Source organism: Miscanthus floridulus, chromosome 1, assembly GCF_019320115.1.
Source record: "Miscanthus floridulus cultivar M001 chromosome 1, ASM1932011v1, whole genome shotgun sequence".
In the NCBI taxonomy this organism is placed as follows: Eukaryota; Viridiplantae; Streptophyta; class Magnoliopsida; order Poales; family Poaceae; genus Miscanthus; species Miscanthus floridulus.
Genome location: NC_089580.1, coordinates 47,569,029 through 47,641,117, shown reverse-complemented (window position 1 = coordinate 47,641,117; position 72,089 = coordinate 47,569,029). Strand labels below are relative to the sequence as shown.

The following is a 72,089-nucleotide window of genomic DNA, read 5'->3' as shown; positions in this document are numbered from 1 at the left end:
AAGAGCTTGTCCGATTTTGTAATATCAAAGTCATAGCTCTCCTCGACTCCTCTTCCCCAAGGATTTGGCACCATTACTGTCTTCTTGTCTCAATTCCATTTAGCTGCAGCAACCTCCTCTTCTTCATCTTCATAGCCATCATCTACTGAGTATGGATTGTAAGCTTTGGCTATAGTGGTACTCTTCTAGAATTGGGTATCTCTGCGCATACTCTAGAGTTGGCTATTGAGCGCTGCTACTCGTTGAGCCAATTGACCTAAGTTGTCAAATTCTTGTTCTAGCAGCTTTTCTTTCCACATTGCAACATTCCTTGGACAGCTAAAGCAGCTAGCTGATCATCGGCCAAGTTTAATGAGAAGCACAAGTTCCTAGTCTCCTGAAATCTCTGAAGAAACCCAATGCCCGATTCATCAGTCCTCTGTCTCATGGTTGTCAAATCGGTTATCTTCTTTTCTCTAGTTCCAGTGTAAAAATATGTATGAAACTTTTTTTCTAGGTTAGCCCAATTGGCAATGGAGTTGACTAGTAGTGACAAAAACCAAGTGAAGGCTGGCCCTAACAGGGATAAGGAGAAGAAACGAACTCAATGGACATCCTCAACTGACGCTTCGCCCAATTATGTAAGATACCGATTGACATATTCTATTGAGCTTGTACTGTCTTGACCGATGAACTTGGAGAACTCTGGGAGCCTGTAATTTGTAGGAAGAGCGACCAAATCATACCATTCTAGATATGGGCGTTTGTACGAAAAGGTTATCCCCTTTGGCTTTAGACCGAACTAATTCTTCATCATCTCGGTCACCTTCAGCAGCAACGCATTAGCTTGCGGATTTGGGTTTCTCGGTACTTGCTGACCCATCTGTGGATTGAAATCCCGCATGCCTTGATATCCTAGATTTGGCATCATGTGGAGGGTGTTATAATCCGTGCCATAGTGATAGCCTTGTGGAATCACAATCTATTGGATCCTTTGCTAGCTTGCTGCTTGAAGTCTCTGATTATAGATGTAAGGATCTATATCTCTATGGATCCTTCAAATTGATGGTGCTATTTTTTGAGCCAACGATGGTATATGGCCTGATATGCCAAAATTGATCACCTGATTCTGACCTTGACCTGTCGGATGTTGCATATGCTGTATTGATGGTCCAGGATTGTACTGTATTTGATTCGTAGTAGTACCTGCAGTTTGTTCAGATGAACCTTGAAGTGTTTGGATGTCACTATTACCAACTGGTGCTGCTTCTTGATGGTTGGTACCAACTTGATTAGTCCCTTGAGTCGACGGATCTGGAATGTTGTAACAAGTCTATCCAACCTGACCAACTAGAATTCCATGAATCGCCTCTTTCATGGCGTTGTGAAATGCATCAACAAAAGCTTCATTGTGGCTTGATACGGCATCACGAACAGATTTGTCTATGGCTTTCGTAAAGAAATGACTGTCTTTAGCTTCGACTGTATCTGTCTGCCTGTATAGTAGAACTCTTGGTAGTGGAAATTTCTGAATAATTGTGCTGTCATGTGTTTTGGTGTAGGACACCAAACACTTCTTCTGAAATTCTTTTATAGCTTTGCTGATGGTATCCTTATCTTCATCAGGTAGGTCTTCATAATGTACCATAAGGATGTTGTCATTGTTGTGAGCCGCCATGACGATTGTGGGGTCCCACCGAGCGTGCCAGAAATGTGTGTTGACATAGAATTTTTGTCTCCATGCCGAGGACACACGCAGCAAGCCAGAAGGGTCCGCTCGATGGAGCAGATCCACCTAGCTTCAGCGTAAGGGTGGTCGATCCTGTGTAATCCTCCTGAGACATGCCAGTCAATTTGACTCTACAATTGACAAGGAGAGAAAGCTCATCAGTAATTAAGGGCGGAACGTGTCGGTGTTGCCAGACAGTCCCGAATGTGTGGCTCAGAGAGCCGATATGAGAGGAGATCGACTAAATAGTCGATTTCAACATATTTATAAGAATAAATCGATTAAAGCTCACAGGGTCGTATACGAAGAATCGTTTATCATTCAGGATAAATATTATTTAATCAAATATTAATCAATGGCAATAAGATATCAATGATGATTGGTTTATACTGAGCCAATAATTACAAGTAACCAAACTCCTTTTTATATAAAGAGATAATTCAACGCCACTTAACCATTTAATAAAGATAAATCTAATGAACATGTTAGATCTCATCCATCACCATGACCAGTGGGGCATGAGGCAGAATCATGCAGGCCATAGTAACAACAATAGATTCAACGACCCTAACTCATTACTAATATCAGTGGGGCATGAGGCAGAATCATGCAGGCCGTAATACAATAATAAGATCATGGGGCTAACATATCTTTCAACTTATCTCTACTTCAATGATCTCGTAATGTGAACTGTTCGTGAAAACGCTCGATATTGACTAAACAACCGATTCAGGCATAGCGCACAGTTAAGGTCATGCCTTCTCAGGAATGGGTCTACCAACTAACGATCCCCACTCCACGGTGCCAACAGTGGAGTGAGAGGCAGAATCCCACAGGCCATGATGATAGGCCATAGAATGGTTTTTATTAAATAATAGATCTACTCAAGATCAGACATGCCTTAACCGCACACCATGCATGATTAAGATTGACGCAAAACAGCCTATAAAAATAACTCATTGCTTAAGATGTAGATTAGATCAATTTTAAATTAGCAAACGATGAGTTAAACAAGATATAAGGCCGATCCAGATCAATCTCAATCGAGCAGAGTGATATTGCGGTAATTAGATAAACGATGAAAGCAATAAGCAATATCGGTAACTTAATGAATCTACCAAAGATTGCCATACTAAGGTAGAGCCGATAACTTGACCTTGATCTAATTCAAGTAGTGGGGTGTGAGGCAGAATCACACAGGCCATACTTGAATTAGACAAGAGTCGATAACTAGCCTATACCAGAGTCGCAGTGGGGGTCGACCGGATCGATGCAGCCATACAAACAGAGGTATAAACCATGACGGTACTTATAGACAAGCAGTGGAAGTCGACTGGATCCATGCAGTCATACTCGCTGAAGAACTCACCGAGATCTACTCTACTCCTACTCCTAAGGGGTGGCCGAAGCCAAAAAAAAAGTAATTGACTTGTATTTGATTGATTGTTGTTTTTACAATAGCCGGGGTTTGGTATTTATACCCGGAGTCTAAACATGAATCCTACTCAAGCATGATTTGTTACAACCTTTGGCATAAAATGAAAATATTCCTAATTTAAGATAACTTGGACTCTAATCTTTCCTGTTTTTGTAGAGTCCAGCATGTCTCGTCCCAGCACCAATCATAGCTTCTATCGTCATCTGCTAGTGCTATTTGAAGAAAGTCGATTCTAGTGCTGCATCCGAATCAGCTGGTTCCGATCCGCACGCAATCGATTCCTTGCTGACATGATTTTGGGAGCTCTCGAGCTTCTAAGACCCTCCTTCCAAATTCTGGTGTAAACAGGACCCTTCCCTCTATTGTTGCGGCTGCTCTCACCATGAAGCTAGTGCTTGGATTTTGAAGAATGGCTTGATCTTTTTGCTTTAAGGATAGTAACAAACATCCACTCCTTTGATTTTGTTGCTTAATTAGCTTCGTTTTGATGGCTACATTGCTTGATTCTCATTCTAGTTCTTTCTCCATTCTAGAGAGCACTTTTCTAATTGGACATTTGTGCAAGGCTCAAATTATGGTGAATCCATCGTTCAAACGGTTGGTGTCTATGAACACATTTAAATTCCTAGCTAATTATTCCATGGTGGTCAAGATCGTCATTGTTAGTATGTGATGCTATAATTAGTTCTTAGAAGTAGAGTAGAATAGATGTTCTTCATTATTGCGCAATAATTATTTTTTACTATGATTTTCAATTTATAGGGCCAGGGCTATCAATTTCAATTTTCTAATAATTAGTGTACAATAATGTTTTCCAAAAATGGTACTTTTGAACTACAATTGTTGTTCATGAAGCTCGATTTCTTATTAATTCTTTGTAATTACTATCTCAGTATTTTTTGTGCAGAGATGGATCGAGAGTGGATGCATCTATCCTGAATGGACAAGCGGTACATGCATGGCGTCATCTAGTTTATCACCGATGCTAGAGCCCATGTTGGGAATGGAAACCCTATCTTCTGCCCATGCAAAGATTGCAAGAATCATAGGAATTTTCATCAAAATGAGTCTATACGATCGCACTTGATTACTAGGGGGTTCATGCCAAACTATACGATATAGACTATGCATGGTGAGGTTGGTGTGAATGTTCTACAGGAAAACAATGATGATGTGAACATGTCTGACGTAGCCATCCACGTGCTGATGAGGAACCCAGTGTCAATATGGAACCTATGGTCATAGTTAATAATGTGTTTAGGAACACACTAGCTGATGACACCGAGGATAACGATGGCATTTCTCAGCTGCTATGTAATGTAGAGACTGGATGTCTTAGTGAAAGATAGCTGAGAATGCTAGAGAAAATAAGACAAGATGGCAAAACACTATTATATAGGAATTGTCCAATGAACAAACTAGAAGCCGACATCATGCTGTTAGAGTTCAAATCGATAAATGGATTGAGCGATAAAGGCTTCGATCAGTTGTTAGGTATAATAAGGAAAATGCTCCTAGAAAAAAATGAGTAGCCAGAAAAGACAAACTTGGCCAAGCAAATGATCTACCCCATTGGCCTCGAGGTTGAAAAAATCCACATGTGTTCCAATGATTGCATATTGTACCGTGGAGAAAAATACAAAGACTTGGACAAGTGCCCCAAGTGTGAAGCTCTACAGTACAAGGAAGGGCCATCAGATGAGGGTACCAAGACCAGCGGAGGTCCCATAAAGGTCATTTGGTATTTCCCAATAGCTCCTCGGGTGCATAGGTTGTTTGCAAGTGCAAAGTCAGCCAAGATGTTGCGCTGGCATGGCGAAGAGTGTAAGAAAGATACAATGATGAGGCACCCCACCGATGAGCATCACTGGAGGACTATCAATACTATGTTCTATAAGGACATCGGTGGAGAGGTAAGGCACCTTTGGTTTGCTTTTAGCACAGATGGGATGAATCCTTTTAACCAGGTTAGAAGCAATCATAGCACCTGGTCAGTGACGCTCTGTATATACAACCTTCCACCTTAGGTCTATATGAAGCGGTCGTACATCCAGATACCATAACTGATCCAAGGGCCAAGCGAACCTGGGAATGACATCGATGTGTTTCTAGAACCAGTGATCGATGAACTAATGGAGATGTTTGAAAAGGGTGTGTTGGATGTTTGGGACGAGTACAAAAAGGAACATGTCATGATCAAGGGAGTACTTATCGCTCCAATCACCGACCTGCCAGGTCGAGGTTTATTGTCCGGAGAGAAGACAAAAGGCTATACTAGATGTGTTGAGTGCTTGGACGACACTGATGCGGTAAATCTACCAAATAACTCAAAGATAGTTTATATGGGACACCATAGGTTCCTACCTAAGGATCACCCTTACCGTAGGAACAAAAAGATTTCAATGGTACTATTAAGAAACGCTTAGCTCCAAAATATCGAGATAGGCCTGTGATACTTAGAGAACTCAACAAACTGGATGTTGTCCTTGGGAAGGGGGACAATGAAGTAGCAGCGCCTGATGGGAGCATTTGGAAGAAAAAATTGGTTTTTTAGAAACTACCTTACTGGCCATTTCTGAGTGTACACCACTGTCTTGATCCCATGCACATCACTAAAAACGTGTGCGCTAACACTCTTAACACCTTGATGGACACCGAGGGGGCATCGAAGGATTCACTAGCCACACGCCTAGACATGCAACACTTGGGAATCAAGAAGGAGTTGCATCCCATGGAGCTAGAAATGGCCAGTTCGAACTTCCGATTGCGTCATGGACATTAAAGAAGGAAGAAAAGCGTGCACTTATTTCTTTCTTCAATGAACTCAAAGTCTCGATGGGCTACTATGCGAACCCAAAGAGGCTAGTGAACATGAGAGAACTCAAGTTCAACTATGGCCCTATGAAGGCCCATGACTGTCATGTCATTATGACTCAGCTACTCCCTATTGCCCTATGTGGTATCCTACCCCCAAAGGTCCACGCCCCAATCATAAAGCTTTGCTCGTTCTTCAACGTGATCTCAAAAAAGGTCATTGATTTGTCCATGCTAGAGCAGCTGCAACGGGACATAGCCGAAACTCTCGTTAGGCTTGAGATGCATTTCCCGTTGACTTACTTTGATATCTCATTGCATCTTTGTTAACCAAATTAGATCCCTTGGCCCAATGTACCTGCATCAGATGTTCCCTTTTAAAAGATTGATGAAAGTTTTTAGGAGGTATGTTAGGAATAGATTCAGGCTAGAAGGGGCATGGTTGAAGGATGGTCAACGGAGGAGGCCATTGAGTTCTGCACATATTATCTAGACATTAAAAGGGTTAGAGTTCTAGAATCTCATCACAAGGGAAGACTACGTGGCAAAGGAACGGTTGGGGAGAAATTTGTTATAGTAGATGACCATGTTTCTTTCAGACATGCATAGTTTGCTATTCTCTAGCAAGCCGAGGGCGTGATGCCATACATTGATGAGCATAGGCAATCGCTGCAAACTCTATATCCGAGCAGGTCACAGGCTTGGCTGGATAAAAACATAAGGAGGAATCAACTGGTTGCAACGTCGCTTGCTTAGAATAAAGTTGGGTAATCAACTAGATGCCTTAGCCAAGGGACCTTCGAGTACATATCTTAAGTACCAAGGGTATGAGATCAATGGATTTACATTTTACACAAAAAAGCAAGATAGAAAGAGCACATACCAAAATTGTGGTGTTCATTTTGATGCTCATGACAAAAATGGCAACGTGCAGGCGACATACTGTGGTTTCATAGAGGAGATATGGGAGCTAGCCTATGGTCCATTGAAGGCAGCTCTTTTTTGCTGCCAGTGGGTCTAGCTCGAGTAAATCAACACTGACCGTGAAGGGTTCACTACCGTTTATCTCACTAAGACCACATACAGAGATGACCCCTTCGTCCTTGCAAGAGATGTTATGCAAGTCTTCTATGCAAGGGACAACAATACAAAAGAAAGGCTAAAAGTAGTCCTAGAAGGGAAAAGGAAGATTGTCGATGTCGATGGAGTGATGGATGAAGAAGACTACAGGGGCTATCAGGAAATGCCTCCATTCGGGGCGAACGTACCCCTACCTATCCTTTAAGAGGGTGACGAACCTACTTACGTACGGCTTGATCACAATGAAGCCCTCATTGTTGATGCACCTAAAGATAATTAGATTATTGTTAACTATGTAATCATTATGCACATAACTGTGAAGGATGTTTGATCCTGATAAAACTCTCATCTCCTCTCTTCTCCTAGTTAATACTCTACCAACTCAGCAAATATGCTGACGTATCATAGCAATTAATGAGAATGAAAGTTATTTAAAACTACCATTGAGACTAACCTTATTACTATTCAAACACTCGATTGGGGTGGCCATTCTCTTCTGAGCTACTACTAGTAGTGAGGGATCCACAGCTCCTCGGTGCCACTGGTCCCCAACCAGTTTGTAGTTCCTGCTCGCAATACTCAAAGGAGCCCAGCCCATAGTCAGCATTGAGCAAAGGTGTAGTAGCTCCATTCCTCCTCCAACCTTCATTGATCATTGATGTATGTGCTCCTGGAGATGTGAATGGGAATGCCTGTGGCTTGTGTGTTGACTGTTGAGTGATCCATTTACTTGATGCGTGTACTGTTCTAGTCTCCCGATCAGGTCAAGATGAAGAGGAATGCTAAGAAGGCCACAGAGAAAGAAGGTGCATAGAGAAAATTCATTTAATAATTTACAAAATTGAAACAAAAAATTTGGGCCGTCTGGGACTCGAACACAGGTCTCGAGGGCTAAGTTGCGGAGTCTTAACCGTTGAGGCAGTCGGAGGAATTCGAAAGGAAGGGAAAAGTTATACTACTTAACCCCTAACTGGTACAACCCCATCACTGCCGGTTTGAGGAATGGTTTGACAGTGATGGTTCCTCATCACTGTCGGTTTATTATTAGAATCGATAGTGATGAACAATTTCCCAAAGTCATTTAATAATTTATAAAATTGAAACAAAAAATTTGGACCGCCTAGGACTCAAACACGGGTCTTGGGGGCTAAGCTGCGAGGTCTTAACCATTGAGCCAGTCGGAGGTATTCAAAAGAAATGAAAAAGTTATCCTACTTAACCCCTTACTGCTACACCCACATCACTATCAGTTTGAGGATTCACCCGACAGTGATATTTCCTCATCACTATCGGTTTAGAATTACAACTGGTAGTGATGTGTAATTTCCCAAAATCATTTAATAATTTATAAAATTGAAACAAAAAATTTGGGCCTCCTGGGACTCGAACACGGGTCTCGGGGTCTAAGTTGTAGAGTCTTAATCATTGAGGCAGTCGGAGGAATTTGAAAGGAAGGGAAAAGTTATACTACTTAACCCCTAACTAACAGCGATGGCGGCAGGGCCCTTCACTGCCAGTTTTGGTTCTTCATAGTCAGTTGCTTGAACCGACACAGAAGAAACCATTCACTGTCGGTTTTTAAACTAAAACCGACAGTGATGTGTAGATGCTCCTCACATGCCAACAATCCTCCCACTGACCACAATAGTTGGAACACTGCTCCCACCTACCCCGACAACTTTAGTTCAGAAATAAAAATGTACCACGACTGCTAGCCCCTATAAAATGGCCCTTGGCTAGGAGCTAGCCTCTCCATGCATGTTGGTTTCAGCCAGGCCTTATCAGCCATGATACAATGTTTTCCTCTCACAAGAAACCACAAATATCGTTATGCGTCGTAGTCCACCAAAATGGTGCACACAAGAGGTACTAGAAGAATGCTACTTAAGATAGAGCAACACCAAAGATTGGAGATGCCACAAGATTCACAGAGCCATCCACTGCAGTGCGCATCTGGAAAAAGGCCATGTACAGACAAGGCGGATTCATCGATGCCACCTTATCATCTCCAACCGATGTAGTTCATAGACCAACTCAGTGCTGCTGTTTGCCCCTAGTTGATGCTAGAAGAATGCTACTAAGGTGGTTATATTATAATGTGATGATACACATTGATTGTAACATTCACCTGTACGCAAATAGGTCTTTGTTATCGTATATAGAATTTTAGTGTAAGGTCTTTGTTATCGTATATGTAATTTATTTCAAATATTTTTGTTATTTTTTATGTATTTCATTACTATCTAAATAAATATATCGTTGTTGTTAAAACTTTCCCACTATACTATCTAAATAAATATATCCTTTACATATATGCACCTTCACTGTCGGTTCTACTTACAAACCAGCAGTGATATTAACTTTCACTGTCGGTTCTATTTAAAAACCGACAGTGATATTAAGTTTCACTGTCGGTTCTACTTAAAAACCGGTAGTGATGTCCATGCCCCCTATATAAAACAAACCACTGGCCACATACATCGATCACACTCACCCACGAACTCTCACAGTCTCATTTCTCATGTTTCACTCTCACTTCTCAAGAAATCCACTCTCTCTACGTGATTTGGTCATGGCTCTGGTATTTTTCAATGGTATTGATATGTTGTCTTCTCCAATATTCTATCTATATTCATTTGATCTATATTTATATTCATGTTTCTTTGCATTCAATATTTATATATATTCTTATTCCTTGCATTCGATCTATATTTAATTATGTTGCCACATTTTACTTGGAAGAATTTTTTGTGCATATATTTTATGTTCATATTTTTTTAGCATTTTATCGATCAGGTGGTATGAACAACGGACCTCCCCCACCACAAGAACCAGGTTTTCACCCTGGCGATGAGCCATTCGCTCCTAATGAGGCCATTCCACGGTTCCCTGTTCTAGCTATTGTATGAAATATTTTTCAAAATCTTTTGTTTTTTTATGCTAACAAATAAGTGTAATTAGTTTAATATCATTGTTGCATACATATATGTCGAAGACTATATCCCCAATAGATTGGCTGTGAATAGCACTTAGCTGGTTCTTTATCTCGAACATCGTCGAGAACATGGCATATAATGCAAGTGGTCCGCTATGGACATGTGAACTTAGTTTTTCCATCCCTTTGAGGGGTACAAATCATTGGAACCATATCCACGAGACGGGAAGACAGAGCCCAGACATGATAAGCGCCCAATTCAGTGATGTGCGTATCTATTTAGAGGCACTTCGACGTGTATGCTATGATGTGACTGATTTCTCGCACTTCAAGGCACTTGCTTTGAATGCTGGTGATATCCTCGTCCCGCAAGCAATCGAATGGTTTGCGAGCTACAACCATGCGGATGTGATAAAATGGTCACTTATACCTGAGTCATGGTTATTTGTTGTTTATTATTGTAATAACATTCTCTAATTTTTTTTCTTTTTCTCCGCATACAGATTGCGCTCTAGGACCTTACCTATACTGCATGTGGCTTGTGGGCCATTCTAGACCAAGCTACGAAGCAACTCGGGTACGATTGGGACTTCTACAATGGTAACCTTGGCCAGCTCACTATAGAAGGACGCCAGTACTGCATAAGGATTACTAACAGGGGCAGTGGTCGTTCAGTAGGTTATATCTATAGCCAACCATTCTTTCGATATTGTGAGGCACGAGAGAGCGCACTCATACGGGCATTGGACTTCATCGATACAAGCGGATACATAATCCGTGACATCAATTACCATATATGGCTACAGAGGCATGTTAGTGTGCGTGGCCTGATTAAACCCGGTAGTGATTCTGATAGTAATTAATGTTTGTTAGGTTGTTTTCAAGGTCGTAGTTTAATTGGGTTCTAATTTTAATTTGTACGACTTTGTGTGTTTAACTATTGTCATGCATGTAATTCGTGTAATATTTATTGGGCAACTAGAAATATACATTCTGGTGTTGTATTTGTCTCAAACTTTTTCTTAGGCTTCCACGTGCCACGTGTGAAGGAAACACCTAGTTTGGGATTTTCCGGAAATGGTTTGCTACTTTCTGAGGTTTAATTGATTTTTTGCGCGACAACACTGTTTAATTATAGGTTGAACTGAGTCTACCCACAAAAAGATCCGAAATGGTGTTAAACTTTTATACAAGCTCTAATATGCCCTAGGGATAAGAATTTTGTGGAGGTGGATGACAAAATCTATTGGATCCAAGATGAAATTCATCCTCTTTTGTCTCATTCGGCACAGAGAAAAATATAATAAATAAAAAATTTGGTCAAAAAACCTCAGATCCTATGTGGGGTCTTAATTTGGGTGTACACGCTTGCCAAAAAAGTTTAAGCCATTTCAATATAGATGGAGTATACATGCTTTACAGAGGTACATGTGCCTTTTCATCGAACCATGACTATACACATAGTTTATCAAGGTTTCTGTGGTTCATAAGCATTCCGGTGTCATATTCATCTCAAACTTTTTTTAGGCTTGCACGTGCCATGTGTAAAGGAAACACCAAGTTTGGGATTTTCCGGAGATGGTTTGCTACTTTCTGAGGTTTAATTGAATTTCCGCGCGATGATACCGTTTAATTATAGGTTGAATCGAGTTTACCCACAAAAAGATCTAGAATGGTGCCAAACTTTTACACAGGCTCTACTGTGCCCTTGGGATAAGAATTTTGTGGAGGTGGATGAAAAAATCTATTGGGTCCAAGATGAAATTCACCCTCTTTTGTCTCATTCGATATAGAGAAAAATATAATAAATAAAAAAACTGACCAGAAAAACCTAAGATCCTGTGTGGGATCTTAATTTAGGTGTATATGCTTACCAAAAAAAATTCAAGCCATTTCAACATAGGTGGAGTATACATGCTTCATAGAGATATATGTGCCATTTCATCGAACCATGACTATACACATATGTTATCAAGGTTTCTGTGGTTCATATGTATTCTAGTGTCGTATTGGTCTTAAACTTTTTCTTATGCTTGCACGTGCTACGTGTGAAGGAAACACCTACTTTGGGATTTTCCAAAGATGATTTGCTACTTTCTAAGGTTTAATTGAATTTCCGAGCGACGACATCGATTAATTATAGGTTGAACTGAGTCTACCTATAAAAAGATCCGGAATGGTGCTAAACTTTTACAAAGGCTCTAATGTGCCTTATGAATAAGAATTTTATAGAGGTGGATGAAAAAATCTATTGAGTCCAAAATGAAATTGACCCTCTTTTGTCTCATTCAGCACATAGGAAATATAATAAATAAAAAACTGATTAGAAAAACCTAAGATCCTGTGTGGGGTCTTAATTTGGGTTCACAAGCTTGCCAAAAAAATTTCAAGCCATTTCGACATAGAAATACATATGATTCTATTTATTCAGTATATAAAAGAAATATTTTAATATATATTAACATCACTGTCAGTTTCAAAAAAACGACATTGATGAGAATAAACCGACAATGATGCTAGTTATCACTGTCGGTTTACTTTAAAAACCGGCAGTGATATATAAAAAATTAAAAAAAATGTGCCAGCCCTCGGGTCTCGGGCTACAGAGTTCAGAGACTTAACCGCTACGCTAGTATATGATGTGTGTCAATGGTTATTTATTTTTTTCTTTTGACCTTTAGGCCGTTTAATAAATTATAAAATAGAACAAAAAATTTTGGGCCATCTAGGACTCGAACACGGGTCTCAGGGGCTAAGTTGATGGGTCTTAACCATTGCGCTAGTAGGAGGAGTTCGAAAGAAAACTAAAAGTTATCCTACTTAACACCTAACTGCTACACCACTTCACTATCGGTTCGAAGAATGACCCGACAGTGATATACCCCCATCACTATCGATTTATAATCAGAACCGGCAGTGATGAGCTATTTCTTGAAGTAAATTAATAATTTATAAAATAGAACAAAAAAACATTTGGGTCGCCTAGGACTCGAACACGGGTCTCGGAGGCTAAGTTGAGGGGTCTTAACCGTTACGCCAGTAGGAGGAGTTCGAAAGAAAACTAAAAGTTATCCTACTTAACACCTAACTACTACACCACTTCACTGCCGGTTTGGGGAATGACCCGACAGTGATATACCCCCATCACTGTCGATTTACAATCAGAACCGGCAGTGATGAGCTATTTCCTGAAGTAAATTAATAATTTATAAAATAGAACAAAAAATTTGGGTCGTCTGGGACTCGAACACGAGTCTCGAGGGCTGAGTTGAGGGGTCTTAACCGTTGAGCCAGTAGGAGAAGTTCGAAAGAAAACAAAAAGTTATCCTACTTAACACCTAACTGCTGCACTACATCACTGCCGATTTGGGAAATGACCCAGCAATGATGTACCCCATCACTGTCGGTTTACAATCAGAACCAGCAGTGCTGAGCTACTGGTATAAAAGAGGCACGGGTTGAAATTATCCAAACTCATTTCAACCTCGTGCCGCCGGAGCACCACCCCACGCCGAAGCACCGCCCCACGCCGCCTACTGCCCCATGTCGGAGCACCACCCCAAGCCGAAGCACTACATCGTCCATGCCCTCATTCCTCGTCCATGACGCCGGCCATGCCCATCCTTCTCCACGTCTGCACTCCCATTGCCGAGGCCTTCAGGAGTGCATGGACAGCTGCTTTCCCACCCCCACGGTGAGTGCATGGCTCACTGCCTGCTATGTGTCTGATGAAATGTCCCATGGTGTTGCTGCTTACTTGAATCAGTAGAGGTGTTGCTGTGAATCAGTAGAGGTGTTGCTGCTTACTTGAATCCAGTAATACTTATTTTAGGGGAACATTTGTGTAACACATTTTTACCAATTCACTTCTAAGAAGAAAAAAGTTGACTTATGTCTACATTAAGTGATAGTATGTGATTATGTTTCTTGGCAATTAGTGTACTGCTGGTCAGGGGTGAAGCTAGAGCAAAATGATTGGGGGTGCACCACTTAATTCATAACTACACTAACCAATATGATGTTCAATAAAAAATAGCATAACTAATGTGCAACTACCATATTTTAATATCAAATTTGACTTAGAGATGAGATTTTGGTCCAAACATAACACTCATCATTTAACAAAAAGAAGACAACATTAATCACTTTAGTATAGTCATCATTGATAGAATCCCAAAATCATGAACAAAACATGCCCCATTTAGCAAAATATGTGATCTAGGAGACCATGATGAAGATCTCACTAGCCTAAAAGAAAAGAAAATAGATAGGTCAGTTATTTAGCAAATAAACTGTAGAATTTTCCATTAATAGTAGATGCATTGCATTACCTATCAGAGATCATATTTATGCCCTTTTCCTTCCATTGTCATGAAACATCGAACCACGGTCACATTGGTCACTTTCTTCATTTCTTCTTTCTCTAGATAGCAAATAAGTCTATGACTCAAGTGCTGATCACCCATGTGATTAGACAAAGTTGTTTTGACAATCTTCATTCTCGAAAAGCATCTCTCAACTATTGCAGTAGCGATAGGCAATACTAGCAAAGCAATGCACATAATAAGCTATTTTACTTTCTCTCATGATCAATGATTGTAAAGTGAATATTTTATGTGCATTATGTGATTTAGTAAAATAGACTTTGTAGCCCTACAAAATGTTTATTTGAAATGTAACCTAGATTGCTTGGAGGATGAGTAACATGCTTTTATTTGCATTCCTAGCAACCTACTTCAATGTTTTATTTGTTACAGGCTAGGGTGTCCATGCCTGTCCAAAGTAAAGTATGCTTGCTTACTTGAGAAATTCACATGAGCACCCCTATTGCTAACTATTAACTAATGACATATGATGTTGCATGCTAGCAAGTATGATTACTAAACCACATTGATCTCCGAATAATAAGCAGTCCCATTATTGAGGTAATTTTTTATCATGTCAAGGATAAAGAACATTAAATAGATTTAGTTTGGCCATATAACTTGAATAATAACTCTTGTTCAGTGAGTTACCATTACCACTTACCACATGCCTAATTTACTTAAATGTATAGACAACCATGGCATGGTATGTAGTGCATGTTGGTCACATGCCTGGGATTTATCAAACCTAGGAAGATTGCTATGCTCAAGTCAATTGCTACCCTGGTAATTTGCACAAAAAGTACAACACAGAAGCTGAAGCTTTGAGGGCCTACTATAGTCATCTAGCCTACCTTGCAAACCATGGGCAACTAGCCTACTTTGGTCCAATGAATGCAAACCATGGCCATCAACTGGCACTAGAGATTGAAGAGAAGACACCCGTCAGAGATGTGAAGATTAGGAGAATTGTTCCTCGGTCTTGGAAAGATGTCATGCTTTTATTTATGGCTATGGTCATTGTTTTTCTTATTTGGAAGTTGATGTAGGCTTAGTTTGATAGAACAGTAGGTGGACTTTGTTGTATGTGGTCAATCAAACAATGAATTTGTTCTAGGTGAACATATGCTATTATTTGGACTTTGTTGTATGTGGACTTATCATTAGACTTTACATTAAACATATTATTTATATATATAAACATATGCTATTAGTAGTTGTCCGCAGCCAAAACTAACCACTATCGTGTCACAGCCATGACTCATCGTCGCCTGTTACCCCATCACCGAAGAATAGATCGGCAACAAGAAGCAGCTGATATCGCTGGGACGGGAGAGCCGCATGATCCGACAAACGGTGATGGTGTCAATCAGGATGATGAGAATGAACAGCCATGGACCCCGTTCAGCCTGCTCGATCTGGGTCAAAATGACCAAGATGGCTAGGTAACATTGGCATCATGTGACTATATAGCCACACACGCTAATCAATTGAGAGGGTCATAGTTTACTTGGTGTCTCTAGTAGGAGCCTCCGCCGGTCGAGAAGCCAGAGGGTTCAGGTAGCAGGAAGGCCAGATCCAAGCAAGGCATGTCAAAGATTCATGTTGGTAGGAATGCACACTGGCACATTACTGAGTTCGATGAATTCGGGGATCCACTCTCACTGTCTATAGCTTTGACCAAATACAAGACTATCCTCGGGTTACTTGTTAGGGACTTCATCCCGATTAGGTACAGGAAGTGGATTGGGAAAGATGATGACCCATGGAGGATTCTCGAAAGTGAGAAGGATTACATACGGGATATCAAGATCCCAGAGTATTTCCCTTTCCCAACGGAGTATGACAAGGAGTTAGTGAAGACAAAAGCAAAAGAAATCATGGGGACATACTTCAAGAATTTCAAGGGAACAGTGTACAAGAATTTTGTCCTCGAAAATAAAGAGCCAGATTTTGATGGTGGACAGTTTAGCAAGCAGAAGGACTTCTAAAAGGATTTCAAGGAATACAGGTTATCTGAGGAGTACTTAGAACTGAGCAGGAAGAATAAGGAGAACTCATAGAAAGCAACGAATCCTCATCATCTCGGCTCTCGTGGCTATGCCAAAAAGATGCTAGAATTTGAAGCAGAACTTGAAAAGATAGATCGCCTTGCTGAGGAAGGTGTTCAGGTTGAGACCACCGATTGGGAGCCAAGATCGGTAATATATTGTATGGGGAGGAATGAACGCCACGCAGAGGATGGGAGCTTTAGCTCCACAAATCAACCCATGAGCGAACTCATCCAGAGGATCTCCTAGGTAATTGAGGAGGTGAGGTAACAAACTCATACTTCTAATAGGAAGAAAGACATGCTCACCCAAGCACTCAGAATTAAGGAGCACCCTGGTCGCACTAGAGGAACTAGTGTTGTTCCTTAGAAACTAGCATTCCCCTAAGAATCTAACACTTATCGGAGCTGCTCAAGGGGTAGAGCGGATCAGGAGGCAAAGTATTTGAGGCAACTAAAAGAGATGGAAGAAAGAATGGGCGCACGGATTGAGGTGATTGTTGAAGCATGAGTCCAGCAACTTTTGTTGTCCAAGGGGTCAGGAGTACCACAAAACCCTACTCCTATTGCCTTTAGCCCATAGTTTAGGGGGTCACAGCAGCTGCGGATCGACCCCGCTCGACGAAGAAGATGCGAATGTGCCTCATCCGGTGGATGGCATTACTGAACCCATCAATGTCAAGTTGTACATTCATCAGGAATGGATAAAGGACAAGGTGGCGCTCAGCCCGGCCTAGCCTACGGGAGATGGGACCATTAATGGTCGTCCAATTCCATAGGGGTACGCTCGTGTCACCATTGGCAGAATACTTAATAAGAAGTATAACAAGATACACATTGAGTACCCCATAGCAGAAGACAGACCAAAACTTGGTCATAACAAGGGCTCTCAAGTAGCCTGGCGCAAGTGTTTCATTAAGCTTGACCACCAATTGTCCTCTGATGATGAGGACGATTGCGAGTCTTCACCCACCCATGATGATCACTCACCATCTCCCAACAGAGATCACTCCCCTCCTCATCCCTTGCCATCACCCCCGAGAAGACAGAGGTCTCCTTCTATTCCTCCTCGTCTAACTCCATCTTCATCAGCCCTGAGAAAAGAGAAGACTCCTCCTCCTCCACCTCAGCCCAAAACAAGATCAAAGGCATCCTCGCAGTCACAGAAAAGGTCGTTGGATTCGATCGCTAATGCTCCCAAAGTGGACCAACAAAAAAGAAAAAGGCCATTCAGTGGCAGCATTATAAACTTGATAGAAGGAAAATTTACAGCACACATCTTGAAGAAAGGTTGTATTAGTTTCTTCAATCTTTGTGCCTCACTACCTCCATTTTTGTTGAAGTCCAAATTCGAAAGGTAAACACAGAATCAGTACGCTACAACAAGAGCTGATGAAATACACAATGAAGATTTAAGAAAGATACAGAAGTTCGTCGAAGACAACCCCGAATTAACCATGGAAGAGACCGCGACCATCTATTATGATGTACAAGGGACGGCAACACCGGCAATAAAGTATGAAAGGGGCAATCTTTTGGTTCCCAATCATGAGTATAAAAATTTGACAACATATATGCGCTAGTTGCAAGAATATTACATGGCTTAAACAACAAAGACGGAGGACTTTGGTTTTTGAGGTTATTATCCATTCGCCACATGTTTTTAATTATCCTAAAGAAGAGAAATTCAATGTCGAGTGAGAGTGCTTGTTCCAGCTATACCAGAAACGCTCTCTCGATACACAAATGTTGACGTTGTGGACTATGTAAGTACTCTACACGCACGATATTATAATTAACTACTCTCTCAGGACACAAATTGTTAACTTTTGAGCACATCATATGATTTTATGTAGGTGTATAGCAAAATTTTACATACTAAAAAGCAAATGGGATAACATAGGCTTCTTGGACCCCTTGCGAGTCAATGAGAAGACATGTCTAGGCCTCCATGGATGTGACGTGGAAGACCTGAAACAGAGATTGATTGTTGTTTTCGACGAATTCAAGATGAAGAACAAAACCCACATACTTCTAGCCTACAACTGCGAGTATGTGTTCTCGACTTTTAATTTTATGCTTCTTTTTTGTTAAGATTATTCGATAATTAGGATTATGTGATTGCAATCACCATTTCGTCTTCATTTGTGTTAATCTTGACAAAAAAATCTAATCGAGGTGTGGGACTCAAAGAAAAAATCATTTCATTATCTGGATGCACTAGTGGCAATGCTGAATTAGTAAGCGATCCTAATAACATATTATTTTCTAATCATACATACCGCTTTCTAACATTTCTCCTTTTAATGTTGCTCAATGTCCAAAGAAGACATCGGTGGGACATAGGTCCCATTCAAGGTTGTCGAAATGGAGGGGAAGTACCTAAAACAGCCGGCGGAAAACAATGAATGCGGGTTTTATGTAATGTGGGCAATGCTTCGCTACATCAACGGAAAATTGGAAGAAACCGATAAGTTGGTGTGTATAATCCCCATTTCATTTATGTCTGTTAATTATTCAACAAAATGATTTACTGATTTCTCTTTGGATATCATCTTTTTTGAACGACAGCGTAAGAAATATAACCACGAAAGGCTATTAGACATGGAGATCGTCGCGTTGCAATCGGAGCTGGCAAAATTCATCTTAGCCGAGGTATTGGAAAAACATGGAGTATTTTCCATCGCACAATCCGTGAAGTTCAAAGACCAGTATGGCCCAGAGCGGCTTGCCAGATTATTGTACGAAGTCCGAGAAACATTGCACAATCTGTGAAGTCCAAGAATATTTCTTTTTTATTTTGAGGGATCGAGATCTTGATAAGAACATTTGAACTGTAACCGTAACATTTGTAATGTTTAATATTGATGGACATGTCATCTAAGTAGCGTATATAAAGCGAAACCCGATTCCACGAAAAAATATAAATTAAAATAAATTATAAAACAATAAAATGCGAACGTGACATCACTGCCGGTTAGCAACAAATCGGCAGTGATGACACTGCCGGCTGGAGCCACAAACTGGCAGCGTTGGCTTAGTCATCACTGCCGGTTCTTGTCACAAACCAGCAGTGATTCGTATGATAACACTGTCGGTTCAGTGTTGGTGGAAATGAACTCTACCGGGTGGTCTTATGAACCGGCAATGTTGATGGAACTGAACTCTGTCGGTTGTGTAAAGAACCGGCAGTGAAGTTGAAGAATACTACCGGTTTGTAGGAACCGACAGTAATAGCTTACCTTCATCACTACTGGTATGGTTGTACTGGTTTAAAATCCGGCTATGATGGGATATTTTGAATCGGCAGTGAAATACAATTCTGACGTAGTGCTAGCTCATTATTGAAATTTCTTAGGTTCTTGGGTCAAATGTAAGTTTACTCATGGCATACAGCTGCTCCCACATGTAAGAATATAGTTTATAGATGTGCACAAGAGTGCTGGGTGTTCTGTCAGACCGAGTTCCTCGGTCTTTTTTAAAAAAAAAAAAAATCGGTTGTCAAAAAATCAAGACCAAATGGTCTTAGACAAAACTGAGGTATTATGTCTTCCTCTTCATTTGCTTTGCAGATAAGTAATCCTGTCCCCAAGTTGTCAGGCAAGGGGCAGGGGCAGCTGGCGGGTGCTTCAGCAGCACCATTCATGATACCTAAGGGGCCCAGAAAGGCCAGTACAGAGGTGAGTGAAGAACCATGTAAGCATGTTCGCTTGGTTTCAGCTAGGGCTTATCAGCCAGCCAACAGTATTTTTCTCTCACAATAAACTAGCATCAGTCGGATTTATCAGCCCAGAAACCAACCATCGAACAGGCCGAATAACTAAAACATCGCAGTAGTATGCATGGACATTAATTGACATTAGAGTCTCAATCAACATATCTCAAGTCACCGTAATTCAAGCTGTAGGAAAAGGATATGCATAGAGTCCATAGATTATTGTATAGATACAAGAACGACCCAATGAACAATCGTCAAAAGTGATCAAGTCTCGGTCAGTTGGTGCTAATAGTTCTCAGATCATAGTTCTGTCACAAGAAGCTAAAGACAACATCACACCATTGATCTCAGAGCATGAAGTACATCTGCACATTTCTTTTTATATGCTAATTTGAAAAAAATGTATCTTACTGCGTAACTTAAAAACATTGTTTTGCCCTGGTAGGAACATGAAACCAAGAACAGTGAACAAGATAGTCTGGAAAATGCAGAGTTGGGCAGAGGTCTTACAAGTAATGTCCAGGTTTGTAGTCAACTTCTGTAATATGTAATGTTTTGCCCTGGTAGGAACATGAAACCAAGAACAGTGAACAAGATAGTCTGAAAAATGCAGAGTTGGGCAGAGGTCTTACAAGTAATGTTCAGGTTTGTAGTCAACTTCTGTAATATGTAACATAGCCACTTGAAGCTCAGGAAAAATAACCGAAAGGATCAAAAGAAACAGGTAAAAATGATAATTGGTTTGTAAAACAAGACTTAATGAGTGTATACAAAAGAAAGGGTTTATCAGCAAATATCCAAGGACATTACTAGCTTTCCGCAATAAATAGAAATTATGCAGTACATATTCCTGAAATTATTGACATATATGGCAGATAATAAGCAATGAGGACCTCGAAGATCTCCGTGAGATGGGATCCGATGCACTCGGAACAGTTTTCCGTGGAAAATGGAAGGGGACTGATGTTGCTATTAAACGGATAAAGAATAGTTGCTTTATGTTACCATCACCTCAAGCAGATAAGCTGGTAAGCCTATATAAATTCATCAGCATTTTTTGAGGGCACAGTCAAGGGGCTTGTCCATGGTCAGTTTAAGAGGTATAACCTATAACAAAAAAAAGTCATGATTCTTGAAGTGTATCATGATACCATTTAGCGTACCTACGTATCATGTACTGATGTTTCATATTATTATCTGAACCAAGAAATAAGATTACAGATCTCTGATTCCACTCTCCTCTAAACAACCTAAACTGCAAGTTATTGAACCTGAACCATACAGGACAAGTAGTCAGCTGCTATGTTTGGCCATGAATACAGTATTAGCTAATATGGGATCAGAGCAACAACTGTAGCAGCCACAGAGTTATTATCTTTATACAGGATTCATAATCAGATATTCTATATAGAAGTTACTCTCACTAAATGCTAATCAAAAGAACACACGGACTGTTGCTTTATCCATCATAAGAAATACAACATGTGCAAACATGCAGATTACAGAATTTTGGAGAGAAGCAGCCATCATGTCAAAACTTTGACACCGAAACATTCTGGCATTTATTGGAGTTGTAAATGTAAATAATAGACCTGGGGCAACATTAGGTACTGTAACAGAATTCATGGTCAATGGATCTCTCAAGAAGGCCCTCCTTTGCAAGGACAAGTATCTTGATTGGGGTCGACGGATAATGCTTGCAATGGATGCAGCCATTGGAATGGAGTACTTGCACTCCAAGGACATTGTCCACTTTGATTTGAAATGTGATAACTTGCTACTGAATGTTAAGGATCCATCTCGTCCCATTTGCAAGGTAAGTTACAACACAACTCAGTAGAACAAAATTTGTTTCATCTCAAGTTCTAAATGCATTGCTGACAAAAGAAATGTTCAAATGATATGATATGAAAGCTGGAATTTAGCATACAAGTTGATGCAAATAACAGAGAATCAATTTGTTATGACGGGCCTCCAGTACCGGCGACAGCCAGCCAGTGGCTAAGGAGGCACCGTATGGGCTGGCCTAGGGCCCGGATCAGTTGCTATTTTTAGGAGAAAAGATATTATATATATTAGGTTGTAAGACATTTTAGAAAAATTAAGCAAGAGCAAACCTAATTGCTCGGCTTCCTTTAGGGAGCCGGGAGTTTCAGAAACCCTAGCAGCCGCCACCCTCCTTCCCCCGCGCGTGTTCCTGCCCCTCGCTCGAGGAATCACGGTGCCTCGCCGTCATTCGTCGTCGTTCAAACCTCGCCCCTCCATCTCCCACTCGTACAACCTGCGATCGATCCAGGGTAGGGTCGAGTTCCTAACAACCTGGTATCAGCAGTCCCAGGTTCAATGTCGACTGGCCATCCCTCGCCAGCGGTCTCCGCATCCTCGACCACCATCGCTGCAACCACCGCGCCCCTGTCCTCGTCGTCCTCGGCCCTCGTCACGGCGTCGGGGTCGATCGCGCCATCTGCCGCGGCTACGGCGCCCGTCATGTCCGCCGAACAGATGACGGCGGCCATACTTGACCTGGGGCGGTCTGCGGCGGCCATTCACGCCTTCCTCGCTGGTCCTCACGGGCCGCAACCTCCGACCTAGCCCCTGCCTCCGCAGCAACCGGCCCTTCCGCTACCCTATAGCCAGCAGATCCTGCTGGCGCCGTCGCTGCCGTCCGTCCAGCACGCTTCGTTGGCGCCAACCCGACCGGCGCCGCCGTCCGCGGCCGCGCCTGCTGCGGCTGGATACATCTATGGCATGCCCCACGACGGCGCGCCCTCTTCCGCAGCACTGATAGCGCAGCCGCCTCCGCCCCACGGCGTGCCGATCACCCAGATTCCGTTTCCCCGATCGCCATCGCGCATTCCGGGCTGGCCTTCGGAGCCGGCACCCGTCTACACTACGGCGACTGCACTTCCCTACGTGCCGCTACCGCCCTCGTCAGGGCCAGTGGTGGCCCACGATGGGGTGCCCGCGTCAGGCATCCTGTACGGGGCATCGACGGACCACTGTTCCATGGGGGGCTCGCTGCAGCCTTCGTCATCGTCGTCCCCGGCACGCGACGACACTGCCGGGGGCGCTGTTTCGGTCATCGGCCCGGAGCCTCCACCGCCGAAGTTTTACAAGCTCGAGTTACAGACATACGACGGCTCGGCTGACCCCCTGAACTGGCTCAACCACTGCGAGCAGTTCTTTCGGGGCTAGCGGACATTGGCGTCTGATCGGACGTGGCTTGCCTCCTACCACCTCCGGGGCGACGCGCAGACCTGGTACTACGCCCTGGAGCAGGATGAGGGCATGCCGCCGTGGGAGCGTTTCCGCGACCTCTGCCGTCTGCGTTTCGGTCCACCGCTGCAAGGTAGTCGCCTAGCTGAGCTCGGCCAGTTACCCTTTACATCCACTGTGCAGGAGTATGCGGGCCGTTTCCAGGCAGTGGCGTGCCACATCGGGGACCTCTCTACCCGTCAGCACACCGAGTTGTTCGTGGGCGGCCTCCTGGACCATATCCAGGTGGACGTGGAGATGCGCGCTCCGCTGGATCTTCAGACGGCCATGTACTACGCCTGAGCGTTCAAGCGGCGCACGGCAGCCCTACAAGCACTGCCGGCCGCGCGTGGCGCTCGCCCTCCGCCGCATCCAGCGCTGCCTCCACCAGGCCGTGCCCTGGCCGCACCCCACGCACCGGCCGGTCCGGGCGCCGCCGCGGCCGCCGCAGCCCCAGGCACGCGGCCTTTTCGCTGCCTTACTCCAGCCGAGCAGCTGGAGCACCGTCGTCAGGGCCTCTGCTTCAACTGTGACGAACCATACATGCTGGGCCACGTGTGTCAACGCCTCTTCTATATAGAGGGCGCTGACTACGTCGACGACGACGCGGCGCCCGACGCCGCAGGCGCGCCCGTGGCCGTGGAGGCGGTACCAGGGGCCTCGGACGCAGACGCCAACGTGTTCGCCATCTCTCTCCATGCCTTGGCCGGTATCCACACGGAGAACTCCATGCTCCTTCATGTGATGGTGAAGGGGGAGCGCTTGCTCGCACTGCTCGACACCGGCTCCACGCACAGCTTCATGCAGGGCGCGACCATGCGACACCTCGGCCTCATTCCGTCAGGGGGTGACCAACTGCGCGTCACCGTCGCCAACGGCGATCGCCTACGCTGCGAGGGTGTCGCCCGCAACGTACCCATCAGCATCGACGGCGAGCACTTCTCCATCACCTGCGTCGGTCTTGACCTCGGCTGCTTTGTCTTCATCCTCGGCATCGACTACCTGTGGACGCTAGGCCCCATCATGTGGGACCTAGAAGCCATGACGGTTGCCTTCACGCTCTAGGGACGCCGCATCCTCTGGCGGGGTGTGGGTGGTATCGATGGGGCCGCCCGTGCAGCGGCAGTGTCCGCCGACACCCAGCAGCCCCTGCTAGACCGCCTACTTCAGCAGCACATCGGCATCTTCGACGAGCCGCAGGGCCTTTGAAAGGATCTAGGATGTCGCCTAGAGGGGGGTGAATAGGCGTTTCTGAAAAATCAACACCTTTAAAAGCGGAAACGATTAGTAATAGGAGTTTCCACAATGGAAACTCCAAATCAAAGTAATACAACCCCTCACAAGTTAGCCACAAAGTATATAAAAGATACTAGATAAACCTAGGGAGCCAAACAACGGCAACCAAAGAGTTGAATCAAAATGCACTAGTCAGTTAATGTCGGAAGTCCCGATAGTTTGGGTCAGAACTTCCGACGTGTCAGAAGTCCCGACGTTTGGGTCAGAACTTCCGACGTGTCAGAAGTCCTGACAGTTTGGGTCAGAACTTCCAACGCAAACTGTCAGCACTTCCGACCCCTACGGGAAATGAACTACAAGTGCTAAAATGAACTTTGTGATGCCGATAACTTACAAACCCACTTCCTAGTGGTAAGGTAAGGTGTTGGGTCACTCTCTTGATGTTGATAAGCCACCACTCCGTAGATCGAGTCCCAAACCCTAAGAAATAGCTAGAGAGAGGGAGACAACCAAATACAAGTAATTTCGAGCAAATCACAACAACAACAAGCACGCGGGAGACAAGAATTTATCCCGAGGTTCGGTAGCCCCACAAAGGAGCTCCTACGTCCTCGTTGTTGAGGTGACCACTTTGGTCGGAGTCTCTTCCACCTCCTTGCCTCACTCAAGGATACCACAAAGGTCACTTGAGTTTCTTCACTAGAAAACAAGGGTAATACAAACTTCCCAAGGCTCTTCCACAAGATGGAAGCTCTTGGGCGACGCCTCGCTGGCTAAGGGAAAATCCCCAAGAGTAACAAATGCAAATCAAACCGGCTTGACGAAGAAATCAAGTGCTCAAGCTTGCTCAAAGTGTTTTTCTCACTCAATCCACTCTCCAATCACTCAAACCCTTTGGGAATCAAAGTTGGAAGCAAAGGAGTGAAGAGAGGGGAGCCTAGAATGCTTGGGGGCTGTTTTGGCCGAGTGTTCGTTGCAATGAAATGAGTGGGCAATGGTTAGAATGGAGGAGACAGGTATATATACTCCAAGGTAAAATCTAACCGTTCAGATCTACGTCGGGAGTTCCGACGCAGATCTCAGGACTTCCGACGTATGAAGAAAACACTGTTCATGCGAGGTCAAAGTCCACTCGAGACAGCCAACGTTGGAACTTCCGACGAACATCGGGACTTCCGACGGTCGGAACTTCCGACAAACGTCGGGACTTCCGACGGGCACAGTCAGCAGGTCAGTAGAACCATCGATGCCGGGACTCCCGGCTTGGGTCAGGACTTCCGATTGTCGGGAGTTTCGACTCACGTCGGGACTTCCGACGTCCACAGTCATTGCACAGGCAGTGACTGGGAGTCAGCACTTCCGGCAAGAGTCATGACTTCTGACTGTCGGGAGTTCCGGCTTACGTCGGGACTTCCGACACCGACAGTCACAGAAAATTATTCTTTGTACTCGTGAAGTGCTAGAGTGTCTCTCTTTTGATTTAATTATTAAGCTTGAGCACTCTATCTTCCTCAGACCACCTAAACTTGCATCCCTCTTAATAGTACGGCATACCTATTAACTCAAGATCAAAAGAAAAACGAAATTAAACCTTTTGAGTTGATCTTCTTTAAATTGATGCCGTGTCTTTCAATCTTCATCAAGTGAGGGTGCCAACATGTCAATATTGAACTTTTCACTTGAGCATAGCCATCTTGAGCATGTGACTTGATTCCATTCATCAAATATGAATAACTCCAAATGCATCAAGTCACTTTAATCAACTTGTCCAATATAGATTTGATCCTTCACATCAATATGACCATCTTAGCTTGATTAGTACCTCAACTAAATGCAAGTACTTTCTTCTTCACCCTAGCTAGGTTCTTCGGCCGCCAAGCCGTCGCTTGCCCTTCACCCTTGCTTAGTACCTCGAAGCCTTTCCTTGCTATCTTCACCATCTCAAGCCATTAAGTCACATCTTGTGTTGAATCATTCATTCATATGTATTATTATCTTTTTCATTTCAATTTAGCAAGCTTCAAATATGAGACCAATCCATATGCAATCCCTTATGTCTCATTAATTAAATCTTACAAGCTTGCTTTCACATAGAACATGGAAATCCCACAATAAATAAGCCTTTGCATGAATTCTATTTGCATTGTTGTCTTGTGCTTGAACTAGATTGTTTACACAATAACACATCATTTTGGCTTTCATTAAGTACCTGTGAGATAACCTATTACCTGTCCATACTTAGCAAACAGGTTAGTTCTTTAATCACGTTGTCATTCAATCATCCAAAACTCACTAAAGGGCTATATGCACTTTCAATCTCCCCCTTTTTGGTGATTGATGACAACTTGATTAAAGCTTACAAAATGATATAAACATTTAAACTTTTGGGTTCAATGATTTATGAGAGGCTCCCCCTTAATATGTGCTTATGATTAGAATTCACAAAATGACCTCAAATGTCAATTGCACATACTAAAACATATAGGAGACTCCCCCTAAATCATTGCATCCGTGGGGTGCATGTGTGTGACAAAGTTAAACCGTGATGCATATGACAAGATATATCACACAAGAATAAATATAAAGGCATCACATCAAATATTTTCATTCTAGCATGCATAGTCCTTATGAAAATAAATATAACACATGTAATTCACACATAGCACTCATTACACATTTTCTCAAGTCCAGAAACCACCGATATATAAAAAAATATCATATCTCAAGAGATACATAGATAAAGCATAAGTGAGTCTCATCTCTCACATGATACAATCTATCTCAAATCCAAGATACATCAAAAACAAGAAACGACAGCCTGCAGTACATATCTTCAGGTACAAAGATAAGCAAATGAAACTATCCTGAAGCTTTAATCAGTCTCTCTCCCCCTTTGTCATCTATCACCACAAAGGTACAACAACGACATATTAAGGACAAAGGGGCTACAAGCTGTCACACAAAGCACAAAGGGTGCTTAAAGTTCAAACTTTGTACTAATCTCTCCCTTTGTATTAAACTCTCCCCCTTTGTCATCTTAAAGAGGTTGTACTTGTCACTTGTTTGCAATTCAAAAAAAGATCAAATACATGGGTTTACTAGCTCATGAACAAACTCATACACTAACCACTAGATTATATAATCATTCAAGCAATAGTGGTAGTCTATGAATCTAAAAATTTTCATTTGTAATGCATGATCCTATAAGCATGTACTATATGCACTAACCGCATACTAGTAAGGGATGAAAAATGATCATGCACAATACAATGATACCTTTGCTATATTGGAGAGGAAGATAGTTATATAGATTTCAATTCATTTCTCTAATAGCACCATGAAGTCCAATTATAAGCTTAGTGAAGACCAATAGATACCAATTCTTTGAATTCCTATTCTTCACCCATATGAATTGAGAATCACTAATGATCAAGTGCACTCTTCTTGTTGTGGTTGGCTTGCTTCTTCTTTGATCATTGCTTGCTTGAGAGAACTAAAAAGATGCACAACTTGTAATACCACTTAAAATTTCATGACTTGTTCTCTTTTGGGTGTTGCTTGCTTTCTAGACCAATCTCTTGATTTTCTTCAACCAAGTACCTCAAATGTCCCTTTAGATTACCACTTTGATTTTAGCCATCCAAGCCTAGGATAAAGTGACCTCTCTCTAAAGAACCATCATTCATACTCACTTGAAATAACTTAAAAGAAAATCACTTGATCCACTTGAAAGATTTTGTTTGATTGATCCATATTGTTGGACTTAATTTGATGAATAACTTTGAATCCTTCTTTAAGTCCTTTTCTTTCTACTTGTTTAAGTCCTTTTCTTTCTATCAAAAGATCTCTTATTATCACTAGAACTTAAACTCCATCTTCATCTTGATCTTGGTCTTGATCTCTAGCTTGAGTACCAAATGTGTACTAGATACACTCTTCAAACAAATTGTCTTGTACTCATCGTTTGTCATGCTTCTATCTCAAACCAAAACCAAAACATAGGTACCTCAATCACTTATAGATATGATTCTAATTTGAGGACCTTTGAATCTAAGTGACTTCTGATCAATCCAATAATTGTCACTTTCCTGACAGATTCTGTACTCTTCAAAGAATAAATCATATCTCCCAAAGTACATATCCAAAAATCACGAAATTTGGTGAAGATGTGACACACTAAGTCTTCTAGTAGCTGTAAAAATTTTAGCTTCTTTTGACTTCTATATTGCTACCAGATTTCATATCTTTCCACACTGCTACATGCTGAAAACTGCTGCACTATAGCTGACAAGATCTACTCCAAATCCGAAGTATCACTTATCCAAATCTCATGAAATTTGCACAGCAACTAACACCATAAGTGTAGAGCATGCAGACCAGATTTCAAGTCAATACAAATAGATTTGGTTACTCAAACATGTCTATGATCACTGCTAGCTCAGATTTTCAATATTGGACAGATTTCAATAATTGAGCTATTTTTCTCCAAATTGAACCAAACTTGAAATCAACTTGTTTGAATACTCTCATAAGATATATGTCCATTCAAACCACTTACTAGAAGAAATCTTATGAACATATCCAATCAAACCAACTTCAAACTTGATTACTTAAGCATTTAATCCATTCAAACATCTCATAGCAAGCAACATATGCATATATATATCCAATTCAATTAACTCATATGCACCCAAATAAACTTTGATCAACAAGAGATATACCTTGATAGCTTATGATCATCTTTGCAAGCTGCAACTCCACTTATTTGCAGGCCTTCAAATATATCAATAAATTCCCACAACTTGAATATGACACTTGTATGTTGATAGCATATGGACTTCAATCAATTTTGACTTGGCATTGGGATAGAATTGCACTAGGTTTTAATACTTGACTCAACATAAGATGAACAATAATAATTTCATTGAATCAAGTCTCCAATGCCATGGTACCTACAAACGATCATCCACTTTTCGATGGTACCCAAACTAGTTTGGGTCCTCTCATGTTAGACGCAACATACTTAGGCATAGCCTTAGTATGAATAGCGGAATTTTTGCAATACTAACCAATAAGATACAATAACAAACCTTCCTAGGCATAATATTTGCATTAATTGAAATAGGCTTAGGATTCTCACTTAGGGGACATGAATTAGCCAAGAATTGATTTTCTCTTTTTTGAATATTTGGCAAAATTATGATTTTCAAAAACTTGAGAGAGATTTTAGACGGACATAGGAATTTTTATGGACTTGAGAGAACCATGTCACATGTGATTAGGCAAATAATCAACCAAGGGTAGCAATAATCACAATATGACATGACTAGGTCACAAAGACCCAAAAACCACATGTTTTTCAAAAACCACACCACCTACACATGCTAGTTAGGGATTTTGAAAAACATCTATCCTATATCACACAAATGCACACACTAGCATATAAAGGGCCTTAGATGCACTTACAATGCATGTATGTAAATACATACCTTTGTCTTGAGCCCACAATATCACCACTGAGATAATACATGGCATGACAACATCATGTTGACCTCACTTGTCAAATAATCATACCATATATGAAATCAATTTTCATCCAAAGGACTACAAATAATACTAGATAAATTTGTTAGTCCACAATGGTGCAAAATAGAAACTGAGCTCCCCCTAAATAAGTACCATAAGTAATTTGAATGACTTTCAACAGGCACTTTATTCTTTCAAGAATTTGGGAGTCAATTTTCTATTTTGACCAACACAAAGTAATTTGCCATATTTAAATTTCGTTGAGACATACTCACAACCCACTTAGGTTTGATAGATCACAAGCTTCTGAGCAAATTAAGGATATATGAAATCATATGGATCAAACCTCAATTGCATCCCAATTAGTGCTCTGGTTCCTACCATACCAGACACGTCCGGTAGTCATACCGGACACGTCCGGCATGTGAAGAACATAAACACTTTTCCTTTCTACCCTGGCCATACCAGACATGTCTGGTAGGCGTAGGACAGAAACAATTGAAGCGTTGCTTGTGATTCTTCGTTTTAGCTCTAGTACTTCTTGTATGCCTGCATCTGAACAAATGCATTGCTCTACTAGAGAGCCATTAAAAGCATCTCATGGCAAATATGATAATGGTTAAATAAAACTAATTAGTCACTTCCAATTATTTCACAAATATGCTTATTTGTGAGCCATTGAGCACTAAACACAAAGTGGCTATCCTATAAGGTCTTTAGGTACTTGTTACCAATGGTAGAGATGAAGTAAACGATATGGTCATTGATTTATCTTCGGGTCAACCATATATGAGATTATGATAAGAATTGATTGATAGATTGAGTGAATATTTTCAATTTACTTGCTCAACCACCCCGAAGCTTTCATCTCACCACCAAGTACCTACATTATCAACCTAAGCACATTTTGGTACCCAACTCTTGTTGGGTCCTTTTGGGTTAGTCAACAAGTGCTTAGGCACCCAAATGGCCTTAGTACTAGTTTGTGGTGAACACATCACCTTGCTAGTGCTAACTCCTTTTGTGGTCTTCCTAAGCATATTATTATAAACAAATGTGTTCGGCTTAGGGATGTTACCATTTGGGCAATCATAGCTTAGATGCCCCTTTCTTTTACAAGCATAGCATATGCGACCTTTGTTTGCTTTATGCTTGTTTTGCTTGTATGGACATCTATCAACCTTGTGGCCCATCTCATTGCATCCATAGCATCTTCTTGTTGCAACTTGGGCTACCTTTCTTGACTCTTGATATATTGGGCATTTCTTGGTAGGATGCCCCAATTTCTTGCTCATGAGACAAGCGCTTTGTCCATCACTCTTCACTTGCTTGGCCTCCTTGATTGAAGCCTTTTGAGTGGCGGCTTCAACCTTGTCGGCCCAATTCTTATGTGGACACGTAGCCCACTCATGTCCATACAATCCACAACCATAGCACATACTTTTTCCATGTTTCTTGCTCTTGGTTGTGTTGGCCTTGCTTGAAATGTGATTCCTTTGTTGGGTTTTGAAGGAAGCAAGGTTTGAACCCTTCTCAAGCTTCTTCACCATGTTATCACGGTTATCTTGAGAAGGTTGTGCTTTCTCCTTACCCTTCAATCGAATCACATCTTTCTTTAATCTTTTCACCTCTTCTTTGAGCTCTATGTTTTCTATAAATTTTTGCTCAATCGAAGATTGGCTTGCTTGAGAAGCACACTCATTAGCATAAGAAATATTCAATTGAGATTGTGTACAAGTGAGTGTGTGAGTAGGAGGTTGAGATGATTTTACCGTTGTAATCACAACCTCATGAGCCACCTCAAGCATGATGCTTGATTCTACTAATTCTTCATGAGAGCACTTGAGATGAACATAGTTTGCTTGTAGCACATTATATTTGCTTGAGAGTTCATCTAATTTTGCCTTGAGCTCAAAGTTTTCCTTCTCTAGTTGTGAAACACTAGAAGAGGAGTTAGTAACTAAAGCATGCTCAATTGATAATTTTTCATACCTCTCATTTATGGCCTTTAGCTCTTGCAATTTGGAGATGAGAAACTTTTCTTGATTTTGAAGTGATTGCTCTTGTTTCTCATTCTCTTCCTCTAGCTCATCATTCTTCTCAACTAGCTTCATGAGAATGAGCTTGTCTTTGTTGCTTAGATGATCAAGAGTGTAGCTATCTTCAATTTCAATATCACTCTCTTCTTGATCATCTACTCGTGCTATCTCCTTGGCTTGATCTTTCTTGCTAGCCTTCTTCTTGCTTTTCTTGGCCATGAGACACAAGTGATGAGTATCATGAGATACTGAGGTTGACTCATCACTTGGCCGCCACCGGGCTTGAGCCTCATCATCATAGACTGCCTGCTGTCCGGCTGCCTCAGCCATACCGAACGCGTCTGGTAGGGATACCGGACACGTCCGGCATGCGCTTGCAGACAGTGCAGTCACCTCGGCTTGTACCTCTTGCTCCGGCTCGGTGCTCTTGAGATCTTGTGAGGCTTCTTCGCTGCATGAAGACATAATGGACATATTTTCCATTGAATCGACCTCAAGTGCATCATCGCATTTGGATTTTCCATATAACTCAATGAGTTTGTTCCAAATGAGATGAGCACTCTCCGGAGGTGGTTGTCCATTGAATATTGCCTCATCTTGAACCTCTGCACTCAATGTACTCAAAATGATATTAATAGCTTGAGCATTTAGTTGCACGCATATCTCTTCCTCTTTTGATAAATTCTTATAGTTGCTCCAATCAACTATAGGAAGAGGTATGCTTGCAAACACAATATGCTCAACAAGAGGACTAATATCTCTAAAAGCATTGAGTACATGAATTGACCAAGATAGAAAGTTTGAACCATCATTTTGGAGAAGCATCGGCTCCAACTCGATAGGCGTCGACATCCTTTTCTCACGGCGGTGAAGCTTTAGGTGAGAACCTCGCTCTGATACCAATTGAAAGGATCTAGGATGTCGCCTAGAGGGGGGTGAATAGGCGTTTCTGAAAAATCAACACCTTTAAAAGCGGAAACGATTAGTAATAGGAGTTTCCACAATAGAAACTCCAAATCAAAGTAATACAACCCCTCACAAGTTAGCCACAAAGTATATAAAAGATACTAGATAAACCTAGGGAGCCAAACAACGGCAACCAAAGAGTTGAATCAAAATACACTAGTCAGTTAATGTCGGAAGTCCCGACAATTTGGGTCAGAACTTCCGACGTGTCAGAAGTCCCGATGTTTGGGTCAGAACTTCCGACGTGTCAGAAGTCCTGACAGTTTGGGTCAGAACTTCCAACGCAAACTGTCAGCACTTCCGACCCCTACGGGAAATGAACTACAAGTGCTAAAATGAACTTTGTGATGCCGATAACTTACAAACCCACTTCCTAGTGGTAAGGTAAGGTGTTGGGTCACTCTCTTGATGTTGATAAGCCACCACTCCGTAGATCGAGTCCCAAACCCTAAGAAATAGCTAGAGAGAGGGAGACAACCAAATACAAGTAATTTCGAGCAAATCACAACAACAACAAGCACGCGGGAGACAATAATTTATCCCGAGGTTTGGTAGCCCCACAAAGGAGCTCCTACGTCCTCGTTGTTGAGGTGACCACTTTGGTCGGAGTCTCTTCCACCTCCTTGCCTCACTCAAGGATACCACAAAGGTCACTTGAGTTTCTTCACTAGAAAACAAGGGTAATACAAACTTCCCAAGGCTCTTTCACAAGATGGAAGCTCTTGGGCGACGCCTCGCCGGCTAAGGGAAAATCCCCAAGAGTAACAAATGCAAATCAAACCGGCTTGACGAAGAAATCAAGTGCTCAAGCTTGCTCAAAGTGTTTTTCTCACTCAATCCACTCTCCAATCACTCAAACCCTTTGGGAATCAAAGTTGGAAGCAAAGGAGTGAAGAGAGGGGAGCCTAGAATGCTTGGGGGCTGTTTTGGCCGAGTGTTCATTGCAATGAAATGAGTGGGCAACGGTTAGAATGGAGGAGACGGGTATATATACTCCAAGGTAAAATCTAACCGTTCAGATCTACGTCGGGAGTTCCGACGCAGATCTCGGGACTTCCGACGTATGAAGAAAACACTGTTCATGCGAGGTCAAAGTCCACTCGAGACAGCCAACGTTGGAACTTCCGACGAACGTCGGGACTTCCGATGGTCGGAACTTCCGACAAACGTCGGGACTTCCGACGGGCACAGTCAGCAGGTCAGTAGAACCATCGATGCCGGGACTCCCGGCTTGGGTCAGGACTTCCGACTGTCGGGAGTTCCGACTCACGTCGGGACTTCCGACGTCCATAGTCATTGCACAGGCAGTGACTGGGAGTCAGCACTTCCGGCAAGAGTCATGACTTCCGACTGTCGGGAGTTCCAGCTTACGTCGGGACTTCCGACACCGACAGTCACAGAAAATTATTCTTTGTACTCGTGAAGTGCTAGAGTGTCTCTCTTTTGATTTAATTATTAAGCTTGAGCACTCTATCTTCCTCAGACCACCTAAACTTGCATCCCTCTTAATAGTACGGCATACCTATTAACTCAAGATCAAAAGAAAAACGAAATTAAACCTTTTGAGTTGATCTTCTTTAAATTGATGCCGTGTCTTTCAATCTTCATCAAGTGAGGGTGCCAACATGTCAATATTGAACTTTTCACTTGAGCATAGCCATCTTGAGCATGTGACTTGATTCCATTCATCAAATATGAATAACTCCAAATGCATCAAGTCACTTTAATCAACTTGTCCAATATAGATTTGATCCTTCACATCAATATGACCATCTTAGCTTGATTAGTACCTCAACTAAATGCAAGTACTTTCTTCTTCACCCTAGCTAGGTTCTTCGGCCGCCAAGCCGTCGCTTGCCCTTCACCCTTGCTTAGTACCTCGAAGCCTTTCCTTGCTATCTTCACCATCTCAAGCCATTAAGTCACATCTTGTGTTGAATCATTCATTCATATGTATTATTATCTTTTTCATTTCAATTTAGCAAGCTTCAAATATGAGACCAATCCATATGCAATCCCTTATGTCTCATTAATTAAATCTTACAAGCTTGCTTTCACATAGAACATGGAAATCCCACAATAAATAAGCCTTTGCATGAATTCTATTTGCATTGTTGTCTTGTGCTTGAACTAGATTGTTTACACAATAACACATCATTTTGGCTTTCATTAAGTACCTGTGAGATAACCTATTACCTGTCCATACTTAGCAAACAGGTTAGTTCTTTAATCACGTTGTCATTCAATCATCCAAAACTCACTAAAGGGCTATATGCACTTTCAGCCTTCCACCGGCTCGCCCCTACGACCACCGCATCCACCTGCTGTCGAACATGGCGCCCGTCGCCGTACGACCGTACCGCTACCCCCAGCTTCAGAAGGACGAGCTGGAACGCCAGTGCGAGGCCATGCTCGCCCAGGGAATTATTCGGCTTAGCACTTCGCCATTCTCGGCGCCCGTCCTCCTCATCCACAAGGCGGACAAGTCCTGGCGTTTCTGCATCGACTACAGGGCCCTGAACGCCAGGACCTTGAAGGACAAGTTCCCTATTCCAGTAGTGGATGAGCTCCTGGATGAGCTCCATGGGGCTCGCTTCTTCACCAAGCTCGACTTGTGTTCAGGCTACCACCAGGTGCGGATGCACCCCGACGACGTGGCTAAGACGGCGTTCCGCACTCACCATGGCCACTACAAGTTCCTGGTGATGCCGTTCGGCCTCTCCAACACACCGGTGATGTTCCAGGCATTGATGAACGACGTCCTTCGCTCATACCTACAGAGGTTTATGCTGGTATTTTTTGATGACATCCTGATCTACAGTTCCTCGTGGGCGGAGCACCTCCAGCACGTCGCCATCGTCCTCAGCGAGCTTCGAGCGCATCATCTCCACCTTAAGCGCTCGAAATGCTCATTCGGGGTGTCATCCGTGGCCTATCTGGGTCACGTCATCTCTAGGGACGGTGTCGCCATGGACGCCGACAAGGTGGCCGCGGTCACGATTTGGCCACAGCCGCGGTCGGCATGCGGGCTGCGGGGATTCCTCGGACTCGCGGGCTATTACCGCAAGTTCATCCAGGAGTTCGATATCATCGCTGCGCCCCTCACGCACCTCCTACGGCGCGACATGTTCGCTTGGGACGCCGAGGCCGAGACGGCCTTCCAGGCGCTCAAGCGCGCCCTCACCACCGGCCTGGTGCTGCAGATGCTGGATTTCGACAGGCCGTTTGTGGTGGACTATGACGCCTCCGGCGCAGGGTTCGGCGCCGTCCTTCACCAGGGCGCGGGACCCCTAGCTTTCTTCAGCCGACCGTTCGTGACGCGTCACCTCAAGCTCGCGGCGTACGAGCGCGAGCTAATCGGCCTGGTGCAGGCCGTGCATCACTGGCGTCCATACTTATGGGGACGACATTTTCTTATTCGCACTGACCATTACAGCTTGAAATTCCTTCTCGACTAGTGCCTGTCGACGGTTCCACAGCACCAGTGGATCAGCAAGCTGTTCGGGTTCGACTTCACTGTCGAGTATCGGCCAGGACGCCTCAACACTATGGCGGATGCGCTGTCCCGCTGTGACGCGGACGAGCCCGCGGTGACCGACGCCGGCGCTGCGGTCCTGTGCGCCTGCTCGGGGCCCTCTTTCGCCTTCGTCGACGACGTACACCGCGCCACAGCGACCGCAACGGACGCCCAGAGCCTCCGGCAGCGCCTGGACGCCGACGAACTCCAGGGCCCGTGGCGTTTCGACAACGGGTTCCTTCTGCACAGGAGCTGCATCTTCGTCCCCGACCATGACGACCTGCGCCATCAGGCGCTGCTCCTGGCGCACTCGGCCGGACACGAGGGCGTCCAGAAAACCCTCCACTGCCTCCGCGCCGACTTCTACATACCCGGGGACCACACTCTGGTACAGGACTGGGTGCGTGCCTGCGCGACGTGCCAGCGCAACAAGACGGAGACGTTACCGCCAGCGGGGCTGCTACAGCCACTGGAGGTGTCGTCCCAGGTGTGGGCGGATATCTCCATGGACTTCATCGAGGGCCTTCCCAAGGTGGGCGGCAAGTCCGTCATACTCACGGTGGTCGACCGCTTCTCCAAGTACGCGCACTTCCTTGCGCTCGGCCACCCCTACACCGCGACGTCCGTCGCCCGTGCCTTCTTCGATGGCATCGTGCGGCTCCACGGGTTCCCGTCGTCTATCGTCAGCGACAGGGACCCCGTGTTCACGGGCCACGTTTGGCGCGACCTGTTCCGGATGGCGGGCGTCAAGCTACGCATGAGCACAGCTTTCCACCCGCAGACGGACAGGCAGTCCGAGGTGGTGAACAAGGTGATAGCTATGTATCTGCGGTGTGTAACAGGGGATCGTCCGCGTGCTTGGGTGGACTAGCTATCGTGGGTGGAGTACTGCTACAACACCTCCTTCCACACCGCCCTCCGCACCACGCCCTTCGAGGTGGTCTATGGTCGTTCCCCGCCGCCCATCCTGTCGTACAAGCCGGGGACGGCCCGTGCTGAGGCGGCTGCCGTACTCCTGCGCACCCGCGACAAGATCCTCGCCGAGGTGCGCCAGCGCCTTCTCCAGGCCCAGCAGCTAGCTAAGAAGACCTACGACGCCCATCACCGCGACATGGAGTTCGCCGTGGGCGAATGGGTCTGGCTGCGCCTCTTGCACAGGACGGCGCAGCCCTGGACCCTCGGGCCAAGCGCAAGCTGGGTCCCTGTTTCGCTGGTCCGTTTCAGGTGCTGGAACGCATCGGCAACGTCGCATATCGCCTCCAGCTACCCGAGGGCGCTCGCATCCACGACGTCTTCCACGTGGGCTTGCTGAAGCGCCACCGCGGCGACCCTCCGTCCGCCCCTGCGAACCTTCCGCCGGTGCTAGATGGCCGGATCCTTCCTCCACCGGATCGTGTCCTGCAGGCACAGCAGCGGCGCGGTATCTGGCGCCTTCTCGTCAAGTGGCAAGGCCTGCCGGAGGAGGATGCGACTTGGGAGCCGCTCCAGGCGTTCCGCACAGAGTTTCCCGCCTTCCAGCTCGAGGACGAGCTGTTTCAGCAGGCGGGGAGAGATGTTATGACGGGCCTCCAGTACCGGCGACAGCCAGCCAATGGCTAAGGAGGCACCGTATGGGCTGGCCTAGGGCCCGGATCAGTTGCTATTTTTTAGGAGATCAGTTTCTATTTTTAGGAGAAAAGATATTATATATATTAGGCTGTAAGACACTTTGGAAAAATTAAGCAAGAGCAAACCTAATTGCTCGGCTTCCTTTAGGGAGTCGGGAGTTCCAGAAACCCTAGCAGCCGCCACCCTCCTTCCCCCGCGCGTGTTCCTGCCCCTCGCTCGAGGAACCAAGGCGCCTCGCCGTCGTTCGTCGTCGTTCAAACCTCGCCCCTCCATCTCCCACTCGTACAACCTGCGATCGATCCAGGGTAGGAGTCGAGTTCCTATCACAATTACTACAGGTTGCTGATTTCGGCTTATCGAAGATGAAACAAGGGGGCTTATCGAAGATGAAACAAGCTCGTGGAATGAGAGGAACACTTCCATGGATGGCCCCAGAATTGCTGACATTGAGTGGCACTAAAGTATCCGGAAAGGTACTATTCTGACTCTTTGACATAGTTAAAGCCTAACAGCAAGAAATTCACCAAAATTTAAATTTACCAATGCAAAGTTGCAAACAGAAATAATAAGGTGCATTGCTTGGTTCCTACTTGACCACATACATTTTTTTGTTTTGTGCTGGCACAGATTGATGTCTATTCTTTTGGCATTGTAATGTGGGAAATTCTCACGGGCGAGGATCCATATGATGGCATGCACTATGGAGCAGTGATAGGTATGCTTATATTAAGATAAAACCTTCCTTCTGAACAAGGACACCACAACTTTGTTGCTGACAGCATCCTATGTATGAGTATGGGTGATTTGCTTGATGCAAGTTCAAAAAAATTTGATGTCCCACAGGCCACAGCCACAGCATTCAATGTATGAACAGGAGCTATTGATTTCACACAACTAGAGGCTTTTAAAAGTTTGTATATGCCACTTGCCGTCTCATTTTTCATAGATTACTGATGTTCACATTATCACACAACCAAAGGAATAACATATATCCATTATATCCATAAATCCAGAATGATGAATTAACATTCCCTCAGTATGAATTTCCCCTCACCCCAATCTATATTTCAATTGACTGAGAAGCCCAGGTAGGTGAAATATTGTGCCTTGACCAGTTTGATTTCCAAAATCATCAAAGTTATCATAAAGAACTTCCAGGGAATATTTTTGTCTGGGTTGTCAATGGTGCCAAAGATAGCTTGGATTATGTCTTAGTTTTTAGGAGTCAACTAACTAGCCAGTTCCAGGCCTAGTGTTGAAAACCAGCAGCCTTACTGAAGTTGCTGGATTAAGGAAATCGGCTGAGACAATATACAGATTTGCATATTCTTCAGGATGCATTGTCATACAGATAGCGATGGTGTCTAAGGATACAGAATAATGTACCATACCTTTTGTCTGCTCCTGTAATAGCAATTGTTGATGCGTGGTATGCAGGGGGTATTTTGAACAACACACTACGGCCACCAGTGCCAACTTCATGTAACCCAGAATGGAGGAAACTGATGGAGCAATGCTGGTCAACTGAACCCGAGAGACGGCCTTCGTTCACTGAAGTTGCATCTCGTCTCCGTGCCATCCTAGAAGGAAGCCTGAGGGAATCTCCAAGTTAATAATCTACGTGGACTACACAATCTGTTCATATTAGGCCCTGTTTGGTTGGGCTTTTGGCTTTGGCTTTTGGCCCCAAAAGCCAAAAGCCCAACCAAAGGGGCTGCTTTTGGAGGGCGCTTTTTCAGAAGCAACTGCTTTTCCGTAGTTCATTTTTGAAAGCTGGGTTGACCCTGCTTTTGGCTTTTGGCTTTCTGCTTTTCGAAATTGGTGGAATAAAAAGCTCTTCCATAGTTGTTTCAAGAGAGATAAAGATAAAAGGTATATTTTATACTTGTTTAACCAAACAGCTTTCAGCTTTTCTACAGCTCACAGCCCACAGCAGCTTTTCCACAGCTCACAGCTCACAGCAGCTTTTTCCCACAGCCACAGCTCAACCAAATAGGGCCTTAGTATACTACCTCCCAGAGCATGACGAAGTCATGGATATTTGTTCTGGAACTGCTACCAAGTCTCAGCATGGAAATGTAAACCCCAGTTTCCCCAAAGTTAACTATGGGCAGCGTGTAAAATCTGCTGTGTTGTTACTTTTTTTTTTTTTGCGAAAAAGTGTGCTGATACGTTTTGTTACTTTTTTTGCTTTGTTGTTACCAGTGACGAAGCCAGCGGTGGGGCTAGGGGGGCTCTAGCCCCCCTACCGGTCCGGGCATGTAGAGCCTCCCTAAGCCTTCTCTTAAAATTTTATGCATATATGTATTAAGTAGGAGAGACTAAGATTAAGAGAAGATAAAAAAGCATCTATTCTTTTGTTCAGCTCCTCCTATTTTTTTCTGACTTCGCCACTGGTTGTTACTTAACCTGGGGTAAGTAAAAATGGCAGTATGCATTGGTATTAATTGACATAAGAGTCTATCAACACATCTCAAGTCACCGTAATTCAAGTGGTAGAAAAGGATATGCATGGAGTCCATAGATTATTGTTATATTGTATAGATATACATGGTGCTTCAATCCAGGTTGTGTGCGTCGACTTGTGGTTTTTGCTTGTAGATGAGCCCCAGCAGACCTTCTGAGGGGTCGTGCAGGGTGTGGCAAGGTGCCAAGGTGAAAGCTTGCGTGGTGGTGCTACCACCACCTGTCCCTGTGCAGCGTGTGCGAGGCAGGCGTTGAGGCATGCCCTGTGTGTGCGACCGTGAAGAACGACACGGTCCACATTTTCCTCTCCATGATGTGATGGATTGTTACCCTAGCTAGATACATACAAATGGTGCTTCAATACAAGTTGTGAGTCGAATTGTGGCTGTTGCTTGCAGATAAGCCCTAAAAGACCATCTGAGAGGGCATGATGGTCGTGCGGCAAGGTGCCGACCTCGCTAAATGGCGAACGCCCACCTAAAAGAAATCAAGCGAATAATTTCCAGACAAATCTTTTTTGAAAAAAAAAACCCCACCCTTTTCTTTCTTTTTTTTGGCAGCCACACAATGGAATGATCCAACCAGCAGCTGCACCTGCGCGTGCACCTCTTCTCCTGCGCGCTTTTCCAAGAACAGCCGAGGTCGTAAAAAAGCGAAACATTTATTTCAAAATTCTATAACTTCTGAAAGGTGTATCCGTTTTTAATTCCGTCTGTACCATTATGTTCTACGCGACGAGATGAACAAAACTAAATCCCACTTGCATATGTTTCGATTTTTTTTCTACTACCAATCTATATATATTAACTTAGCATATAACTTATACCAAAAAAAACTTATAACACATAACTTATAACATATAACTTACGTGAAAAACTTGAAACCTCAAGAGTTATGAAACACAACTAATATAAAAAAAAGTTATTAAACATAATGGAACGAATTAACTTATAACTCGTGCCAAAACTTGCCAAACACAAAAGTTATTAACACACAAAGAAAATAATTAACTTATAACTTATACCAAAGTTTAAAAACACAAAAATTATGAACACAACTTATGTACAAAAGTTATCAAACACAACTTATGTACATAATTTATTCATTAAAACTTGTGTACATAAGTTATTCAATACAAATTGTATACATAAGTCGTAAGTTATAAGCTAATATACATAAATTATTACTAGAAAAAATCCTTCGAAATATATGTAAATGTGGTCTAGTTTTGTTCACCTCGTCGTATAGAACACACCAGTGTAGATGGAATTTAAAACAGATACACCGTTAAAAAGTTATAGTATTTTGAAAATAAATATTTTGCATTTTTTTCGCCTGTGTCAGCGGTAACATCAGCGCATGCAGAAGCCAACTGGGAGGGGAGCCACGCCAGTGAGACGCACGCGGTCTGTAAGACCGTTCACTCTCTTCCCATCGAACGAAGACGACCGCGCAAATGGAATCTGGGCAAGGCGCAAGCTTGCGTGATGCTGCTACCGTGCCGTCACCTGTGCCTGTGCAATGGTGCGAGGCGGGCGTTGAGGCATGCCCCGTGTGTGCGAGCTGGAAGATCATCTCAGTCCCCATTTTCCTATGGTGATGAGAATGTCGAAAACTTATGGCTCGGAGATGGAATCAGACATTAAAAAAAACGGTGCAGGCAAACTAGGACAGTCTATATCAGAGAGAATGGTGTTCACCAGGGGCCACCTGCCGGCCTGCCTGAAGAAGTTCATTGTGAAGTTAGGTATTTATTAGGCTCAAGATTGTGATTGCCTTGGGGCACTCCCAATGCAGAAACCACCATAGTTTCTATGAACATTAATTGTACGGTCACCTAGGCATTTTAATGATGTGGCAAGATAGTTATTAAAGAGAGAGAGCAACAATCATAGAAACCGGGTCTAAGTTAGAAACCATGTCTATACGAGAACCAAGACATGAAGGGATGTGATTGGTAGAGAATGAAGAGAGAATATATGTGATTGGATAAAAAAATGTTCCGTAGAAACTATCCATTGAGACCATGATTTCTATACGTAGTGTCTATGAAAATTAATAGGTATAGAAACTACATGTAGTTTTTAGCATTGGGACTGCCCTTATCGTGGTATCTAGTGATCTACAACGACAAGCAGGGGATGATGGTTTTGGCTTTGCTGGCCCTGCTGGGCTTCATGAAGATTGGGAAGTGGATATATATATATAGTGTTGAACTACATGGAAGATTGTATTTTTGGACTTAAGTCCATTTGACCCTTTGAATTTGTCTTCGAGTCTGAAAACTTCAACCCTAATATGAGGAATCATAAGTTCTCCGACTTTCAAAGCCGTGCAAAATCTTTCTCTTGATCATTTCAAATTGGTTTGTCGTGTGGTTTTGGTTGAGGTGGCACCTAGGCCCCGACATGTTATCTGTTTTTTTAGCTGTCATCTTTTATCAAATATTTAAGCTTCTAATTGATTTTAAATGAAAAAAAAGTCAAAAAGGAAGTTTTAGATCTCGTTGTGCACTATACGTCTATACAACTTTGATATAGAACAGGCCTCCATTTGAGATCATTTGAAGACAAATAAAATTTTTGAATTTCAATCAAATAATTTAAAACGAATAATTTTAAAAAGTTTTTTTTTTTACTTTTTCCATTATATTTTAAAAGAATTTTAGAGGATGAAATTCTAATTACTCCCCCGTCCCTTATATTACAGGGCGAAGGAAGTACGAAAACTCCTAAATCGCTCAAAAACTGCATTTTTTTAAGCGAAACGGGGGGAGAGCTTCCCCACCAAATTGTATTAATAAATAAAAGAGTTCGAACCAGTCAACTGGATTGAGTAATCGAGTTACAGGAGAGAAGGTAGCTACGCCTGTCATTTAGACTGTTTACATCATGGTCTTGCTTTAAATGTTTGCGCCAGATTACAAAATCATCACAAACTCGAGTAATAATAGTACGGCTAGAAGCAGTTTCATTTCTGAAAACTTCGCCATTTCTCTAGCATCCCACAGCCGCGAGAGTATTGTTAACAAGACAAATGGCCAAAGCTTCGCGTCTAATCCAGGAGGTGTGTTAGCATTCCAAATCTCATCGTCGGCCAGATTGGAGATGGTGCTCATTCCAAGCCTTTCCCAGACATCTTTGCTGGCCGGACAAGAGAAGAAGATGTGGTACCTATCTTCCACTGCACCAGCACACCGTTCGCATTTGTCATCATTCAGGACATGCTTTGCGTGGAGGTTGAACCGTGTGCTCAGTCTGTCTTTAAAGTAAAGCCAGGCAAAAATCTTGACTTCGTTCGGTAAACGGGTGCCCCAAATGCGTTGGCCTTGAGCATCCGGCGTGTCTTGTTCACGGTCAAGTGCTAAATATTCGCCCTTGGATGTGTACGGCTTGCCGGTTATCTTCAGTAGCCTTTCATCTGGACCGTCACTGAGACTAAAACCCTGCAGACAAATAATGAGGCTGTCTAGCTGAGTACTAGCAGCGTTAGTGAGTCGGGCCTTAAGCACAAATCAAACCCTGTTTGAAAAACACATTGCACCCAGACGTTAGGCCGAGTGGAATGAGAGAAAAGGGCAGCATGGGAAGAACAGAGAGGCCCATCAGAAAGCCAGTGGTCAAACCAAAAGGAAGTAGAAGCGCCATTACGAACAGTTAATCGAACGATAGGTGAAATAACAAAGCCATCTTGGAAATAACTACTAACAGAGGCCGAGAGTTAATTTAAACGGTTTTGAAGTCGTGGTGGAGGACGATAATTTGTCCGATTTTAGAGTTCGATGAGAAACTAAACTAGGACGATATTTCGAGAAGGCAAAAAAAAAAGTCCTTTTTCCTTCAAAGCTTCCAACTTTGAACGGCTTTTTTCTGGTTGCGGGCACGTTGTGCCAATTTGATGCAGGCCGTCGTTTACATGAACAGGATCTTGATTACCGGAAAGCTTGCAGGGGAAGAGATGAAGGGGCCCAAGAACAGCCGTTAGGATGCGTCAGCCGTCAGGAGTGGCGGACGAGAAACGCAAATAGCTGGCTAGCAACACGCGCATGATGGACGCACACCATCCTGCATTCCTGCCACTGCCCAGCCCCAGATCTGGTGACCGAGGCCACCTGCTACTCCCTCCTCTTACGTGACCTCACAGCGATTCAACGAAGAGGTCCGGCCGTCCGGGCCCCTGGCCCTGGGGTTGGGGCACTGGAATGATGGGATGGGCACGTTCTCCGCACATGGCGCTGCAAAGTGCAGACTAACCTGAGGTTTTGTTCTGCTGCACCAAGCCACCAAGGGTGCGGTGCTGTCGTGCTGCACGGCCGCCGTGGTCAGCAAAGAGCACGCGGACATGTGGCCAGCCCAAATGTTTCCAATCGAAAGATGCATGTGACGACAACCTTTCTGAACGCGTATAACGATAATCTAGGACCTCCAGTTGAAGCAAACATCATCATTGAGAAAAGAGTTCCAAACTGGCATCAGATTATATACTTTCTGCACATGTTTTTTTTTCAGATATAATAAGCACAGTACATGAAAACCAGAAGGAAGAAACCGCTACGCCCTATGCAGCATGCACACCCAAGCTTCAACTAATATATGGTCAGTGTTCATCTAGACCTTGCACATGCACATTCAGAGAAGTCAAATAGTCAAGAAATCCTGTGCTGACAAGAAAAAATAACTTAAAAAGGATGAATGAAGAATTGAGAAAGGATAAGCATTTAACCAAGGCAATATATCAACAGGGCAGAAGGGCGGGACTGGTGCAAGCGGTAGAGTCCTACCGCCTGTGACCGGAAAGTCCCGGGTTCGAGTCGCGGTCTCCTCGCATTGCACACGCGAGGGTAAGACTTGCCACTAACACCCTTCCCCAGACCCCGCACAGAGCGAGAGCTCTCTGCACTGGGTACGCCCTTTTAATATATCATCAGGGCAGAAAAAAAACACCATATACTACTAAGTAAACACACATGCTCACCTGAACCGTGAATTCAGCAAATGCTTGAAAGACCAAGTCTATGACCACAACTCAAATAAAGATCCAAAGATGAAAAATGGTTCAGAGCATTTAAGCTAGTGAATTTGCCTAAACTCAACAAGGGTCATGCAGATACGCAAATGGCAATGTCGTTTATTCTCATTGGGATCATCATATGTTTACATTGCAGGGCAAAGATAAGGGAACTCGACAAACTTTGGGTGAGATTATATGTACCAAAACCAAGAAGATAAGATAAACTTGGTGCACATCAAATTCTGTTAGCTGCACTCAGCGTGTGAGTGCGACTGTGCCAATGAGATGAGTCTCCGTAATGAAAATGTGAGTTTTCCTGACATAACTTTAGATCATGTGTATGATGCAGTCTGAAGTCTGAAATTTAGTAACAAATGCTACAGATACATGTGAGATTCCCGTTTTGCTATCCTGCCTCACTGTAAATGAGAAGAAAAGAATAGGCAAAAAATAACCACCCTTTATTCGAAGATCTTTTCACCAGTTGAAAAGATTAAAAAAATGACAGAACTGAAAATACAAAGGTATGCTGGAACAAAGAAGACTGTTTTCCAGGTTTCCGAGTCTGTTAGATCCTTGTTAGAAGCCTTTGCCGCCTCCAGAATATTCCCAGTGAGGCCGACACCAACAATTCCAGCCAGTGTCCCTGCCGTATTTGAGACCCCCATCACTATCCCTGCAAACTTTGGAGCAACATCCATATGGTTTACAGCAAACCCTGCTCTTCCTAGAGCAAGAAAACCAAGGGATAATGCTGAACACATTACAGTGCCTGAGGGTGTGCTAAATAAAGGAAGGGCCATGAGTGCAAATGCTGAGACAATGAACCCGATGGTGTTCAGAAGCTTCCTTGTCTTGGTAACAGACAAAATCCTCCTTGTAATCAAGTGATCAGCAATCACACCACCGATATTGGAGAAAATGAACATATTGAAATAGGGAAGCATCTTTGAGGAACCCATGTCCTGGAGGCTAAGCTTAAGGCCAAGCTCAAAATAGGTAGGGAGCCAGTTCATAAGAACATACAGGGCATAGTGGAAGGTGAAGTTGTTTACAACGATTGCCCAAACAGGTAGACTGAATATTATCCTTCGCCATGGGATCTTTACCGTCCGAGGTGCGACAACCCCTCCTGCTTGTGCCTTAATCATGTCTCGAGATGCCACTTTTGGCATTGATACCTTTGGAAGATCAGTACGAGGTGGGTCACTGGAAAATTTCAACCATATTACAGACCATGCTACTCCCAACACTGCTTCAACAAAGAAAACTGACTGGGGTCCTGTGTGCTTCACCAGACTTGGGAAGAAAAGCATGCCACAGGCTGCACCAAGATACATCCCTGAGGTAGTGAGAGATACAGAGCGAGAGCGCTCCTGTGGTGGCACCCACTGTGCCAGAACAGTGTGAATGGAAGGAAATATGAAACCTTGTGCTACACCAACAAATAGGCGAGAAAGGACCAGAATGGTTACTCTGTTGGGATCGAGTGGAATTAAACCACATATCATAGACCACAATACAAATGACAGTAGCAGAACACGTCTACCTCCTACTCTCTGTGCTGCCCATCCACCAGGAATCTGTGATAAAACATAACCACAATAGAACATAGACAGTATCATGCCCTTGTTGGCTTGATTCACACCGATGGCATCAGCTGCGACGGTGTAAGCAATCGAGAAACCCACACGCTCAATGTAGCAAACATTTGTGCAGATGAATGTCAGCAATACTATGAGATAACGTTTCGGGAACCTCATTCTCACCATTGATGATCTGAGATGAAGCACTGTTTTTTTAACTAGTCTTAGTCAGGCCAGAACTTGCTGACCTCCCATGAATATTCACCAGGATTTACCATAAGCCTGATTCTCTTCTGTCCATCTCAGAGGATACTACAATCTGGATCTGAAGTGTACAAATTACTGATCATTGGTTCTTCACATGTCCTTATCAGTTAACTGATCTCATACACAAATTAACAGAGACAAATCTTGATATGCTGCGCTGAACTGAAAAGCCCTGCCCAAAAACAACAAAGGAGCAACATTTAGAACTCCAAATGGATACTTCAATTTAGCTGACCGACTAAACGAATAGCTGAAATTATGCACAAGATTTTAGCATGATTGATGTTTTCTAAAAGGGTGATCTAAAGGCATAAAACCTTTCACAACCTCTACAACCCAGAGATTCCGGGGAGGAAACAAGAAGACTTGCATAGGTAAACTTGGATTTTGGCTTCTAGAGGAAAAACAAGTGTTGCTCCTGAAAAATGACTGAACACGCCAGTCTACAAGTCTACACTTTGGGAGCCAGATCTTGCTAAAATCCAAGCAGTGAGAAGCAAGCTTTTGCTATAAGATATTACAAACCTTGGCCAGAGAAAATGACCTGCCACTGCACTGTCTGAGCTAGATCTCACTCGGATTCCAAGTGCTAGCTTTTTTATTGCAAGATACTAGAAATCAAATGCTCAGAGCTCGAATTAACTTGGCCCCAAGCTCGAATTCAGGGGCGGAGCCAGTAAAGGAAATGGGTCCAATAATTTCTGCAAAAAAGAAAAAAATGTAGGCATGACATAATTGTAATTGGATCAGATCAGATCCGAATACAAATAGCTCCAGCTAGGGTATGGGCGCTCGGTTTCGCACAGCAAGAACGGACGAGAAGGGGTGGGCGTACCTGGTGGGTGCTCGTCGCCGGCGCAGTGCCGAAGATGGAGACCTGGGCACCTGGCGTAGGGCGGCGGCACAGTCGTCGCCACTAGACACAGCGAGCGGGGCACGGGAGAACCACGAGAGAGAGAGAGAGAGAGAGAGAGAGAGGGAGTACTCGAGAGGGACTGCAGTGGGGCCCTGGCGATGTGGCAGGAGGAGCGTGATGGAATTCAGCAGGAGCACGGATAGATAGACAGCAGGCGCTGGGCGGGGTCGCGAAGCGAGGATTCACGGCGGCGGCGCGAGCAAAAGGACGGAGCAGCCGAGGGAGGAGTCCGCCGTCTCAAAAGAATGGGCTTTTTACCGTGTGCCATTATAAAAGATTTAAATGATATATGTACCATCGAATTTTTAAAAAGTTTCTCACCACCCTTGTCTAAAGTTTTTTTCGCCTGAATGCCACTCTCGTCACCTTACCGTTTGTTTTTAACAGAGCTGGCAGGCAACTAGACACAAAATGACTCCTTTGCCCATTGTTGTGTCCGATCAATTCCCCATCGTCCATGGGCTTCTCGTTGGACTCTCTGGTTCATTCCCCACAGCTATCCAAACCCTAAGCAGGCTAGCCACTCAGGTCGGCGGGGAGGGAGCTCGCGGGTGAGGCGCGGCCGCTGCAGGTGGTTCGCGCGTGCGGGGAGGATCCACGCGGGCGCGGGCTTGCGCGCAGGGAAACGAGTCGCGGCGCGGTGCGCTTCTACAGGGCTTCGCGTGGGGCGGGCGAGATGGTGTAGCGGCAGAGCGGAGACAAGCGGGCGCGAGCGGGGGCACTCGCGGCCCCAGGGCGCGAGCACGGTGCCCAGGCAGGCAGGCTCACGGGCCCTGAGGAGCAGAGGACCAGTGGAAGCACTTGGTGGCACTCGCCATCGTCGCAATCCTCGGCCTCGTCCTCGTCACCAGCCCCGCCGGTTCGACGCCGCCGTCGCAAAGAAGGTGAAGCCTCCCCTTTCTCACGCGCCCAATGCTTAGGAATGAGAGATTGCTGCCGGCTTGCCGCTGTGGCTCAAGCGTTAGTCCTCCTTGATTGGGCTGAGGAGCTGACGGGATGGAAGGATCTGTTCATGTTTTTTCGGCCTGGTACACGGAAACGACGTAATTTTGGTTTTGGGCCTTTCGATCTGCATATGTGCAGTTGAATTACGGATGTATGTATCCGTGATGTGGAGGTTGGAATATTTCATTATCTGAAAATCTGGGTAGTTGAATTGCCATAGTGATCTGCAGATTTGGAGGGAGCTGAAGTAGAATAATGTGTGCATGTACTTATTTCAAGTTTCTTCTTGCTAGCTGTACGCTGTTGTTGGATGTGATGTTCTAGTGTACCATATGTATCGCAACCACTGCCTGATAGACTTGTATTAGCAACTCAAGGTACTATGTGGCAACCACTGCACGTTGCTTCAGGTGCGCAGGCAGGCGGGCTCACGGGCCCTAAGGAGCAGAGGACCAGTGGAGGCGCATCCTGAGGACCAAAGGAGCAGAGGAGGGAGTTATTATTGTGGATTCATAAAAGATGGTGGACGGACGACCAGCTTGGCTTCCAGATGGGTGAGTGTCCCTTTTCTTTCTCAAATGCATACATTAGTTCCATGTTTTGGTGTTGTTTGGACTAAATTGAACTGCATAGATGTTAGTAAATCATATTTGTTCATGTGTAGGAATGACATCGAGACCAGTTTCAATCTAGAAATCAGGATAATTAGTCCAACTATGCGAGGACCATGGTATGGCATTAATAAAGTTGTTGATTCAGACACCACAAATTTTAAAGACCTTGTTGATGAAATTCTAGATCAGTTTCCTTACGGGTATGGTGATGTAGTGAAGCTGTTCTATTTCTGTGCTGATAGCAAGTCCAACATACAAATTCATTCAGACCAAGAGTTAATGCATATGTTCGCGAAACATATGAGCTCCAAGTGTTGTTGCATGTCAATTGCATATCATAAACATGATGTTGATCTACTAGAAATCCCACTATGGGACAATGTTGACATCCCATGCACCCCATCAATGCCAGCCCCTAGCTATATAGAACCTAGCAAAGCAACCCAAACTGGGACTGCTACAGAACCAGATGATGACATGGTAGATGCTGAGGATACTTATCTTAAGAATCCTGAACCAGAAAATGAACATGTGGGGGTTGATGAGGAAGGTTTATACCTTGACATAGTACCTGCTTCTCATGCAAATGTTGACACAACTGACAAAAAGGATAAAGATTATGATTCAGGTTCAAACTCATAAGTCAGCTAAAGGAGCAAAGTAGGAACCTTGACATTGATGTTGTGACTAGCTCACTTGATGGCATTGCAGAGGTTATGGCAAGGGGAAGTTCTACTTACAGGTTTGTTGTGAACCTAAAGGAAAGAACATGCTCTTGTAGAGCATGGGATGTTTCTGGATTACCATGTAAGCATGCAATTGCCTACATCACCTCTATACCTGGAGAGAAGATAGAAGATCATGTGGACAACTACTACTCTGTACAAAGCTTTAGGGCTACATATGATGGTACAATCCCTTCTATACAAGACAAATTCATGTGGCCCAAAAAATAACTTGGTTTCTTCCTGCATCGTTGAAAGCTCTAGTTTGGTTTTGGTGAATTGATGAAACCCTAAGTGCTAACCTAGTTTATCAAGTGATCATGAGATAGGTAGCACACTTCAAGTGGAGAAGCTAATGAAGATTATAGCATGACAATGGTGATGTCATGGTGATGATCAAGGGCTTAAACTTGAAAAGAAGAAAGAGAAAAACAAAAAGCTCAAGGCAAAGATATAACTTGTAGGAGCTATTTTGTTTTGGTGATCAAGACACTTAGAGAGTGTGATCACATTTAGATTTGATAGCCGTACTATTAAGAGGAGTGAAACTCGTATCGAAATGCGGTTATCAAAGTGCCACTAGATGATCTAACTCATTGCATATGCATTTAGGATCTAGTGGAATGCTAACACCCTTGAAAATGTTTGTGAAAATATGCTAACACATGTGCACAAGGTGATACACTTGGTGGTTAGCACATTTGAGTAAGGGTGGAGAAGTTAGAAGTGAAATGGAGTTGGTCGCAATGATGCTGACATCGGTCAACTGACCGGACGCTGGGTCGCTCAGCGACCGAACGCTGAAGGGCTGCGTCCGGTCGTATGGTCGGTCGGCACAGTAATTAGGGTTAAGTACCGGACGCTGGGATGTGTCCGATCAAGCATGACCGGACGCGTCCGGTCGGCAAAAACTAGTTTTAGACCCTTACTGTAAACGACCGGACGCTGAGAGTTCAGCGTCCGGTCAACTCTGTTGGAGCGTCCGGTCAACATGTCGACCGTTGAGATCAAACGTTTCCTGTTGAACGCAAGAGACACGTGGCCGCCATCGGGCGACCGGACGCTAAGGAGCAGCATCTAGTCAGTTGGACCAGAGCGTCCGGTCAGCCCGCACTGTACCCAGTGAAGGGGTACAACGGCTCTATTTCGTGGGGGCTTCTATTTAAGCCCCATGGCCGGTTCAAGCTCACTCTCTTGGTCATTTGCATTGACATAGCAACCTTGTGAGCTTAGCCAAAGCCCTCCCACTCATCTCCATCATTGATTCATCATCATAGTGAGATTAGGAGTGATCCAAGTGTATTGCTTGAGTGATTGCATCTAGAGGCACTTGGTGTTCGTGTTTCGCTGCGGATTTCGCTTGTTGCTCTTGGTGGTTGCCGCCACCTAGATGGCTTGGAGCAGCAAGGATCGTTGAGCGGAGAGTGGTGATTGTCTCCGGCTCCGATCGTGGTGATTGTGAGGGGTTCTTGACCTTTCCCCGATGGAGCCGATGGAGCGCCAAAAGGTACTCTAGTGGATTGCTCGTGGCTTGTGTGATCCTCATCTTGTGTTGGTTGTGCGGCACTCTATTGAGGGTTTGGCGTGTGATGCCAATTAGCGCGTGAACCTCCAAATGAGTGAATCGCCACAACGAAGACTAGCTTGCCGGCAAGCAAGTGAACCTCGGTAAAAATCATTGTGTTCATCATTAATTCTGAGGTGATTAGTCTTCATTGTTATTCATCCTTGTGATTGATTGGTTCCTTCCTCTACACAACGGTATAACCTTCTTGATCACTCTCTTTACATTACCGCAAACTAGTTGTCAAGCTCTTTAGTGTAACTAGTTGTGAGAGCTTGTTTGCTTGGTTGGTGTGGCTCTTTAGTTAGTCTTTGAGAGCACACTAACATAGGGTAGTGTCTTTGCTATTGTGTGGATAAACACTATCTAAACTAGAATTGTGGTAGGTGGCTTGCTTTTGAGTAGGCTAGCGCAATACTCGCTTCGCCTCATAATTGTCTAACCATTTTGTTAAGTGTTGTTGTAGAAATTTTATTAGGCTATTCACCCCCCCTCTAGCCATTAGGACTTTTCAATCGTCCATTGTTGAAGTCAACGGCTAGTAGGAGAAGGCAAAATAGATACAAGGGCGTAGCAGAGGGTGGCAGCAAAGGAGGCAAGGGTAGGCATCAGTGTCCGATCTATCAGCAATATGGACATCATTGGTACACTTGTAAGGATGGTGACCCAGCAGACATAGCAGCAATGCTTGCTGAAAGGTAACATAGAAGTGCCAATTTATTCTGCAATTATTTCCTTTTATAGTGCCAATTTATTCTGCAATTATTTCCTTTAGTGGTAGAAGACCATGTTCCTGTTCCATTTCTGTTCGCAGCAAGTCTTGCTTCTACTTGTGCTCGTGCAAATGGCAATGCCTTTGTCTTCTAAGTTGCAGTTCAAGTACATTCTAGACACAAACTTGCATAACTTGAGGAACATAATGATAGTGTCAGTAACCTTTGTACCTAATATGGGGCATAGAACCATGGAACTTGATCATCAGATTATGCTGTGGGCTTGATCATCCCAACTCTACTTCTACCCTTACTGATCTACACGGCCCCAATTCATAGTCTGTTATTTCATAGTGAGACTTTGTTGTTATTTTGACTGTTTGCTTGCCCAGTATACTCTGAGGCTATATCCATTGTCTGTTATCATTTATGCATTTGAGACTATAATTACTGGATGTTTACATTGTTGCTAACCTATCTGTCCATGCAGAGGTCCACCTAAAAAGAAGAAAAAGAAGATAGAACTAGCTACTACTGAGACTAGCATTGTGCCTGCAGCACCACAAAGGATGGCCTTTCCAGTTCTACCTACTGTTGTGGATCTATCAAAGAAAAGGAAGAACAAATCATCCTCATCAACTCGTGCGAAGAAACAAAAGAGTACTTCCAATACTTCAACTACTGAGGCTAGTGACCCCTCCGTGAGGTAAGCTAATGTCCTATAATTGTCTTTTCACCACTTTAATTGATAAGCCAACTGTTTTGTACTCATGTCTCTTTTTTTTAGAGGATCTGGAACAGGATCAAATCAGCTAGACCCTTCAGGATCAAGTGAGCAGCACACAGCTGACAAGAGTGCAAGTCAGCACCAGCACAAGAAGAAGAGGGCCATTTCAAAAAAAATTGACTCCAAACAAAGGTAGTCCAGCCATGTCAACCCGCAGCAAGGCCCCTAGTTCCCCTTCTAGTCTGGCCATGGGAACTAGAAACAAGAAAAAACTTGATCTGTAATGAGTTTGCATCTCTGTAGCATGCTTTTGTAGTGACCATACAATGTTTAAACTAGCAATGAGGTCAATGTGACCATCTTTTGTGTGCAAACTTGATTCAGTAATCAAGCTGACTATGCACGTCATGATAAATTTGGACCTCTATTATGCCTGAATGTACTTAGTTTAAATGTTTATTGTGGTTGTCGCAATTATCGAGTATTTTGGATGCATTTCAAATTTATTATAATTATTAAAGTTTACCACGTGCACACACAAGCTGTTACCGTGAATTTTTCATAATGGTATAGAGAAAAATGCGTAGTTTTTGGATCACAGGAAGTGTTACAGTGGCATATGAGGAAAGAATGAAAATTTTGATGCATTCTATAACTGAGGGCAAAAGCGTCTTTTCCGTTGGGCGTTAGCTACTGTTAGAGGCAAAATAGACGGAAGTGGTACACAGGTAAAAGAAACTTTAGACAAGGGCACTGAGAAACTTTTCAAAATTTTAATGATACGTAGGTCATTTGGATATTTTATAATGGCACACAGGTAAAAAGCCCCAAAAGAATACCGACTGTTCGGACCTTGGCAGCACAAACGGGCTTTGGGGCCCAGAAACCCCACCAAGCGAGGATTCGGTGTGCATGATGGCTTCAAGTTCATATAAAACGAGCTGGCACGATGGCATGCTTCAAGTTGATTATAAGTTTATTGGCCATGTTCACTTGAAGGAATTTGGAGGAATTTGGATGAATCTGGAGGAATTTATGAGAGAGTGAATAGTGAAAACCATCCATGTACAGTGAAAACCGGCTGGTTTTCACACCAGCCGAACTGCCCCTATAACTGTCCTACGTAAGACGATGTAATTGGTGGACGGTGTTCACCAACGCGGAAGACCAAAAGGCACTAAAAAACATTGCTACATATATCAACAATCTCGTAGATCGTCTCGTACAAAATCATGTAGAATTTTTTATGATGTAGAGAGAAAAAGGCTAAAAGAAAGTCGTCATCGTTGTGTGAAACAATCGCCTCACATTCTAAAATCTAGTTTACAATTGGTTGAGAGGCTCACGGGGATGGGACAAGGCTACCCTAAAACTACGACGCTTGGATTAGAGTCACAAGAGATAGAACCGTCACTCAGAAAGAATGTTCGTCAAAGATTTAGGCCAAGCCTATCCCTCCAATACGAGGAGGAGATAGACTCGCTTCAGGTGTCCACAAGCAGAGCTTTGGCACGGGATGACAGGAGGCAGCAGTGGACCCAGAGCGGGGAAGGAGCATAGCTCCGATGAACTTAAGGGCGGGGCAAAGCTCTTCCTCTCCCACATCAAGTGAAAGGTCTGATAGAGTGAGGGAGTGCGGCGCTTGGCAAGTTCATGGCACTCTCTAGGCCACGCTCCTCACGCATTAGCCGGCTACCGAGGCAGGTCGGAGATGCACAAGGGTGGCCCACGACTGACAGGTGAGTCCCGCGCGAGGAACCGGATCTACAATTTCCCTGTTCATTTCCCTGAAATTTGGCTCAAGCATGCAACTTGCTCAAGCAGCCTGGTACAAAACTGGTACCGAATAAGCAACAAAACCTTTCGCACTGTTACACTGCAATCAAAACTGTGCTGTTGTACATATAATGACATATTTTATAAATTTTGGACAAGAACTGCTACTCTTTTTTTCTCTAAGGGGGTGCATCTCAAGTGAACACAAAATCATTCAGGATCCAACAAAACAGTCAAAGCTCACTGTACTTTCTTGCTAGGGATTCTGCTTTGTGCTCGCTGCCAGCAGTCACAATATAACCAGCTCCAATCTGAAAAATGGGAGATTGAAGAAATTACTGAATAAGACACTAAATATGAATTTAAGCTTTGCATCCTTTTCAGTTCACAAACTGGGAAAGCAGCTGCACTCCACATGATAAGACCGTCACTGGGCAACTAAGGAGCTCCACTCCTGATCAAGATTAAATCACTATGGACCTTGACAGTCCAAAAAACAAACTTTTGGCCACTAATGGTTATTTTTTCTACTTCCTCCGTTCCAAATTATAAGTTGCTTTGATTTTTGTGGTACATAGATTAGACATACGTTATATCTGGATACATAGCAAAATGGATGTACCAAAAAAGTTAAAGTGACTTATAATTTACGGAGGGAGCATTAAATAGACCTAGTAAGACTGACACAATGGAAGATATTGCTGGCCAATTCTTGTGCATGCATTTTAAAATGTCCCTCTCTTTTTGCTACAGGGATTACAGAAGAGAGTACCTGGCAATCTTTCAGAACAGCCCGTTCTTGCAGTTGAACATTATTACATACAACAGAACCTTGGATGTGGCAACCATCTTCAATAACAACGTGATTCATCACAACAGAGTTGACAATCTGCAGCATGGGTGGAAATGATTTCTTTCATGAGAAGGAAACAAAGAAGCTTAACCCAGAATGGAACTCAAATCTGGCATGGATATCTAAAGCAAAACAGTAATTCAATAAAGCATCAAGATATAATTGCAAGACAATCACAAAGGATACCTTACAGAGAACAAACAGATATTATCAATTGCATCTTGCTAGTTAACAGAATCTTTGAAAGGTTTATGAACATTGACTCCTTTTCCAAGGAATACAGCATAATGGCAAAGAATAATGGTATAGAAATATGGATACCTATGCCTCTGCAAGGAAGGCTTAAGGAACACTCTTAAGCCTAAGCAGGCTATATCTAAAAGAACACTACTGGTTACAAATACAACCAGTTTCTGTACCCTGTAATGCACACCGAACATGCCAATTCCAAGTTTTGCTACATAAGCCAGCAAGTACAACTTTTTAACATGATATCAAGGTAGTAATTTTTTTAAACCTAGAGCATACAAAAATCATTACAACGAAATAACAAGTCACACTGGAATTACCTTTACATTGGAACCAATTCGGCAATGACGACCAATCACGGATCGCTTCACACTACACTTGTCACCTAGCTGTGAACCCTCAGCAAGAATACAATGTGGTCCTATCTAAACAAACATGAAATACAACAAAATAAGCCAAAATAGAAATTGTAACCATTTCAAACATCAAACATCATGCAGAATTGGATGAAAAAAAAATCTAATTATTAACGTACCAAAAGCAATTTATTACTACCTCTGAAGTCAACTAGATAATCTAGACTGCCAACCAAACATTGTAGAGTTTGATAATTGTCATGCATTAAAAAAGTCTTATATTTGTCACATGAAAAACCATTATTAACCTCTCAATAAAAGTACTTTCATGTCATGATCCCTCTTTAAATGCTTGCCAACATGGCAAAGTAATCACAATTTTAACTGAAGCATACTGATACTGAAATCCCACAAATGAAAGATCAATATTATCTTAGTTAAAGCAAACAAATGAATATTTTTATATATATACGCAACATGGTAGCAGCTAACATAATCACATCCTAAATTCATTTCATGATATGTTCTCTATTTTCAGGCGGCCATCTCATGATGCTAGCTTGCTAGTAGTTCAACAGACTTACTGTAGTCTTTGATCCAAGAACAGAGGATGGGTGGATGATATTGTTTTGTGCAGAGAACGAATAACCAGACAGGTGGTTAGCTTCCCCTATAACCTACAATACAAAATAATAATAATTTAATCATGATTCGATAGTGGTGCATGTGACAAATAATTCCCTGTAGAATGAAATCCTTACATCTCGATTGATATCACAATATGACTGAATTGAGTTCAAGCGGTGACAGTATTTGCTTTTAGTAGCAATATAAGCACAGCACCTATGTCCACCACTTGATCTTGATAGTACATCCTGCTTGAAAGCAGATGGTGCAATGACACGATGCTGCGACAAACAATGCAAATTACCACTGGACTGAACAGCACTACTCCCAGTTTCGTTAACCGCTGTTCCACTGCCACCTGATGGAGCTGATCTCTGTTCAATTTTACAACAGTTAAATACTGCTTCAGACAAAAGTGTTACATGTATACATGTTATTAAGCATGAGCATACCAATTGACTCCTAACTAAATACGGGAGGACTTCAAGTCTAATGCTACGGTATGCTTCCTTCTGTTCCAGTACGTCCTGTAATATTGTCCTGTGACCAGTAGTAAATTATGGCAAAATCTATGGCTTTAGTGTGAGCATATAAAAGAACGATCAAATAAGACATCACAAAAGGTTAAAAAAAATATAAACTAACCTCTTAAAAGCATAAAGATGTGCATCCATTAGGTCACTTCGAATTTCCATCTAACAAAAGAAGGATAGCATATTTAGTTCAACTTATAGTTCATCAAACCATTCAAACTGAGTGCTTTTCTGAATTTAAATTAAACCAAATAATTACAGCCCAATTAACATGACTGTTACTACTTCCCATAAAAATTTGATATGAACATCCAACAAAAATGCAATTATTATAAAAATGATAGCATCCTTGCAACTAAGCTATCAAGGGACCGAGGCCATCTTAAAAAGGAAAAAGAACTTGACCACAGGGAGAATACTTCACCCTGGCTTTGCCTTTAAGGAGTGCCAGTGCCCAAACCTGGCTGGCTAGAAAACTCGCTGAAACCAGTTCTCATGAAAGCTGGCTGGTGAGTGGCGAGCCTCTCTACTGGAGGTTCTACCAATTGAGCTATCATTCAGTTCCAAGAACAGATCATCCATAAAGGGACGATAAGTTTCTTCACTTTCTTCCTTAGAAGAGTATGACTCCTATATTAGCAGTTGTTGTGTTACTTGTAAACAAATAATGTACACAGACAACAAAGAAAGAATGAATGAGATTTACAGACTTCTCACAGCTAAGTTGTGCTTTTGTGAAGTTTAAGGTTATATCAGATTGCCTCAGCAATCAATAAAATTTGACAGACTCAATACTTTTCATCAAGTAATGTGTCCATAGCTAAGGCACTAAAGTTTTTGCCCAAAATGTCTTGCGATACCAACCCACAGGCCACAACTTTGTTAAAAGGAGGTTTTACAAATCAAAAAATAAAGGGTGAATTAAGCTTTGAAATACATTTATATTTGGTAAAAGTACATCCTATACCAGTGCCCATGATGAAGGCACACAGGAGCAAAAAGAACCAAAATAAAATAAAATACCTCACTTCAACTTAGAAATGCGAAGTCATTGGATTATGTACATTATTGACTTTCAAGACCTGCTAACCATAACATAAGACAGAACAGCAGAAAACAAAGTAACAAGATTACTCCATGCACCCCAAAGATAATCATATCAAAAAAATAAAGGAATGCCCAAACTCCAAAGGAACGACCATACCAGATACTGTTCAATGTCATAATCCAACAACACAGCATTATGAACATGATTAAAAGGCCAGTATATGAAATAGAGAAGACAAATAGTAAAGACATGCATTTTATAATTTATATAGGAGAACATTGTTGAAAGCTGAAATAGACTTTCTGAAAGTTTCCATTTTTCCGATGCTTCCAATGGAAATGAAGAGGTGTGAGTTCTTAATTATTACTTATCAGATTTGTGCAACTCATCATTTGTGCTTGACTGTCATCATTTGTGCTTGACTGTCAGTATAAATAGCAGCTACTTTGAGTCTGTAAAGCTAGCTTATCACTGTGTGAACATCGAATTATTTTAGTGAGAGGTATAGTGCTAAATCTAATAGCAATATAGCACAAGATTTTCCCCATGTTACAAATACTCCACAGTTGCCATGCCTAAGGGGTGTTTAGATCTCAGGGCTAAAAATTAGTCATCGTGCAGTAATAGGCTAAATGTGAACTAATTTTTCTAATGGCCTCTAACGGTCTAACCATCAATTAATCATCATTAATTTTTTTAGCCTATGGTTAGTCCTTATTTGGCATCCAAAACCCAGGATTAGTTTTTACTCCTGAGATCCATACACCACTCCGAGTGCCTATGACAAGAACCCAATCGTCCAGCAATACTCCTATATCTTATATGCCCATGGGCCGCCGATTTGTCTATCTAAATCACTGCAAGGACAGCCCAGTTGCAAAAATTTGAGACTGACACAACCTACGTTGGTCTGTTTGTTTTTCAAGAATCATGATGCATAACAATGTCAACATAAGTATAGCACTGAAACTCGAAATTCCTCAGAAACAAATGTAGCTGACTTCATAGAATAGCTGCCTTACCTGACCAACAGCCTGTATTTTTCTTTTATGAACTTGAACATCTTTTTCAACATCAGTTCCTACAGGTGACATTGACAGGTATGAGAATCATGCATGCATGACATTACTAGCCTTCTATTACACTTAATGAAATCACAGTATGCAAACCTGACACGATATGCAACAAGAATTGTTTACTCCTGTCCAGCCCTACTATGTTCAAACGATTTGGTTTTTTAGCTTTATCCTTCCCACTAGAAGAAGCAGTGTCTGAAGGACCACTAACAGGAACAGAACATAGTAAAGCAGTAACAGCTGCACCATTTCTTCTATGAGTAGCAGCAACAGCCCCAGGCAACACATCTGTTACCAGGTCACCGCTAACTACCTATTCAAACACAGCTCAATTTGTTAGAATCATGCAACATTTTGTCAACATTGGCATAGTATGAAATCACAAAAATTACCAAAATATCATTTGCCGTCAGTCGCTTTGAAATAGCTCGTAATGCACCAGCACTTCCAAGGTCTTCAGAAACCACAACTACCTGAATACAAACAAGAGTTACTTCCACAAACAAAATGAAAATATGTTCCCCTACAGTAATTCAATTGTTTGTCAATGAGATTGAGCTTCTAGTATACCATAAATAAACAAATATCAATCAAAGAAAACAGGAATTAGGAGAGAACTTTATAAAAACAAGAATGAACTCAAGAAGTTGAAGTTACTAGAAATAGAATCATATATTATACTGACTTTATATATAATATAACATGAACAGAAACATCCATGGGCTTAACGATTAGCATTGATGAAAAAAGGAAATAAGTTAGAACAAAGACATGCTCACAAGATATTTAAATTTTAATGGAGCTATGTTTGGATTGACATATAGTCCGCAAGCTTCACATTCTCACTTCATCGAAGAAAGTGTTGAAAAAACAACAAAGATTACATTCAAGCATTGGTAAACAAAATATAAATCTGGCAAGATTCAAACTACTAGCCAGCTTAACTCCAACTTTAAACACAAGAAAAAGCAACAATGGGAGAGCACAGTGATAGTGCACTCTTGTTTAAATAACAGTTAACAAATGAACAACATGAAATGGTACTGAGATATAGAGGGAACATTCTTGAAATCAAATTTTCATTTAGAACTAAAGAATTCGTTTATGTTATGCTACATTCATAAATCATAAATATATTAACATCCGTGTTGTAGAAGGCATTCGATTCAAAACTTGGGGAGCGATTGGCTGCTGCCTAGTGCCTCATCTCCACTTAGGTGGCTAACTAGCATGAAAGGAAGTCGTAGCCAAAAAGGATAGGAGCTCGCTCAAAAAGGACAGTAGGGGAGGCCCAGCAACACCTAAGTGGCACCCTCTCCAACGCTGATTAGCCTTCAATAATCGTAATATCAGCATCTCAACAACCCAGACAAACAGGTATCAGGTATGATAGAATATCCACGGTTCAAAACCAGTTTGTTTAAATGAAATTCCACACACAACACAAGAGAAAATTTTACAAAAAAAAAATCATATATAGTCACAATATAAACATTGCAGGGATGAGGTAACCTGCCTCCATAGACAGCCTACCATAACAATGCTAGTAGATGGGTGCCTAGTCAAACTAACTCAAAATCCACATGAACAATAATCTAATCTAAGAACTGAAACATTCACCTAATACCTAGTTCTAAAGGCTTGTTTCGGTTCTGCCATGAAAATGTATCCAACTAATTTATCTTCATGCATCCTTAGAACAAATTTATATGCTTGTTTCTAGGATATTCTCCAATTACGTATCACCCTTATAGCACTAACACAAAGGCAATACCCCAAGTAACCGAGCATTGGGCATTGCAATCTCAGACGCCGAATCAGAACCAAACTCACCTCCACTCGAAGCCGATCCAGGTACGCGCTGGATACCCAAGCGTCGACAAGCTGCGCTGCCTCCTGCCCCTCAACCACCTGCACCACACCACATCAGCCAAACAATATCCTGCTCGTGGCTGGCTTGGGAAGTTGGGACCACAGCCGTGACGGGAGAAAGAGAAGCGGAAGAGCGAGGAGCTCACCACGATGAGGTCCTTGAGGTCGCTGGCCTCAAGGAGGTCCAGCGCGTAAGAGAGCACGGGGCGGTTGGCGACCGGGAGCAACGCCTTCGGAACGTCCTGCGCAGTGAAGAGGAGGAAGCTTAGGTAGAGGTTAAGACGCGGGACTAACATGGATGAGGTGAGGTGGGATGGGGAAAAGGAGAGAGAGGGGGGATACCACCTTGGAAACGAGGGGCGACAGTTTCTCGGAGTCGGAGGTGCCGCCGGCGAGGACGACGACCTGGAAGTCCATCTGCGGCGAAACTGCGGTGGTTGAGGGGGTCGCCGGCGCGTTGGACAGCCCCTTGACGACGCCTCTCGACTTGGTACTAGTGCTAGTGTTAGGAGCGAGAACCGGGGAGGAGAGGATGAGGCGGCGAAGGAGGACAGCAAGACGGAGTCGTGCGCGGTGGCGGCCTGCCAGGCGGCGGCGAGCGTCTCAAGCGTCGGCCGTGGCGGCGCCGATGCCCGATGGGGAGTGGGAGACTCTGGAGGCTTGGGGCTGCAATTGCCAAACTGGGCCTTTTCCTTATCGTCGGGCCGGGCTTTCGTACTGTGCAACGAACTGGGCCCCGTAACAGAATAGAGAGACATGCGCGAGACTTTTACAGTGAGTAAAAAAATTGTAATGCCTTTTTTTAGTAATAGTTTGATATCAGCAAGTTAGCACCAATCGTAAAAAATGTGGAATTATGCAAATTTTCATTAAGGCCCCTTTTATATCCTTAGAATTAAATTCATTATAATAATTATAATTTAGACACATATTAATATCAAATTCAAAGCCAAATAACCTAATATGAAAGAATAAGTTAGAGTTGAAGAGGAAAGAGGACTTGAGCCTGAGCGGTTTACGCCTCCCGTCCAACCAATTTGATCTAATAATAAGCTCTAAAAGGTCTTTAGGAACGACGGATTTGGTATTGTTATTGCATACCTTGAAGCAGTGATGTCCGTATCAATATGGTCTAAAAAAACTATGGAAAAGACTAGCACCCGGACTCTCGGACATCCGGACACGGTGTCAGTCCGGACACCCGCGTCTGTTGCATGCCCACGCGTATGCATGCAGCTCCTGCCCCGCCCGCCCACCCACTGCTGTTGCGCTTGGCCCGCGCTACTACCGCCCTGCCCGCGCACTATACTACTACGGCTCGGCCCCGCCTGTTGTTGCGGTACGCATGCGCCTGCGCATCCACGTGGGGGCCGTCGCGCCCGCTTCGCTTCCCACGCGCACGCGGGGGACCGCTGCACCCGAGGGGACCACCTCCACCTGCGCCCACTTCCCACACCCAGACATGCAATACTTGGAACATAAAGCATTTGCTGCAACATACGTTCGAAACAGATGAAACATTTACAACATACGCTTGCAACATATGTGAATGACCACTACAACATATGCAACATCCAGATAAAACATTTGCAACATACGTTTGAAACAACTGGAACATTTGAAACATACACTTGCAATATACGTGTATAGCCAGTACAACATTCAGATAAAAACACTTGCAACATATGTTTGAAACAGCTTAAACATTTGAAACAATACTTGCAATATACGTGTATAGCCACAACATATGCAACACCAGATCTACTTTTGCAACATCCCGATAAAACATATGCAACATACATCTGAAACGCATGAAATATACGGTTGCAACATATGCTCATCTACTTGCTGCCCCCTAATGGAGGCTTGTTGACACGGAGCTCGAGATCGCCCACGGTCAACAGCAGATGGATCGCGACCGTGGCGGGAGGCGCGAGACGCGGGGGAGCAGCAGCGCGAGGCGCGAGATGCGGACGAGGGTGCGAGGCACAGGGGAGGGTGCACAGTGCGAGGCGTGGGGCATGCGGGTCGGTCCCGTCCGGAAAATGACGGACGCCCTAAGGATATCATTATCTAAAAACTATACATTGTTTCATTTTTCCATACGTCTCAACGTAACATAGGGAAATAGACCACGGAATGCAAAGTTACAGTATTTTGATATCAGCACGGGCATACAACTAGAACTGAGAAGAGTTGAAAAAATATCTAATATGAAACATTGCTCAAATTCTGTTCTGTTTAGTCTCACATTAGAAGCTGATGTTTTTTTTTAGAATAATAGAAGCTGATGGTTATGAGCGCAACATATAAATAGACAACCCTCGTATAAGATAGACAACCCTCGCATATCAAGTTAGTCTTTTAATTTGAGTTAGTCGTGATGTGTTTGGTTTGTGGTGGCTTCAGTGGACCTGCCCATGAGAGGTGCATGAGTCATGAATATGGCGAGCTAGGCCAAGTATCGCACTAACAAAAATCAATCACATCATAATGCATCTTCTTCTCTCTATTTTCAGCCCGACTGTAGCTCGTATTTCTCACAAATTCCTACGTGTAGCCGAACTGCCGAAAACAGCTCATAACTACTGTTCGTATTAAAAACATGAGCAGCCGATGTTTTCTGATCAGCCTCAACACTTTAAGACCATTTCACTCAAATATATGCTATGTATAAGTATAACGGATGTTATATAGGCCCTGTTCGGCTTACCCCATATTCGGCTTGTTCCGCTTCTTTTTTCAGCCGGAACAGTGTTTTTCTCTCACAACAATTCAGCCGGAACAGTGTTTTTCAGCCAGTTTCAGCCAAGTTTCAAACCAGCGAACGGGGCCATAGTAAGAAGCAAACTAAAACACTATGATTTTGCCTGCAAAAGTACATCAATTATAACAACCTGTACTTTCTTTGTATTCCTACCATGAAAAAAGGTCACATAAATATCCCATGGAGCTTCGCTGAAAACATCACCAATGACCAAACCTACTCCAGCTACAAGCAATCCCATGCCAAAAAAAAAGGAGTCATTGGCGACATGACAAAGTGAGGCCAGTAGTAGTACTCCACATTTTGAGATTGCTACTACTCTCTAGTGAAGGCAAATCAAGAACAAGAACAAAACTAAGCTGTGACTCCGTTAACCCCCTGCGACTAGGATACTGAGCGCCTTGTGATCCGTGATTGCGTGGACTTCGCCTCCTACGGGTTCACGGACCCAGGGCTCTCCGATGTGTCTGAGCTGCTGTTCTCACCGGCGTTTGTTTTCCCAGACCAGAGCTTGCTCAGTATCTTCTTCGGCATCAGCATCCCCTTTGCTTTCCCTGCAGCGCTCTTGTCATTGCTGTTCTTGTTGATGTCACTGCTGCCACTGCTCCTCTCGCTTCCACCGCTGTTGTTGGCGAGCCTCATTGACCTCAAAGAGTTGATGTCACTCGATGGCGGGACCCCACATTCCTCCTCCGTTGTCGTTGTCGCAGCTGACCTGGAGCTGCCAATAGAGTTGCCATTCTCTCTGGGAAGAAGCGAGCGAACAGCAGATGGGAGCTCAGATGAAGGGTCGCTCCTTGCAGAAGCAATTGATGCCCGGACTTGCTCAAAGAAGAGAACTTGAACAACCACGCGTAAGGGGAGACGCTCATTCTGCACGGCGTGCATGCACGCATCCTGTGACAGCTGCTTGCAGTCCATCAGTCCGCATAATTTCTTCTTTTCGCTCTTTGATAGGCTGGGGTGCTCCTGTAAGCATGGAAAGCAGTGTTAAGTATTCAAACTCCCTACAATGGGAGCACTTGGTGGAAACACAATGAGATACCTTCAGATACATGTCAATGGCACGATAGAGCCCGTCATGTGTTGGCCGGGGTAGAGAAGACACCATTTCAGCAAGTGCGATCAACTTTGGAAGAGGAAGGTTGGGATCTTTGGCGATCTCAGCAAGATATCCATCGATCAGCTTTGCAACTGCCAGTTTTGACGTGCTGGAAACAGATGTCACATTCTCAATCTCCACGATTTCTTCATCATCTTGAATTTTTTCCTTAACACTATCACTATTCTGTAACATGAATTCTTCCACTATTGCCATGATCAGGTCTATGCTGTACACATTGCTTTCATCAGTATTTGGTGGTATAAGAAGGTCTGCAACTGAAGCTCCATCCAATTGTGTGCCTATTCTCTTGATCAAGTTAACGCGATGGGACTCCCCAGATTCCAGCAAACATGCAGCTCTTAGCAGCTTAAGAAGAAAACCACATGACACTGAGCCTTCCTCAGCAGGCATGAGAAATATAATAGCATCAAGAGCTGCACGACGTTTTGTGCAATCAACTCCATTGCTCACAGCATCTTCAAGGGAGCCAAGCAGGCGGCGGTATGCGTAGGCCCTCAATGCTTCTCCGATGACAACAGCTGGTGTGCTTCCCTTTGCCTTGATGGTCATGATCACCCGCTTGTACAAATCCACTTCAAGCTCACAAAGGTCCTCAACCCACCAGTCACTAGGGACCATAGGTTGCTTCCTAACACCATTCCAATGTGAATCAGTACCATTCTCAGATGGGAGTTTCTTTCTGTTGTAAGTGTATGACCATTCAACCTCTGATGGATCAATTGATGCCTTCGACGCGATAGAGTCAATGCAGTGGTTGATTACCTTCAAATTTTCACACCAAGGTAGCAGTGACTTTGTGCTCTGTAAAACTATGATCGAGTCCTTCCAAGTGCGAAATACGCTTGATGTCAGAAACACATCAATCTTGTATATGAGGTTTCCTTTGTCAATGGTCTCAAACATTTCTAGGTACTCAGCTGCACAGCGGGCAGCGAGGACATTATATGCATTGAGTGTTACAATCATGCCATAGCAGAACTTAGCACATATTTCAAATGCTGAAGGTCCACCAGGGATGTCAGAGATATCCACTTCATCATTTTTCTCCTCATTGCTTGAAGCAACTAACCTTTGTAGGCGTGAACTCTTTGATAGAAGAGGGAACTGAAAAAAAAATTGCAGGGTATGTGATTATTTTCCCTTTGTACATAAAAAAGCATGTAAACTAGTTGTTTGACACAGAACTATGCTGCATTAGATATGAACCAGCTGCTAAGCAAATGCATCTAGTCAGAACGCAGACACAATTGGCGGAATATGCAGACAAAGGGAGTAGGATGTTTTTATTTTTGAGCAAGTAAAAGGAGTAGGATGTGATGTGTCAATGGTACTCATAACCACACCTAAGATTTTCAGGTGGCACAAAATATAGCTCTACCACAATAAGGTCTACTCTTGTTCAATGCATGCTGAGGCTAATAATGTGTGGAATATAAAGAAGTCAATACCTTGTGAAGATAAAACTTGACATCCCCAATGGATATAACAATGTCTGTTGCCAGCTCTGTCGCAACAAACCTGAAAAGCATGATTGCAAAACATTAGCATTGAAGCTAAGTGATGCAAGTAGAGGAAAGGCAATGGGAGCAAATAAGTGAAGATATTGCATGATAAGCAGAGTTACCCAATGTGAGGCAACATAGTAAGTACACATGTATCATTTATCTAAAATCATGGTAAGATATGTTAGGATAAAAAAACTTGTTATGTGGATGCAATGATTGTTAGATAAATCCTTATACTGCAAATGTTGCAATAATGCAGAGCTGAAATGACGCAACAAAACAAAATCATCGCTCAGCGAATCAGCTAAAGGTGAGATAACAGTGACAGAACATTAGCCTTTTGCCCAAGTACCATAAGCAAAACTAGAAAAAGGCAAAAGCAACTTCAGATATACCAGCAGCGTGTATGACAGGTATAACTAATTTGAATTGACATGTGGTCCAACATATAGATGATTAAAAACTTAGTTCTATCAAAGGTAAAGAGAAATTATTGAGCTCCAGGAATTGAATTTACTTGATGGACCACAATGCCACCAACCAATCCACTTATCCAAAAAGGTAAAAAACAAAGCAAACTAGAGAAAAGAACACCTATGGTTAAATTGTCACAAGCCTCCAAAGTACATAAGAGCTTTAAGAACATATGCCACTGAAAAGAATCAAGGACAACTTAGCGTATAAACAAGATCAGTTATACAGTTAGCCATCTGCATGTCATCATCAGATGCGCTTGCTAGTATTCCAGACCATGAGTTTCATGTTGGTTGTTAAATGAGAGGGTAATCCACACCTTAATAACTAACACACAAGCCACATATAAAACACAGCTGTCAGTCATATAGCTCTGTGAAGATGGAACTAGTCTTAATTTTAATTTTAGCGTTGTTCTAATTCATAACACTAATTTTACACACTTCAAAATTATTGGATGTTCCATGCTAAATTCTAAACTCAAACAAATAGAAAGCAAAGCAAAAGCCCCTATGGATATCGTCACTTCCTTTCCTTCCCATTTAAGAAACATAGCACAGAAAAACTCAGTATGATTGGCCCCTTGAGCAACTCCATTGATTTAAATTTTCTTTTAAACGAATAGTCAAAAAGCAGATCCACTAAATCTTGGCCAAATAGCAGACAAGATGCATATTGAGACACAAATATGTTAAGAAAAATGAATTATAACTGCTGAGACCTATTTCCTATCAAGTGAAATGGATCTTGAAATTTCTATCCCAGAATCTCTAGAACATTCATCAAGATAAATTCAGTGCAACATGACCAGCAGCGGTGAAGCTGATTAAATCAATGAGAACAAAGTCCAGGATGACCAGTCAAAAAACAACATATATGCCTCTGTAATCTGAACGAACTGAGGTGCTAAGGTAGGAACAAATCAACTAACCTGATATTGCTGCCCTCTGCCTGAAAGACATCCGGCTTTGATCCAAGCTTCATGTACTTCATTGTGCCACACCGAGAAATGACCCAAAAACAAGAGAGAAGATCCTCCTAGCTCTTCCTCCTCCCTCCACCAATCACCACAAAATGAGATGAAAGGAGGAGCAGCGCAACAACCCCACAGACAGCGCTTAACCAATCCGTCAAGAAAGTACCAAACCGGCAGCCACCGCCATGTGAATGCTTCCCAGCCCAACGGAAAGGACAGGACCAACAACTGGCGATAAAGATCCAGCAGGCCAAACTGTCCCCCTATCCCAGTGGCAAAGCCCCCACCAAATCGGGTCAAGAACCCAACCCCTCCTCTAGATGAGTAAACTACTCGGGCAGCTGCATCAAGATCTGGTTCACAACGTCTAGAAGCCAGGACCAGGAGCTCCTCCTCTTCCTTCTCCTCCGAGCTGGATGGATCTCAGTCACAGGACGCAGGCGGCAGGGGGAGCAGCAGCACCTGCAGAGCACAAGGGCAGCATCTTGTGGTGAGGGGACAGTGGGAATAATTGGCGACTCGATGTTGGGAGACCATGGGAACAAGCACCAGTGAGGGGAGGAATCTTTAGCTCGTTAATTTTGCAAGCAATCACATGAATGAATGGATGGATGGCGAAACGCGCTGCAACAGGGAAATTGTTGTATTGTTTTAGGATCTAGCACATGTAGGCAGTCAAACGGTGACTAAAGAATTGCAATCCACAAACCACTAGTTCTGCACACTCAAAAAAAAAAAAACGTAGACAAAAACAGGTTTGGAATGCGCACAAGGAAATTGACAGAGAAAATTTTCCAGTAGGTTGATCTCCTCTACTCATCCCGACATACACACTTATGTCCAGCCTAGCCTCCTCACCGGTTGAAGAAACGGAAAGAACACGCGTGGCTCCCAGAAATTTGCAATTTATTTTCAGTTAACCTGAGGGCGCAAGGTGAGTAAGGCCAGCCTCAGCCTGAGAGCGCAGCCGATCTTGAAATCACAGTTTCTCTCGGAAATCATTTCCGACCTTGAAGAATTCGTGGCAATTAAGTCCCAAAAAGATCATCTTTCACAGAAGGAAGTGATTCCCAAGAACTTGGATGGGGGATGGGGGTGACGGCAATGGCGCGACCTACCTGCGCCGGCGGCGCCAAGGAGATCCGGGAGGATTTGCGGAGGAAGACAGGGAGACAAACGGGGGCTTTCTTGGAACGGAGCGGAGCTTCTGTTCTGGCCCCCGGAGCAGAGAGATGAAAACTGCGATTTTTCAGAGAGGGGACTGGACAAAAGGCAGAAGAAGAGGCAGCTTTTCAGGACGAGGAAATGACCAAACCAACATCATTCATAGACAAACATAAACATTCCTAACCGACTCCAGTAACTAACTACCAGAAGAGGGGGGGGGGGGGGGGGGGGGGGGGGGGGTGACAGTAGCCGATCCCAGGGATTTATACATTTTTTTTTTAAAAAAAAAGAGGAACATTGGGGGGGAATGCGATGCAAATTTTAGAAAAAGCTTCCTCGACGCAGAAATGAATTCAAAGTTCTGAAGTTGTTGTCTTTGCAAAACTGCGAGGGGAAAGAGAAAAAAAGGAGGACGGACAGAACAGAACACACCAGCGGCAGCTCACCTTTCCTTCTCTGCCTCCGGCACCGGCCGCGCAGCGCTGCACGAGCTGCTCCACAAGGCCGGAGCTCGCACGGCGGTCGGCGGCAGGCTAGCTAGTGGTGGTAGTGGAGGAGGAAGCGATCAAATCGCGCTTTTCTGTTTTGGCCGCTGCTCATCAGCTGTGCCTGTGACTGAGCAAGTTGCAGCAGCTGCTGCGAACTGCGATGCAGGGCAAGGAAGGGCAGCGGATTTGGTTTGTCTTTAAAAGCTGCTGCGGCGGGCGGGGGGGGGGGGGGGGGGGGGGGGGGGGGGGGGGGGGAGTTGTGGTGGGCCGTACTGGGGTGGCGATGCATGGAGATGGAGGACTGATGGGCTCATGGCTGATGCCCATGGCCATGGGGGTGGTCCTGTGAATGGACTGTTTTGCCCCCACCCTCTACAATGTTTCGTGCCATTCTCTTTCTCTTGTTGTCCACTGATGAGCGGCTGAGCCCCTCTCCTCTCTCTCCTCCCTAGACAGACTCCAAAGATCATGTAGCCTAATTTATTTACAATCATGTCCATGCTTTTCATCTCGCTTTACCTTGTTTAACTAAAATTTTCTGGTGGTGTGGTTTGGAGAATTTTGTAGCAGAAGAAAATAGGCACACTTTTGGTATTGTATATATTCAGCTCCCTTTTTCCCACCCTTTGTAAAAAAAAAAGAAGAGTGCCTGCTTCAAGATAAGACCTGATGAGAATGGATATGATTAATTTCTTGCATGCAATAATTAAGACTAAGTTCTTTTGGAATTATCGCAGCATTAGCTGAACAGTGGTCAGGCAATTTTTATCTTTTGGGGGATGAAGGATATGGTGATTAGACTTGGAGTCAATAATCTGATTGGAGCCCTGCTTAGCTTAGCTAGGGGACCAGGATGAAATATCTACATGAGAAATGGTCACAATTCATTAGGCTGTCGCAAAGGCAATCAATTGCATGCAACCAAAGCGTCCATCGTCCTATGTGATTTTCGGTTCGACAGTGTGTGAACTGCCCCAACAGATTTTTTTTAAGTTTTCATAATCATGACTAGCATATAATTTATTCGTACAAATTTATGCATGCTGTGTGCAGAAGGTCTAGATATTTTCAAGGCAACCACAAAAAAAAATGGTGCTAGTAAGTTTAAATGGATAGGTTGTGTAGTTGACATGTAACTAAATTTGTTTAGTTAGGACACTATAATTATTCGCTATATATGACATGAAAAATAATACTTTTGTCTCCGTATTTACTTCCTGTTGTCCAAGGAGCTCATCATGTGTGTGTGTATTTGATTTGTGGGAGTTATGGAGATGAGTGTACACTACTGTTTAGATTTCTTACAAACTTCTCTTAGCCCAAAAAAACTAGTATCTTGTTTTTAGATAATTTTTTATCGACACGGCTCTAAAACGTCTATTTCCTTTTCCTTTTCTACATATATGCCA

General features: G+C 43.4%; 3 protein-coding genes and 1 pseudogene across 9 annotated transcripts; 1 reads left to right on the top strand and 3 right to left on the bottom strand.

Moving 5' to 3' along the window:
* The first annotated feature begins 18,756 nt into the window (after positions 1–18,756).
* Positions 18,757–39,867, top strand: LOC136456256 (RAF-like serine/threonine-protein kinase PRAF; annotated as a pseudogene).
* Positions 39,868–45,878: 6,011 nt separating this feature from the next.
* On the bottom strand, positions 45,879–48,668 carry LOC136482808 (probable anion transporter 7). Of its 3 annotated transcripts, none has more exons than XM_066480005.1 (3): positions 48,419–48,668; positions 48,109–48,284; positions 45,879–47,755 (listed from the first exon to the last, which is right to left on the bottom strand). In XM_066480005.1, the coding sequence occupies exon 3, from the start codon at positions 47,500–47,502 to the stop codon at positions 46,192–46,194; it is 1,311 nt and encodes a 436-aa protein (XP_066336102.1). In that variant the 5' UTR covers positions 47,503–47,755; positions 48,109–48,284; positions 48,419–48,668; the 3' UTR covers positions 45,879–46,191. The 3 variants fall into 3 exon arrangements, with proteins under 3 accessions (XP_066336102.1, XP_066336108.1, XP_066336111.1); XM_066480011.1 differs by having other exon boundaries at positions 45,879–47,745; XM_066480014.1 differs by lacking the exon at positions 48,109–48,284.
* Positions 48,669–55,634: 6,966 nt separating this feature from the next.
* Positions 55,635–62,842, bottom strand: LOC136511614 (uncharacterized). Of its 2 annotated transcripts, XM_066505747.1 has the most exons (13): positions 62,523–62,842; positions 62,324–62,419; positions 62,139–62,216; positions 60,698–60,778; positions 60,399–60,618; positions 60,252–60,310; positions 58,294–58,343; positions 58,101–58,188; positions 57,783–58,022; positions 57,606–57,698; positions 56,986–57,090; positions 56,336–56,452; positions 55,635–55,874 (listed from the first exon to the last, which is right to left on the bottom strand). In XM_066505747.1, exons 1-13 carry the CDS (start codon positions 62,592–62,594, stop codon positions 55,797–55,799), a joined length of 1,377 nt encoding a protein of 458 aa, XP_066361844.1. In that variant the 5' UTR covers positions 62,595–62,842; the 3' UTR covers positions 55,635–55,796. The 2 variants fall into 2 exon arrangements, with proteins under 2 accessions (XP_066361844.1, XP_066361784.1); XM_066505687.1 differs by having other exon boundaries at positions 57,783–58,188.
* Positions 62,843–65,060: 2,218 nt separating this feature from the next.
* Positions 65,061–70,893, bottom strand: LOC136511319 (BTB/POZ domain-containing protein NPY4-like). 4 transcript variants are annotated; one of them, XM_066505484.1, is made up of 6 exons: positions 70,639–70,893; positions 70,144–70,286; positions 68,981–69,487; positions 67,519–67,588; positions 65,990–67,174; positions 65,061–65,913 (listed from the first exon to the last, which is right to left on the bottom strand). In XM_066505484.1, the coding sequence occupies exons 3-6, from the start codon at positions 69,040–69,042 to the stop codon at positions 65,377–65,379; spliced, it is 1,854 nt and encodes a 617-aa protein (XP_066361581.1). In that variant the 5' UTR covers positions 69,043–69,487; positions 70,144–70,286; positions 70,639–70,893; the 3' UTR covers positions 65,061–65,376. The 4 variants fall into 4 exon arrangements, with proteins under 4 accessions (XP_066361581.1, XP_066361693.1, XP_066361542.1 ...); XM_066505596.1 differs by lacking the exon at positions 70,144–70,286 and having other exon boundaries at positions 70,625–70,893; XM_066505445.1 differs by lacking the exon at positions 70,144–70,286.
* Between the last annotated feature and the right edge of the window lie 1,196 nt (positions 70,894–72,089).

Bases quoted from the DNA above. Each gene is read 5' to 3' on its own strand.
- LOC136482808 (XM_066480005.1), bottom strand. From the start codon at position 47,502: ATGGTGAGAATGAGGTTCCCGAAACGTTATCTCATAGTATTGCTGACA.
- LOC136511614 (XM_066505687.1), bottom strand. From the start codon at position 62,594: ATGGACTTCCAGGTCGTCGTCCTCGCCGGCGGCACCTCCGACTCCGAG. The intron at 60,779-62,138 runs GTGAGTTTGGTT...GTTTGTATTCAG, and splicing joins TGGATCGGCTTCGAGTGGAG to GTAGTTGTGGTTTCTGAAGA. The intron at 56,453-56,985 runs GTAATTCCAGTG...CCCATGCTGCAG, and splicing joins GAATTGGTTCCAATGTAAAG to ATTGTCAACTCTGTTGTGAT.
- LOC136511319 (XM_066505596.1), bottom strand. From the start codon at position 69,042: ATGAAGTACATGAAGCTTGGATCAAAGCCGGATGTCTTTCAGGCAGAG. The intron at 67,175-67,518 runs GTATTGACTTCT...TTTTTTTTTCAG, and splicing joins TCAAGTTTTATCTTCACAAG to TTCCCTCTTCTATCAAAGAG. The intron at 65,914-65,989 runs GTATCTCATTGT...CCATGCTTACAG, and splicing joins CCATTGACATGTATCTGAAG to GAGCACCCCAGCCTATCAAA.